This window comes from Ursus arctos, chromosome X (genome assembly GCF_023065955.2).
Source record: "Ursus arctos isolate Adak ecotype North America chromosome X, UrsArc2.0, whole genome shotgun sequence".
NCBI classification, from domain to species: Eukaryota; Metazoa; Chordata; class Mammalia; order Carnivora; family Ursidae; genus Ursus; species Ursus arctos.
The window spans coordinates 83385395-83446342 of record NC_079873.1 but is presented as its reverse complement, the minus strand read 5'-3'; the positions used below and the strand labels follow the sequence as shown (position 1 = coordinate 83446342).

General features: G+C 36.5%; 1 protein-coding gene across 12 annotated transcripts; it reads left to right on the top strand.

Moving 5' to 3' along the window:
* Positions 1-635: 635 nt before the first annotated feature.
* RBM41 (RNA binding motif protein 41) lies at positions 636-55474 on the top strand. 12 transcript variants are annotated; one of them, XM_044392099.3, is made up of 8 exons: positions 641-704; positions 3823-3939; positions 4507-4699; positions 4989-5193; positions 7228-7299; positions 34650-35053; positions 52433-52580; positions 54190-55474. In XM_044392099.3, exons 1-8 carry the CDS (start codon positions 697-699, stop codon positions 54354-54356), a joined length of 1314 nt encoding a protein of 437 aa, XP_044248034.1. In that variant the 5' UTR covers positions 641-696; the 3' UTR covers positions 54357-55474. The 12 variants fall into 12 exon arrangements, with proteins under 12 accessions (XP_048069523.1, XP_048069522.1, XP_044248034.1 ...); XM_048213564.2 differs by having other exon boundaries at positions 654-704; positions 52505-52580; XM_048213557.2 differs by having other exon boundaries at positions 666-1014.
* The last annotated feature ends 5474 nt before the right edge of the window (positions 55475-60948 follow it).

The window sequence follows — 60948 nt, the reverse complement described above, 5'->3', positions numbered from 1 at the left end:
CCTGGACAGTTTTGAGTACAGGTCATATATTTTACAGTCCGTGTACTTCGAAATTTCCATTGCACTTATAAGTGAGATTAGACTTCTTTTCATATACTTAGGGACATTTGTATTTCCATTTCTGGGAACTCAGAGCCCATGGTCTTAACCACTATGCTATACCTCTCTCTTGATTCAACGTAATTATCAACGAAACATTCATATGGACTTCTGATTCTCAGGGTAGGAAGTAGAATGTCTCCTAACCTGTTACAGATAGAGGAGAACCGTTAGTGCAGGTGATTTGGTCAAACTTGTGTCTGATCACGGGCTGCACTGCAGAGGATGGGTCAGGGGCCCAACTGGAAACAGCAGGAGGCCAGATAAAGAAGCAGGGTTGATAGGCATACATTGGAGGAAAAGAAAAGGAGCCAGGATTTGGCGACATTTGATGAGACAGTCAGGAAGTCTCAGGTGACTACTAGCTTTGTGCGCTGGGTATTTTGAGTGTTGCTGTTAACCCGTAGGAGAAATATTTGAACTTAACAACATACCCCTTACTCAGTAGGTACTCGCTCTGTTTCTTTAGCTCTGCGAGACTACAATTCCCAGAACCCCGCACTCCACCACAATCCCCTTAGAGTCGGCCGCACAGAGTTCTGGGACTTGGAGTCCGCGGCCTATTCACCCAAGTTATAGATAGGGGCCTGTGGAAACATGAAGAGGTAAGGGCTTGTCTGAGAGCAGGCGGCGAAGGGAGCTCTCTTCCACCTTTTAACTTTGAAAATGGCTTTTATGACTTTGTGTTTGGGGTATGTCACGTTCTCGGGATGGGGTTTCGTGTGAGCGGGAAGACAAAGGAGGAGGGAGGAGGGGAGACGGGCTAGACAGGCCTGCGGGGCGAAGTTCAGGAAGGGCCGCCGCCGCCGGTTCCCGTAGGAATGCCTTGCCCGCACGGGCCTCTAGGCCACGGCGCCGGCCCCGGGAGCTGCACGGATGCCGTGGCTTCTTACTGCTTCAGACGGACCCACCCAGGTAAAAGGGTCTTGGCCGACTGATGCCCAGCGCCAGAGAAACCCAGGCCAGCTCCTCCCCGTCCCGCCCTACCTCCACTCCACCTCATCGTCCGAAAGGGGCACAGGGTGGGCGCCTTTTTTTTGTTTTGTTTTTTTGCAGTGTTTGTTTACTAAGGTAGACTTTCTTGGGCCCTGAGAGCATGCAGCGCTTTCAAATCTTAACCTAAGCTACTGATAATTTGTTTCTAAAAATTTAGACGGAAAGTACAAAACCGGCTCGATGTGTCATAGAAAAAGAAAAGCACTGCTGTAAGCAGTTCCCCCTACTGGTTCTGCAGGAAATGGCAGCTTTAACGTGGCTGGTCATTGTTGAAAGCCTGGGCTTCACAGTTGTTGACAGTAGTACACAATGGCTTTTTAAAGGATCCTCATTAAATTAGTTTTGGATTCACTGCAAAGTAGAATAATCACTCTGGAATAGGGCGGTGCATTCAAAGTTCTTCTGATATAATGCTCTCCTGTACTGTTAGTTTCCGCATCTTTTAAAAAACCATTTCCCTGCCTCAAAATGACTTTTAAAACATGTTTATTGTGATATATTTCATACTTGTAAAATAATGTAGATATACAGTTTAAAGAATAATAATAGACTTGGACCCAATACAGGCTTTCGAAATAGAACATTAGCAGTATCTTAGAAGTCCCCTGTGTGCCCCTTCTGATTGCTTCTTCTCCCTTCTTTCTCCCTGAAGAGACCACTGTCCAGAATTTGGCATTAATCATTCCCTTGCTTTTTTTTTTTTTTAATGGTCCACCACAGACGACTTTATCCCTAAACAAAATGTTGCTAGTTTTTTTTTTTTTAAAGATTTTTTATTTATTTATTTGACAGAGAAACAGCCAGCAAGAGGGGGAACACAAGCAGGGGGAGTGGGAGAGGAAGAAGCAGGCTCCCAGAGGATGAGCCCGACGTGGGGCTCGATCCCAGAACGCTGGGATCATGCCCTGAGCCGAAGGCAGACGCTTAACGACTGAGCCACCCAGGCGCCCCCAAAATGTTGCTAGTTTTATCCATTTTTGAACTCTATATGGATGGGCACATATTGTATGAATTTTCTGTGACTTGCTTTTATTTCACTCAGCATTGCTTTTTCGAGATTCATGTGTACTGATGTAGTTAGCTATGGTTTATTCCTTTCAAAGCCACTTTAAACGTAGCAAGAACTTCCAGAATTTTAAGTAATAAATACAAATTGAGATGTTTAGGAGGAAGTTTTTAAAAATCCTGGGCCTAAGGATATTTTAAAATTTTCTAAAATAGGTCTTAGTCTTTCTAGGGCATGGGAATATTGCTTATAATTATGTGAGATACATCATAACCCAAATAGTAAAGGACTATTCTATAAAGAAGGTATTTCATATTTGTTTTTCTCATGGAATTAACTCATTTTGTTTTTGTCTATTATCACCTGTTGTTGCATGCTCTACTGGTCCTGCTATTTCTTTACACTCTAATAAGAGTTTTCAGTTATTTAGGGTTGGCTAGCTTCTAGCATTACCTGGATGTCTACAGAGTAGTGCCTTAGCTATAAAATGTGACCCTCTTCCCATTTGTTTCTATACTCTTTTCTTTGGAGATCTCGTCCTCTATCACAGCTCCAGATCCTGCCAACACTTATGACTCGAGATTTCCGTGTTCAGCCTCAGACTCTCATCTATACAATTCTCCCATCTCTCGCTTTCCTATTAGCCAATATCACTTATGCTGTCACCTCAGACTCAATCTGTCTTTGAAGTATTCCTGCTATTTCGTGCTGGTGTTTCAGTTGTAATAGGCAGTTGACTCAGCATGGCTAAGACAATACTGACTTTCCCGTTCCCAAGCCATTTATTCCATCTGGATCTTCCTCTTTCCTTCATTGGTACCATTGTTCTCATAGTTACACAGCTTGAAATTTCACGGTTATCTTTGACTCCTTCCTTACCCTACCTTCAAAAAGCCTGGCTCATCTATCTCTTCCTTTCTGTTTCCACTATTACCACTCCAGTTTGGACTTCCATAGCATTATGCTCGATCAGTTTAAAGAGTTTCCTAACTTGTTCTTTTGGTTTCTTTCCTATGAATCCACAAAGCATATTATAACCACATTCATTTTCCTAAACCATCATTTGTACCCTGTCACTTAACTGCCTAATAAATTGCTTTCTAATACCTATACATGAAGGTCCAGGCCCCTTAGTTGTAGTATTTAAGGCCATTCATGATCTGTGTCTAATTACCCCCTCCAAGATTATCTCCTAGTGCTCTCATATGTGAATGCCAACCTAAGGGAATCTATTATCCCCCCAGAACATATTTCTGTCTCTTCCTACTCATTCTCCCTGTTCTTTCCTTCATCATACCCAGTCCTTCAAATGCCCGTTTAAGAATTACCTTCCCAAAGTCTTCATTTACCACTCTAGCTCCCGATTATCTCTTTCTTCTCCCTCTCTCCCTCTCTCCCCCTCCCTCCCTTTTCCCCCTACCCCCTTCCCCACACAGGCACACAACACAACTACACATACACACATACCCTAAATAAATTGCAAGCTTCTTGAGGATAGAGACTGTGTCTTGAATATCTGTGACTCCATCAGTACCTAGCACGGTGCATTGTGCGTAAGTAGGTATTTAGTAAATGTTTGTGGGATGAATGATAAAGGGCAAGAAACAGAAAAGTGTCTTCGAACAAATGGGGTCGCTACTGGTAGATAATATAGCTAAAGAATATGTTTTGAGATTGACTGTCTCTTCTCTTTTCCGTATACATTCTTATATCTACTCCAGGGTAAATAGCTGTGTGAAGAGTGGTGAGCATGTCCTGGAGGAGTTGGAAACAGAAGGGGAGAGGCAGCTGAAAAGCCTCCTTCAGCATCAACTTGATACCTCTGTCTCCATTGAGGAGTAGGTATTGATTTTGCAAACAGGTAGAGTATCATAGACCCTTACCTCCAGGTGGCCGACCCCTCTTAAAGCCCAGATGGAACACTCCTCTCCCGCCCCCCTTTCCTTGGCCAACATCTACTTATTAGGCAGCATTTTGCTTCTGTGTCTCTTCCTCTGGGAAGCCTCCCGTATCCCACAAAGTCTGGGCTAAGTGCCTTTCCTATGTCTTCCCTTAACATACATAGCACTTACAACCCAATAGGATCATTGCCTGTTTGCTTCTCTTCCACAAAAGCAGAAACCATTTTTATCTTTTTTTTTTTTTTACTGTTAAATCCTCCGTCCCTGGCCCAGTGTCTGATGCCTAGTAGGTATTCAGTAAATAAATATTTCACTCGGTCATTTATTGGTCCTGGGTGAGGGGAATGGTGATGGAGTTCCATGTCCTTGCAGGGGTGCTTCAGCCTAGAAATAGGACATGAGAGAGAAAGTGCGTTTCATTGTGCCTCTTTTAATGGCGAGCCCCATTTCTGTAAATTGTGGTAACCTGAAGATATTCTTACTTGCTTCCTGTTTGTTTTGCAGATGTGTGTCTAAGAAAGAGAGCTTCGCTCCTGGTACTATGTATAAGCCCTTTGGGAAGGAAGCAGCTGGGACTATGACTTTGTCCCAGTTCCAGACACTGCATGAGAAGGACCAGGAAACTGCTTCTCTTAGGGAACTAGGGCTCAATGAAACAGAAATCTTGATCTGGAAGAGCCATGTTTCAGGTGAAAAGGTGAGTGGGGCCATTTTTTTTTTCTGAAGAATAAAGGGCAGGATCGCTTCCCTTTACACTGAGAACCTTTTCATTTTTAGTTCTTAAAAAACTGAGCTTTGGATCTGAATCTTTGGTTTCTACGCTAGGGACCTTGGTAAAGAGAAGTTCTTCCTTGACTTTTTAGCTAACATGTCTATGAATGGTCACTTCTGGTCCTTCACCAGCTTCTTTCTTATCGGAGGCATTAGATAATCATTTTCAGGCTGTGTCCTCTATGATACATGCCATCTCATTTCTCTGGTTTCAGAGGACAAGACTGAGGGCAACCCCAGAAGCAATACAGAACCGTCTTCAAGATATTGAAGAAAGGATCTCGGAGCGTCAGCGCATCCTTTGCCTGCCCCAGAGATTTGCCAAGAGCAAACAGCTGACCCGGCGAGAAATGGAAATAGAAAAGTCTTTATTTCAGGGAGCTGATCGGCACTCCTTCCTCAAGGCTCTTTATTACCAAGGTATGTGATCACCACTGACTTTGATGTGCTCTTTCACTGAGACAAAGATTTAACAGCAAGACATTAAACATGAAGAGTTAGTGAAGGGAGTAGGGGAAAGATAAATGATCACTCTCCTTGAGGAGTGTATATAGGCCCTTGACAGAGACAAATATGTACATAGTCAGTTGTGATACCACGTGGAAATCACTGTTACAGAGATGTGAGTAACATGCTAAGGGAGTGCAGAACATAGAACATCGAAGTCTAGTTGGGGGGAGTCAGGAATTGACATTTGTACTAAGTCTTGACAGAGCAACAGTCATTTGTCAGGTGAATAAGGGGCAGAGGACATTACAGAGAGTAGGTGAACAGGAACAGGTTTGCGAAAGGACCTGGTGCATCTAGGGAACGATGAAAAGTTCATTGTGGCAGGAAGTATAGGACACAGCAGGGGATGAAAGGGGTGACACTGGAAAGGAAAGTGAGGCTAGATTGTGAAGGGTCTTTGGGCTGAACTGTAAATTAGCACAAAATATATAGATACATGGTATGCATCTTAACCAGAAAGTATTAGTTTAACAGATAAGTTTGGGAGGCACTGTGGGAGGTGCACAGAAGTTTAGGAAATCATTTCTGACTTTGTAGCAGTTACAGTCTGGTTGGAGAGAGAACCATGTAATGTTCAGTGACAACACTAGATATAGTTGTTAAGTGCTGTAGGAGTTCAGAGGAGGGAAAGGCCACTGTGCATTGGCATGACTGAAGAAAGCCTCTCAGAGGAGGTAAGATTTCAATGTTCTTTTAATACTACCTGTTCTATAGTAAGGAGAAGGAAAGGCAATTCATTTGCAGCAGATGGTATGAGCACTATGGAGTGTTTGGGCTGTTGTGAAACACCAGGTTAGAAAGGCAGCTAAAATTTTTGAACTTTATTTGTTGGGTAGTAGAGACCTATACAGAGTTAGTTATTCAGTTAGTTTGGATCTGGTGAAAGGATTTTGAGCCAGGAATAACCTGGGAAAAGCAGTCTTTGAAAATGATGAATCTGGTGGCCAAGAAACAGGATGAGAGAGAAAGAACTGGAAGCAGGGACAATGATCTAGGAGGTATTACAGTCATGTAGGCACGGAGATCTAAACTAGAATGATAGCAGTGGTATCGGAAAGAAAGGTAGGTGGGGGTTATAAGCGACATCACAAAGGAAGAACTGCTTAAACTTACTGACTGAGCATGAAGGAAGAAGGTCAAAGGAGAGGTCAGAGACAACCCAGGTGTTTCAAGTCTGTGTGACTTCAACACTGGCAAAATTAAGAAAGTCTTTATGGGGAGTTTATGACGAAAGACGATGAGTTCGACTTGAAACATGTTGAATTGGTAAGAATGGCAGGATCATTAAATGCACGTATTGAGGAAATGCAGCAGGGAAGCTCGGGGGAGAGGTCAGAGCTGGCTACATAGAAGTGGGAATCCTGGACACTCAGGGGGCAGGTAAAGCCGTGAGCATGAGTGAATGCTTTGTTAGAGACAGAGAGACCAGAGACATGGAAGAGCAGTGGTGAAGGCAGGAATGAAAGAACAAGTGAACAGCCGTTTGTGGAGAGACCTAGAATACTGATTAAAGAGTGTGGGCTCTGGGGGCAGGTAAAGCCGTGAGCATGAGTGAATGCTTTGTTAGAGACAGAGAGACCAGAGACATGGAAGAGCAGTGGTGAAGGCAGGAATGAAAGAACAAGTGAACAGCCGTTTGTGGAGAGACCTAGAATACTGATTAAAGAGTGTGGGCTCTGGAGGCAGATTGCTGGAAAAGTCCTGGCTCCCCCACTTAACTAGCTTGTTAGAAGATGTTGGGCAAGTTACCACCCTACACGTCAGTTTCTTCACCTTGTAAAACGAGAATATTAATAATACCTATATTATAGGGTCGTTAGGAAGATTAAGTGAGGTAATACATGTAAATCACTTAGAGCAGTACCTGGTCTTTGGGGTGGGTGGGTGGTATATGAATCTGTTCTGTTTCCTATCTTTGAAACTCCTTGCTTTAAACCTTCACAGCATACCACAAAAAGACAAGTGCAGACAAGTACATGACCTCAATGAAGAGGAAGATAAAATTAGGCACAAAAGGCAAGTCGAGAGTTTTCTTACAGTGTCAGATTTAGGAATGTAACATAGGGTCCCAGACTTCTGAGTCTAGTGCTTATTTAATTCCATATTCAGTATATGACAATGTTTATAGGAAATGATCCAGAGGGAGCAATTTATCCTGATAAAGAATATTAAAGAGAGGAGTTAGTAGAAGTTGTAGAACTTTTACATTTAGTGTTGTTGATTTTTTTCTCTATACCTTTACGTTATTGTACCAGACATAAAATGACCTTGATTTTTAGATCCTATTTCACAACTAATTCTGAGTATTTTTATTAATCACTAACGTATAACTATTGATGACGATGATATAATAGCAATATTTTCTTTGAAAAATGAACTTACAATAAAATTGCCTGTTTTTCTTTCTTTTTTTTTTCTTGGTGTACAATTCTATGAATTGTAAATCATGTGAATCATGTAGATTCATGTAACCACCGCCACAATCAGGATAGAGAACAGCTCCATCACCTTAAAAATCCCTCATCCCATCCATTGATAGTCACCCCCAACTCCACCCATAATCTCTGGCAGTCCCTGATCTGTTCTCCATCACTGTAGTTGTGCCTTTTAAAGAATGTCATAAAGATGGAATCGTATAATATGTCACCTTTTGAGTGTGGCTTCTTTCATTTAGTGTAATGCCTTTGAGAGTCATCCAAGTTGTGTGTATCGATAGTTCATTCGTTTTGCTGAATAGCATTTCATTGTGCGGATATTCCAAAGTTCGTTTATCCATCCATCCATTGAAGTGAATTTGGGCTGTTTCCAGGTTATGGTGACTATGAATAATACTGATAATGAACAAATTTTTGTACAGGTTTTTGTATGAACATACATTTTTATCTCTCTAAGGTAAATGTCTAGGAGTGGGATTACTGGGTCATATGGTAAGTGTCTGTTTAACTTTATAAGAAGCTGCCAAACCATTTTCCAGAGTGGCTGAACCATTTTGCATTCCCACCAGCAATGTATGAGAGTTCCAGTTGCTCTACATCTTTGTCAGCATTTGGTATTGTTGGTATTTATTTTAGTTCTTCTAGTAGCTGTGAAGTGGTATCTCATTGTAGTTTTAATTTGCTTTTCCTTAATAGCTAATGATGTTGAACATCTTTTCATGTGCTTATTTGCCATCCTTATATCCTGTTTGCTGAAGTGTCTGTTCAAATCTTGTGCTGTTTTTGAATTGGGTTATTTTCTTTATGGCTTTTGAGAGTTCCTTATATATTCTAAATGCAATTCTCTGTTGGATATGTGATTTGCAAATATTTTATCCCAGTCCGTAGCTTATCTTTTCATTCTCTTAACAGTGTCTTTTGCAGAACAAACTTTTTTTTATCATGGTAAAATATACTTAACATAAAATCGACCATTTTCACCGTGTTTTCAGTGTACAGTTCTGTGGCATTAAGTATATTCACATTGTTCTGCAACCATCATCACTATCCATCTCCAGAACTTTTTCATCTTCCCAAACTGAAACTCTGTACCCATTAAACACCATTTCCCCTTATACTCCTCCCCTTTGCCCCTGGCAACCACCATTTCTTCTGTCTCTGTGAATTTGACTACTGTAGGTGCCTCATATAAGCGGAATCATACAGTATTTGTCCTTCTGTGTCTGGCTTATTTCACTTAACGTCTTCTAGGCCATCCATGTGTCAGAATTTCCTTCCTTCTGAAGGCTGAATAATATTCCATTATGTGTACCTACCACATTTTGTTTATCCCTTCATCTGTCAGTAGATACTTGTGTTCCTTCTACCTTTTGGCTGTTGTAAATAATGCTGCTATGAAACCAGATGTACAAGTGTCTGTTCAAGTCCCTGCTTTCAGTTCTTTTGAATGTATACCCAGAAGTGGAATTGCTGGATCATATGGTAATTCTGTGTTTAATCTTTTGAGGAACCACCATCTGTTTTCTACAGAGACTATATCATTTTACATTCCCACCAGCAATGAAGAAGGAATTCCAATTTCCCCACACCCTTGCCGACATTTAATTTCTTCTTTTTTGTGACAGCCATCCTAACAGGTGTGAAATGGTATTTCACTGTGGTTTCGATCTGCATTTCCCTAATGACTAGTGATGTTGTGCATCTTTTTCATGTGCTTTTTGGCCATTTGTGTATCTTCTTTGGAGAAATGTCTATGTAAGTCCTTTGCCCATTATTTAAACTGGTTGTTTATTTATTTATTGTCGAGTTGTAGGATTTTTTTGTATATTCTAAATATTGATTCTCTCATCAGATAAATAATTTGCAAGTATTTCCCTTCATTTCATGAGTTGCCTTCTCACTCTGTTGATAGTGTCCTTTGATGCACAAAAGTTTATGTTTTTGACGGAGTCTAATTTGTCAGTTTTTTCTTTTGTTACCTGTGCTTTTGGTGTCATGGCCAGTAAATCATTGCCAAATCTAATGTCATAAAAGTTTTCTCCTATGTTATCTTCTGAGCGTTTTGTAGTTTTAGCTCTTATGTTTAGGTGTTTGGTCCATCTTGAGTTAATTTTTTGTATATGTTATAAGGTAAGGATCCAATTTTATTTTTTGCATGTCGATAATCCAGTTTTCCCAATACTACTTGTTGAAAAGACTGTCCTTACCCATTGAATGTTCTTAGCACCCTCTCCAAAAATCATTTGGCCATAAATATGAGTCTTTTCCTAGGCTCTTCATTCTATTCCATTGGTATATATGTCTGTCTTTATGCCAGTGCCACACTGTTTTAATTACCATAGATTTGTGGTAAGTTTTGAAATCCGGAAGTGTGAGACCTCCAACTTTGTTCTTCCTTTTCAAGATTTTCACTATTTAGGAACCCTTGAGACACCATATGAATTTTAGGATGGATTTTTCTATTTCTGGGAAAAAAATGTCATTGGGATTTTGATAGGGATTACACTGAATCGGTATATCACTTTGGGTAATATTGACATCTTAATGATATATTAAGTCTTCAATTCATGAACATGGGATGTCTTTGCATTTGTTTGTATCTTTAATTCTTCCAGCAACATTTTGTAGTTTTCAGTACACAAGTTTTCTGCCTCAGGGCAAATGTTTTAAATTTTGATACAGTCCGGTTATCCAATTATCAGGGATTTTCCGCTCATGGATTATGCTTTTTATTTCCATGTTGAAGAACTCTTTGTCTGACAGCAGATTATGAATAAGATTTTTTCTTTAAACAGTTTTATGCTTGCATATTTTACATTTAGATCTATGATCTATTTTGACTTGATGGTTATATAAAGTGTGGGGTTTAGGTTAAGGTTCACTTTTTTGCCTATGAATTTCCAATTGTTTCAGCACCATATATTGAAGAGAGTGTTCTTTCTCCATTTCCTTGCCTTTGTATTTTTTGTCAGAAATAAATTGGTCATATGTTTGTGTTAATAATTAACTTCATAATAAATGGTGAAAGATTGAAATATTTCCCCCAGTGTCTGGAATGAGACAAAGATGTGCACTCTTGCTAGTTCCATTCACAGTTGAATGAAATTAGAAATCAGTAATAGACAGACCTTTAGAAAATGTACAGATATGCAGAAATTGAACAGCACTCTACTGAATAACCAACGGATCAAAAAGAAGTCACAAGGGACATTAGAAAATACTTTGAGATGAATGAAAACAAAACTTAACATACCAAAACTTATGTAATGCAGTAAAAGCAGTGCTTAGGGGGATATTTATAGTTATAAAGGCCCATATTAATAAAGAAGAAAGGTCTTAAATTAATAACCAAAAACTTTCACCTTAAGAACTACAATTTTTTTTTAAACTAGAAAAATTTGTCCAAATCCTTAGACTGTGTAATGCCAAGAGTGAACCATAATGTAAACTATAAACTTTGGGTAATCATAATGGGCCAATGTAGATTCATTAGTTGTAACAACTGTACCACTCTGATGGGGGTATATTGATAATGGGGCAGGCTGTACATGTGTGGAGATGGGGTTATGTGGGAAACCTGTGTACCTTCCCCTCAATTCTGCTGGGAACCTATAACTGCTCTAAAAACATAAAGTCCTAATAAAAAAAGAAACTACAAAAAGAAGAGCAACCTAAAAATAAATCAAACTTAAGGAAGAAAATAATAAAGATTAGAGCAAAAAAAATTAAATAGAAAATTTAAAAAATACAGAAAATCGGCAAAACCAAAAGTTGGTCCTTCAGAAAGGTCAACAAAATTCAGAATCCCTTAGCTAGACTTACCAAGGAAATAAGAAAAAGGAAAAATTTCTTCTGCCCTGCTCTGCTTTGATTCTTTTTTGCATGGAACATCTTTTTCCATCCTTCTACTTTCAACTTTTTTTAAATTCAAAGTGTATCTATCTTTTTTTTTAAGATTTTATTTATTTATTTGAGAGAGAGAGAGTTAGTGACAGAGATCACAAGCCAGTGGGGAGGAGAGGGAGAAGCAGGCTCCCCGCTGAGCCAGGAGCCTGACGTGGCACTCCATCCCAGGACCCCGGGATCATGACCTGAGCTGAAGGCAGATGCTTAACTGACTGAGCCACCCAGGTGTCTTGTAGACAGCAAATAGTTGGGTTGTGTTTTCCTTTTTTAATCCACTCTTCTGAGTGTTAAGCTCATTTATATTTAATATATGTAATTGGAATCTTTTGATAAGAAAGGATTTGGTCTGCCATTTTGCTATTTGTTTTCTGAATGTCTTGTATCTTTTTTGTTCCTCTGTTATTCCATTTATTCCTTCATATGAAATAGGTTTTTCCAGTATATAATTTTAATTAACGTGTTGCTTCTTTTACTATTTTGTTTTAGTTACTTTCTTAATAGTTGTCCTGGGGATCATAATTAACATCTTAGCTTAAAAAAACTAGTTTGTATTAATACCGACTTAATTTCAAAAATACTCAAAAACTTTGTCCTGTTTATCTGTTTTCTCCTCCCTCCTTTGTACTATAATTGTCACACAAATTACATCTTCATAGATTTTAAGCTCATCAGCATAGTTTTATAATTATTGCATTATGTAGTTATTTCTTAAGTCAGATATGACAAGAAAAAGAGTTACAAAGACAAATACATTTATACTGTCTTTTTTTTACGTTTACCTATATAGTCAACTTTACTGGTGTTCTTTCTTTGAGTTACTGAAGAGTGCCCATTTATTTCAGCCTGAAGTACTCCCTATAGTTTTTCTCATAGGGTAGGTCTTATAGTAATGAATTCTTTCAGTCTGTACTTATCTTGGAATGTCTTAATTTCTCCTTTAGTTTTTTTTTGTTATTTTTTAAAGATTCTTTTTGTTTATTTATTTATTTATTTGACAAAGAGAAAGAGCACAAGTAAGCAGAGGGAGAGGGAGAAGTAGGCTCCCCGCTGAGCAGAGAGCCTGATGTAGAGCTCCATCCCAGGACCGTGGGATCATGACTCAAGCCAAAGGCAGATGCTTAACCGACTGAGCCACTCAGGGGCCCCTCTCCTTTAGTTTTAAAGTACAGTTTTTTGCCAGACAGTGAAGTTTTTGGTTGGCAGTCTTTTTCTTTTAGCACACCAAATATGTCATCTTACTGCCCTCTGGCCCCTGTAGTTTCTGTTGAGCCGTCAGCTGTTGATCTTATTTAGGACTCCTTGTCCATGATGGGTCTCTTTCTTGCTACAGTCAAGATTCAGTCTTCATCTTTTGCTTTTGACAATTTGGCTACATGTCTGAATGCCTCATGGACAGACTCCAAGTAGGTCCCTTGAGTTTGTCCTACTTGGATTCTATCAAGGTTCTGTAATGTGTAGATTAATGTTTTTCATCAATTTGAAGAAGTTTCCAGGCATTAGTTCTTTAAATATTCTTTATGCTCCTTCTGAGATTTCCATTATGCATATGTTGGTATGCTTGATGCTTGCCCACAGGTCTCCAGGGCTCTGTTATTTTTTCTTTATTTTTTCTTCTTTTTGCTCCTCAGATTGAGTAATCTTCCTTAGATGAGTAGTCGATATATCTTCAAGTTTGCTGATTCTTCTGTCAGCCCAGGTCTTCTGTTGAGGCCCTCTAGTATAGTTTTCGTTTCAGTTATTGTACTTTTCAACTCCAGAATTTCTGTTTGGTTCTTTATTATAATTTCTGTCTCTTTATTTTATTCCCTATTTGGTAAGGCATTCTGAAACATTCTTTTAGTTCTTTATATGTGGTTTTCTTTAATTGTTTGAAGAACGTACAATAACTGATAAGAAGTTTTGTCTGAGAAGCCCAATATCCTTTTTAGGAAAGTTTGTATTGATTGTTTCTTTTTTCCTGTGGATGGGCCCTACTCTTCTTTTCTTTCCTTTTTTTCCCAGTGTCTTTATCTTAATCAGCTCAGGCTGCTATAACAAAGAACCATCCACTGGGTAGTTTATAAACAGCAGATTTATTTCTCACAGTTCCGGAGGCTGGAAGTCTGAGATCAGGGTTCCAGTACGATCAGGTTCCAGTGCGAGCCCTCTTTTGGGTTGCAGACTGCTAACTTCTTGTTGGATCCTCACATGTCAGAGAATAGGGAGAGGAAGCAAGCTCTCTCATGACTTCTGTAAGGGTACTGATCCTATTCATGAGGGCTCCACCCTCCTGACCTCATCTAATCCCAGTTACCTCCCAGAGGTCCTCACTTCCTATTACCATCACATCACCAGTAGGGTTTCAACATACGAATGGGGGTGGGGCACAAATATTTAGTCCATAACAGTCTTACAATTTTTTTGTTGCAGAGGAGACATTTAAAATAATGTAATGTAGGGGTGCCTGCGTGACTCAGTTGGTTAAGCGGCTGCCTTAGGCTCGGGTCATGATCAAGGTCCTGCGATCAAGGTCCTAGGATAGAGCCCTGCATCGGGAGCCTGCTTCTCCCTCTCCCTCTCCCTCTGTCCCTCCCCTGCTCATGTTCTCGCTCTCTCAAATAAATAAAATAAAATATTTTAAAAAATAATGTAATGTGACAACTCTGAAAATCATTCTCCCCCACACACCCAGGGTTTATTTTATTGTTCTTGCTATTTGTATAGTGACTTTTCCTAGACTAATTTTGTAAACTTGAATTCTTTGTCATGTGCAGCCGCTGAAGTCTGTTCAGTTAGCAGAGTGGTCCGCTAATGATTGGAGAAAGTTTTCCTTAAATACCTTGAACCAAAAAGTTCTACCAACCTTTGTGGAGGGTGTGTGTGTGTGTGTGTGTGTGTGTGTGTGTGTGTGTTGGGTCACTCCTTCAATGCCCAGGCAGGCAGTTTGCAACCGTGCCTTAGACTTCACTTCCTGCTTGTTCAGAGCCTCAAGGTCAGCCAGAGGTGAGAGATTCGGACTTCACAGGCTCTAACTTTCCTGGGCATACATAGCCCAGCACATGTTTGTTACCTTCTAGAGTCCCAGGAGTATGTCTGAACTTTTCAAAGCCCCTTACGGACATCTCATTCCCTATTTTTCTTTCTTTTTTTGTAAGAACACTTAACATGTGATCTACCCACTTAACAAATTTTTTAGTGTACAATACAGTATTGTTAACTATAGGCACAATGCTGTACAATAGGTCTCTAGAACTTAGTCATTTTGCGTAGCTGAAGCTTTATAACCTTTGAATAATAACTCCCCATTTTCCCCTTCCCCTAGCCCCTGGCAACCACCATTATATTCCCTGCTTCTATGTGTTTGATTATTTTATATACCTTACATAAGTTGTTTCATGCAGCATTTGTCCTTTGTGACTGGCTTATTTCACTTAGCATAATGTCTTTAAGGTTCATCTGTGTTGTCATGTGGCAGGATTTTCTTCTTTTTTTAAGCCTGAATAATATCCCGTTGTATGTATATACTACATATTCTTCATTCATTGATGGACTTTGGGTTATTTCCACATCCTGGCTGTCATGAACAGTGCTGCAATGAATATGTAAGTGCAGCTATCTCTTGCAGGCTCTGATTTCAGTTCTTTGAATAAATACTCAGAACATGGTATTTCTATTTTTCATCTTTTGCGGAAACTCCGTACTGTTCTCTGTAGTAGTTACACCATTTTACATTCCCACCAAAAGTGTACAAAGGTTCCAGTTTGTCTAGATCCTGACCAACACTTGTTATATTTTGGTTTCTTTGATGTTAGCCATCCTAACAGTTGTGGGGTGATATCTCATTGTGGTTTCGATTGGCATGTCCCTGATGATCAGTGCTGTTGAGCACCTTTTCATGTATCTGTTGGCCATCTGTATATTTTCTTTGGAGAAATGTCTATACAAATACTTTGCACATTTTTAAATCAAGTTTTTTTTAATTTTTAAATTATTTTTTAAAATTTGAATTCCTGGGGTGCCTGCATGGCCCAGTCGATTAAGTGTCCAACTCTTGCTTTCGGCTCAGGTCGTGATCTCATGGGTTGTGAGATTGAGCCCTGCCTTGGGCTCCGTGCCCAGTGGGGAGTCTGCTTGAAGAGTCTCTCCCTCTGCCCCTCCCCCCATTTACCTGCGCGCACGCGTGTGTGTACTTGTTCTATTACAAATAAGTAAATCAATCTTTAAAAATGTGAATTCCAGTATAGTTAACATACAGTGTTATGTTTCATAGGTTTCATTATTATGGCATTGAGTTGTAGGAGTTCCCTATATGTTTTGGATATTAACCCCTTATTGGGTATATGGTCTACAAATATTTTCTCCCATTCTGTAGGCTGCCTTTTCACTCTGTTAATTGTGTCTTTGGTATGTAGAAGGTTTTTAGTTTGATATAGTTCCACTTTCTATTTTCACTTTTGTTGCCTGTACTTTTGGAGTTATATTTAAGAAATCATCGCCAATATCAATGTCAAGAGGATTTTCCTCTATGTTTTCTTCTAGGAGTTTTAGAGTTTCAGGCCTTCTTTTTAAGCCTTTAATCCATTTTGTGTTTTATTTTTTAAAGTTCCATGATTCATTACTTGCGTATAACACCCAGTGCACCATGCAATACATGCCCTCTTTACTACCCATCACAAGCCTATCCCATTCCCCCACCCCCATCCCCTCTGAAGCCCTCAGTTTGTTTCCCAGAGTTCATAGTCTCTCATGGTTTAATCCATTTTTAATTGACTTTCGTGACTGTTGTAAAATAACGGTCCCATTTCATTCTTTTCCATGTGGAGATTCAGTTTTCTAGTGTCATTTGTTGAAGAGACTATCCTTTCTCCATGTGTATTCCTGCCACTCTTGCCAAAGACATACATGTGAGGGTGTATTTCTGGGCTTTCTATTCTATTCCACTGGTCTGTATGTCTATCTTCATGCTAGTACCATAGTATTTTCATTGCTATAGCTTTGTAGTATATTTTGAAACCCATAAATAAATGTATGGTCATTCCCTATGTCTTCTTTTAATATTTTTGTCATCCTCTTGTTAACCCCCAACTGGTAATGCCGTCTCAAGCAGCTACAGTGTGAAACAACCCTCCCCAGTTGGTTTTGACAAATGCCTTAGGGCTGGGCTGTTCCTGCAGAGTGAGATATGAATCAAGTCAAAGACAAGCCCTCCAATTGTAGCTTTTCAGTGAAGTACTAGGCTGGTCAAGCAGTGACAGTTCTCTGAGGATGAGGTGTTTGGTGAACTCCAGAACTGCTCTACTTCCTGTAGTATCAGCTAGGCTGCTGTTTTATTTACAGCTATGGCAGTTGCAAGATTGTTGGTTTTCAAAGCTACTGGAACGTTGGAGAGAGGGAAATGTGATTACAGAAAGTTAAAATGCAATAAATCTTACTATTCTTGAGACTCAGCTGTTTTTCTTGAATAACTCTTCCTCCTATTATTGTATGCCTCTATTGAATTTCCAGACTTATCAAAAGTTTAATTTTTAATGAGTTTTGCTTTTATGGAAGAGCAGGTTTTCAAGGTCTTTACTCCAACATTCGAGAACAACTTTCTCTCCATTTTACTTTTATCCTATCTATATCATTATGTTTGAGAGTGAGTTTCACATTTTTTTAAAAAATGAGTTTCTTATAGAATGTAGTTGGGTTGGTTTTTTTCCACTTTTTTATTGTGTAATGATTGACATAGCATTAAACTCACTCATTTTAAATGTACAATTTGGTGACTTGTAGTAAATTTACAGAGTTGGTCAGCCATCATCACAATCTAGTTTTAGAACATTGCCATCACCCCAGAGATGGTTCTCAGTCCCTTTTTCTTCTTCCAGCCCAGACAGCAACTATCCTATTGTCCCTCTCTATGGATTTGCCTATTCTGGACATTTCATTATAAACGGGACCGTATAACATGTGCCCTTCTTTAAGTTACTTAACACAGTGTTTTTGATTATTCCTAGAATTAGTGCTCTTCCCAGTACTGAGGGATTTCCTAGTACTGAAGGATTTGTATGCAAGCTGAGCACATCTTCCATAGTCAGCCAAGCAGTTTACGACTCCATCTTAGCCCTCACTTCCTGCTTGTGCAGATTTAAGACTAGTCAGAGGTAAGAGCTTAGGGTTTTTTCTAGGTTTTCCTGAGCATGTATACAGCTCCAGCCACGAGGACAGGCCTGTGCGTGTGTGTGGCCTTCTAGATTCCTGGGAGTATGCTGGAGCTCTTCAGTGCCCACTAAGGACATTTCATCCCCCCAAATTTCCTTCTAGGCTTTTTGGTTAACCTATTGTTTATCCCAACTCCACTACCTCAGTCAGGGGAAGAATTCACCAACTGCCTCTGATTATTTTTTTAAAGGTTTTTATTTATTTATTTGTCAGAGAGAGTGAGAGAGCACAAGCAGGGGGAGTGGCAGGCAGAGGGAGAAGCAGGCACCCTGCTGAGCAAGGAGCCCTATGCGAGGCTGGATCCCAGGACCCTGGGATCATGAGCCCAGCCGAAGGCAGATGCTTAACCGACTGAGTCACCCAGGCGTCCCCTGCCTCTGATTATTTTTGACAAAAGGTCTGGGGAAGAAGGATTTTAGCACTGGGTGGTAAGCTTTGAGTTACATCAAGAAGAGCATTGCCTGTGGAATCTTCCAGGGAACCACTAGAAAGGCCACCTGGATGACTGTTCTCTGACAATGGTGCTTTGAAGGAGCTCCAGCCCCGTTCTTCCCTCTCCGGTAGCTGTCAGGCTGCTGGTTTTCACTGTGATTTCAGGTTGTTGGTTTTCAAGGTTACCACAGACCTGGGAGAAAAGGACGAGAAAAGGGCAAGTTAAAATGCTGCAAAATGTATTATTCTTACTGAGATTTAGCTGTTTTTATGGAATAGGTATTTCCCAGATTGCTGCAGGCCTTTGGTTAATTTCCAGAGTCCTGGAGAAGCTGATTCTGACAGCTTTTGTCAGTGTTCTCATTGCTTTTATGGAGGAGAGAATTTCAAGAGGTCCGTACTCTGCCATTTTCACTGATGTCACCTCTCTTAACAGTATCTTCTGAAGCTAGAAAGTTTGATTTTGACGAAATCAAATTTACTTTTTTTCATGACTTCTGCTTTTGATCCTATAACTAAGATTTCTTTCTAACCCAAGGTTGCAAAGATTTTCTCATATGTATTCTTTTGCAGAACTAACAGTTTCAGCTCGTACATTTAGGTCTATGAACCGTTTTGAATTCATTCCTGAATTACACGTATGATGTAAAGTTAGGGTTACATTAGTCTGTTTGCATATGGATATCCAATTGTTCTGACACCTTTAGTTGAAAAGACTGTCCTTTCCCAATTAAATTGCCTTAGTACTTTTGTGGAAAACCAATGGACTGTGAATACAAGGGTTTTTAAATGCTCTTTCATTATTCTACTCTTTTTACTCTTCCTGTTTACTTTTCAGCAATCTGATCGTGCTGTGTCTGGGCATGGGTTCTTTGTTATTTCAAATTCTCACCTATTCCACCTGCTACTATGTACTTTTTGTAGTCTTCAGATGTTCCATGAATTCTTGCCAGGTTTTAGAATTGTATTCAGTGGGAGAGGCGGGGGTGAAGTGTGCTCACTTCTTACATGGAAACAGCTATGAGGAAATAGCTAATAATTTTTGAGGGCTTATTTGTGCCAGTCCTTGTGCTAAGCATTTTGTATGTTTGCTCATTTAACCTTTATAATAACCCTACAACATAGTGGCAGTATTCTACTCATTTTAGAGATAATGAAATTGAGCTTCTGAGGAGGTAGGTGACTTTCTCAAGGTCAGTTATTAAGTGGCTATGTTAGGACTTAAATCTAGGTCTGTTCTTACATGAATGTCAGTGCTCTTGACCATAGCATTTGAATATGGGATTTGAGAAGGTTTTTTGGTTTATTAAGTGTAATTTTGCTGTATCTTAAGATAAACATTTTTTGGGGGAGTAAAACATATCCCATCTTCTAACTTTAAATCAGTGGGAAAACAACATACATTATCTCTAGAAATAAACTTCCTCTGGGGGGGTAATCAGAAGGGGGAATGAAGCATGAGAGACTATGGACTCTGAGAAACAAACTGAGGGCTTCAGAGGGGAGGGGGGTGGGGGAATGAGATAGGCTTGTGATGGGTAGTGAGGGCACATATTGCATGGTGCACTGGGTGTTATACGCAACTAATGAATCAACGAACTTTACATCAAAAACCAGGGATGTACTGTATGGTGACTAACATAATATAATTAAAAAATATTATAATAATAATTAAAAAAGAAATAAACTTCCTCTGAAATCTTAAACCCCAATATATTACTCTGACCACAACCTTTTTCTTATACTTCTGGCCCTTGCAACTCTCTTATACCCATTATTTCATCTCTTCAACCCTGTTGAAATCTCCAGTTCCTTGACCTTTTTATTTTCTCCCAATCTGTCATCCCCTTCCTGTCTCCTTCCTTCCACATCTTACTTAGACTCCATCACCCATTATTTACTCATGTTCTTGCCAGTGAAACATTCTTTTTGTTTCCTTGTCTGTGTGCCATACCTACCCATCAAAACCTCAACCCTGAATCAGTCCAACTAATTGCCTTCTTTATTTCTGCAGGATAGTTTTTGAGCACTACTAGAGAACAATTGTATAATTTTGCTGATTAATGCCTCTGCAGTTTCCTCATGTCTGGTCTGGTCTAGAGCCTTCTTCCTTGTTCAGCAGTCTGTCTATCTGCTGGTTCCTGGTCAGCTCTCCATTTCATTCTTTCCATATATTCTTTTAGATCTTCATTATTCTTTCCATCCTACTGTTTCATTGTTTTTAGCAGATAGTCTTCCTATTTCAAAGGAAACATTGTCATTGGCAAGAGCTTTCATCTTCTTTCTGCCTGACTCTGCTAACTTCTGCATCCTGACTCTTATTTTCTTCCATCTCAACTCAGTGGTAGGCATCCTTCATGCCTAAAGTTAATCTTTACACCTTTGTGCTGGATCCTAGCCCTCTTACCTCCCCAGGGACCTCGGTCAGTTATCCCCAGTATTGCCTCTTTCCTTTCAGGATTTTTAAAAAAGATTTTATTTATTTATTTGACAGAGAGAGAGCACAAGCAGGGGGAGCAGCAGGCAGAGGGAGAGGGAGAATCAGGCTTCCCGCTGAGTGAGGAGCCCGATGTGGGGCTCAATCCCAGGGCCCTGGGATTGTGACCTGAGCCAAAGGAAGACACCCAACTGACTAAGCCACCCAGGCGTCCCTCCTTTCAGGATTTTAACATGCTTTTTACTACTTGCCAGTTTCTGTAGTGTACATACTCCTACCATGAACTATCTTTAAAAAATGATGAAGACAAAAAATGCCCTTCAGTTGTTTAGCTACTTGAGCAAACAATATGTTTAGATTCTTTCCCTTCACTATAACCATAATAAGTAGTACTTGGTTTAAAACTTGAAATATCAAAATGATAGAATTAAGTACATATGTCAATATTTTTTTGATATCCATATAGGAAATGGTGTTTCCCCAGTCTTTAATGAAAATTTTCAAACACAGAAATGTTGAAAGAATTTTATCACAAACACCCATTATATCAGCAACTAGATTCTAACATTAATATTTTATTTTATCACGTATCTATCCCTCCACTCATCTATCAATCCATCTTACTTTATTGATGTATTTAAAATAAATTGCCACTGTAAATGCATATCCCACTAAATACTTCAGTGTGCATATTGGTAGCTAGAATTAACTATTTCAATTTTTGTTTTGATGTAAATTTTGCATGCCATAAAATGCACGAATTTTAAGTGTTCATTTGCTAACTTTTGGCCAATGTATACATTTTTGTAGTGATGTGTTGGTAAATGTTTAACAGCCAGCTCTCCAGAAAGTAAAAGGGCTCTGATTTGTATCATTTGCCAGTTTCCATGGTGTACATACTTGCACCATGGCAAATTTCAGGCTACCAAAGTGTTATCACTGAACATGGAGTCTGGAAGATACATGTGTATAATCATTGGGCCATTTCTAGCGTACCACTGCATCTGTGTACCTAATCCAAAGATTACCACCATTCCAGAAAGTTTTATCAGAATTCTTGTCAGTAATTTCCCAGAGGCAACTGGTGTTTTGGTTTTTTTCCACTATAGATTAGTTTTTCCTATCCTAGAATTTCAGATAACTGAAATGAAATACTTTGTATTCTTTCTGTAAGGCTTCTTTAACTGAGCATATGTTTTTGAGATTTATTCATATTGTGTATGTCAATCGTTTTTTCTTCTCTCTGCAACAAAATTTCCTAGAAGAATTTTCTAAAATCATTGGATTCTTTTTCTAGGACTGCCATAACAAAAGACCACAAATCTAGAGGCTTAGAACAACAGAAATTTATCCTTTCACAGTGGTGAGAAGTCTGAAATCAAGGTGTTAGCAGGGCCATGCTCTTTCCGAAGGCTCTAGAAGCCTTCCTTGTATCTTCTAGCTTCTGGCATTTGCCAGCATTCCTTGGTGTTATAGCTAGCTGCATCATTCAAAAGTCTCTGCCTCCATCATCACATGACGGTCTCAAGTGTGTGTCTGTGTCTCTGTGCCTTCACATGGCCTTCTTATAAGCACATCAGTCATTTGATTTAGGGCCCACCTTAATTCAATGTAATGTCATCCTAACCCGTGACATCTACCAAGACTCTCTTTCCAAATGAAGTCACGTCTGAGGCTCGGGATGGACATGAATTTTGAGGGTACACTATTCAACCCAGTGCAGTCTGCCCTGTGGCCTCCAAATATTCATATCCATCTCACACGCAAAATACATTCACCCTGTTACAACATCCACAGAAGTCTTAACCTATTCCAGCATCAAGTCTAAGTCCCAAAGCTCATCTAAATATCAACTCAAAAAGTCTCAAGTGTCATTAACTAAATAATCAGAACCAGGTATCAGTGGGGTGCTGAGTATGTTCCAGCCTAAGGCAAAATTCCTCTCTGTCCAGAGACTGGTGAAACTAGACAAATTATCTGCTTCCAAAATACAGTGGTGAGACAGGCATAGGATAGGCATTCCTACTCTGAAATGGCAGAAAGGAAGGAATAAAGGGTTTACTGGTAAAGCAAGTTAACAGCCCAGCAGGGCACATTCTGTTAGGTCTCGGAGCCTGAGAGTAAATTTCTGGGCTCAGTGCTGTGCCCTCTGGCCCTCAGGGGTGGTCTTGCTCTCTGGGTCCTCTGGGATAGCCCCACCTTCTCAGCCTACCAGGGTAGCTGCAGCTCCACTGTCTGTGGCTTTTGCATTTGTGGCTTTGCCTTTGCAGTCATCCTTCCTTTTGTCCTGTCTTTGTCACTTTCACACTGGGCTGGCACTGTTTCTGCTGCTGTACAGTTCTCTAAGAACGTTGTTGGTCTTTTGCATGTCAAGAGACCCATATAATCAGTTATAAGAGTTTTCTACAGGTCTTTTCTGGATAACCCCTCCTGTCTTCCTGGCTTCTGCTGAGATGGTTGATTGCATCCATGAGTCACACACCTAATCTCTTCAGTGAAAGTCTGTCCATCCACACCAGAGGCCCTGTTTCCAGAGCACATTCTTTGTTTAGATACACTGAGAATTCTCTAGGTCATCAAGTGCTGGTTTCTTCTTTTCACAGATCCTTCCTTAATTTATCTCTCTTTTCTCTTCATTTTATTGTAAGCATCAAAGAGAAATCAGGCTGCATCTCACACTTCGCTGGGAAATCTCCTCAGCTAAATATCCACTTATAAGTTAAGTCCACCCAACAGCAAAACTCATTTCAGCCAAGTTTCTGCCACTTGATGACAAAGATTTCCTTTCTTCCAGCATCCAATAATATGTTCATCATTTCCTTCTAATGCCTCACCAGAAGTACATTTTCTAATGTTCATATCTCTAGCAATATTCTATTCATGATGATATATGTATTCTCTAAGGTGATAGAAGCTTTCTCTACTGTCCTCTTTCCTTCTGAGCGCTCACCAGAACTGTTATTTACACCCACATTTCTACCAACAGTCTCTTCAAGGTAACCAACCTTTTTCTTTCAAGCAACTCAAAAATTCTTCCAGCCTCTACCCATTACCCAATTCCAAAGCCACTCACACATTTGTAGGTGTTTGTTACAGGAGCACCCCATTTCCCGGTGCAAAATGTGTATTAGTCCCCTAGGGCTGCTGTAACAAAGTACCACAAACTAGGTGACTTAAAACAACAGAAATGTATTCTCTCATAGTTCTGGAGGCTAGAAGTTCAAATCAAGATGTTGACAGGTTGGTTCTTCTGGAGACTCTGAGGAAGAATATGTTCCGTGCCCCTCTCCTGGTTGCCGGCCCTCCTTACCTTGTATATGCATCACTCCAGTCTCTGCTTCTACCATTACATGACATGTGTGTCTGTGTCTCTACGTGGCCTTCTTAAAAAGACAACAGTCATTGGATTTAGGGCGCACTCTAATCCCATATGACTTCATCTTACCTAACTATCTGCAAATACGCTATTTCCAAATAAGGTTACATTCTGAAGTTCTGAGTGGACATGAATTTAGGGTGGATACTATTCAACCCAGTATACTGATTTATCTCCTCTTCTTTACCTCTTAATTCACTTTTTAAAAAAATATTTTTTTAAAGATTTTTAAAATTTATTTATTGGACAGAGAGAGAGAGAAAGAACAGATGTAGGGGGAGTGGTAGAGGGAGAGGAAGAAGCAGGCTCCCTGCTGAGCAGGGAGCCCAACATGTGGCTCGATCCCAGAACCCTGGCATCATGACCTGAGCTGAAAGCAGATGCTAACCAACTGAGCCACCCAGGCGCTCCTAAAAAAACATTTTTAATAATGAAATGGATCATGCCAGAGAGTACTTAATACATACAGTCAGTCAAGTCAAGAAATCAAATCTTGCCGATACTCCAAAAGTCCCTGTATGCTCTTCAGAAATAACATCCCCCTGCCTACCAGATATAACCACTGTCCTGACTTGTGATAAGAATTTCTTTGCTTTTCTTTATATTTTTACCACCCATACATACATCACTAGACAGTGGTTAGTTCTGCTTGTTTTTAGGCATTTTATCAATGAATTGTGCTGTATGTATTCTGTTGGGTCCTTTTCTACCTACTGCTATATTTGTGAGATTCATCCATATTACCATGTATAGCCGTTGTTCATTCACTTTCACTGTAGTATAGTATTCCTTTATATGGACATATCAACATTTATTTATCCATTTTACTGTAGTTGGACATGTGGGTTGTTTCCATTGGGGGGGGCTGTAAGTATCAGTCCTGCTACTGTGATCATTCTTGTACATGTATCCTGGGACACATATGCAGGAGTTTCTCAGGATATATACCTAGGAGTGGAATTGAGGGGTGAAGAATTCCTACCTGTTCACTTTATAGATATTAACTCTTTTGTGAAGGGATTGTCCCAAGTTAAAAACCCACCAACCACGTGTGAAGAAGGTTCAGGTTGCTGCATATCTTTGTCCACACTGGGTATCATCAGACTCCAATCTGATGGGTATTTACTTATATTTCAGTATAGTTCCCTTTCTTAATAATTAGCGTTCATTTATATTACTTTTTATTTGTCTAGGGTTTAGTAAAGTCTTGTTTTCCTCACCCTTCTATTTTGAAAAATTTCAAGCATGGAGAAAAATTGAAAGGATAGTATACTCACACCCTTCATGTACATTTACCAACTACTGGCATTTTGCCACATTTGCTGTATCTCTACTATCCTCTACACTAGAGAGAGAGAGAGAGAGAGAGAGTGTGTGTGTGTATGTGTGTGTGTGTATGTGTGGTTTGTCTATTGCTAAACAATTTGAAAGTAAATTTCAGACATTAAGAGGTTTTACTCTTAAATACTTCATTATGTATCTTCTAAGAACATAGACATTCTCCTGTATAATCATAGTATTATGTTCACTCTTAAGATATTTAGCATTGTTACACATACTATCTAATATACAGTATCTAATTAGATTTCTCAATTTTAAATTCAGGATGTAATCAGGGATTACATATTGCATTTAGTTTGCTTTATAACAGTTCGTGTGTGTGTGTGTGTGTGTGTGTGTGTGTGTCTGTCTGTCTGTCTGTCTGTCCGTCTGTTGCAGGCATTGATACTTTTCAGGAGTCTAAGTCCATATTGTTTTGTTTGTTTCGTTGTGGTTTTAACTTCCTTCCGTTGGTGTCTAATGAGGTTGGAAACCCTCTCACACATAATTGACCATTTGGATAGCCTCCTTTGTGAAATGGCTATTCAGTTCTTTTGCTCATTTAGCAAATGTTACCTGCATAACTTTCCATCTGTTTTATATCTGTGTCCAGATGCACTCTTGGTTCAGAGGTCACTTTAGGCATGTTATCAAAGCAGTAGCTTGCCCCAAAGCCCTGGGATATGGCAGATCTCAATGATCACTACTTACCTTCAGTAGTGCTCTGTGAAGAGGGAGCTAGTAGGAAAGTGTTGTGGTTATATGTCCTGAATATTCTATCTCCAAATTTCGTCTCTCATCTTAAATGCATTTCTTATAAATTTGTATAAGTTCTTTATTATTGTGGACACTTGCTCTTTGTTGGCTATATGTGTTGAAAATGCCTATTCCTACTTTTTGGCTTATCATTTCATTCCCTTTATGGTGTCTTTTGATGAATAAAAGTTCTTCATTTGTATGTAATAAAATCTATTAATTTTTCTTTCCACTTTGTGATTTTTCTGCTTTGATTAATGAATCCTTCCCTGCATGAGCTCAGGAAGATATTGTTCTTTATTCTGAAGGCTTTATGTTTTTGCCTTTCACATTTAAGTCTTTGATCCACCTGGAATTGATTTCTGTATATGGTATGAAGTAGGATTTCAGGTTTTGTTTTGTTTTGTTTTTTACCATATAAATAACCCTTTATCCCAACAATATATTTTGAAAATGTCCCTGCACTGTTATTTATTGCTAGCTCTGTCATATATCAGGTGTTCATGTATGCATGGGTGTTTTTATAGGTTCTCTCTTTTGTTCCTTTGGTCTTTTTTGGCTCTCAGTATATCATAACCAGATGACAATTTAGCTTTTTAATGTCTTGATATCTGGTTCAATAAGAAAAAAACAATTCCTTCCACCTTGTTCTTCTTCAAAAGTGTTTTGTCTACTTTTGATACTTCACTTTTCCATGGAAATTTTAGAATCAGCTTGTCAAGTTACACACACACATACTCACACACATACTCTCTCTTACATGATTTCAACTGAGATTCCATTGAGTATTTAAATGAATTGAGGACAGTTGACATATTTACAGTATGAGTCTTCAGATCTTCAAGGGTGAATATGCTATATCTTATCATTCATTTAATTATTCTTTAATGTCTTTTAATATATTTCCCCTATTTTCTGTTCTAACATTTTGTGAGACTGAATAGTTTTTTTCTTGATTTTTAAACAACTTCATTGAGGTATGAACTTTATATGTGGTAAAATTCACCTATTTGTAAGTGTTCAATTAAGGCGATAGTAAATTTTTATTGACTTATGGTCATCAATACGAACCAATCTTAGAACATTTCCATCACTCTGCAAAATTCCCATGAGCGTATTTACAATAGATCACTCCCACACCTACCCCAAGCCTTCTGTCTCTATAAATTTGTTGTATCTAGGTGTTTCATATAAATGGAATCTTAACAATATGTGATCTTTGGAATTTGGCTTCTTTCAGGTAACATGTTTGTGAAGTTTGTTCATGTTGTAGCCTGTATCAGCAATTCATTCCTTTTTATTACTAAATAATTTTCCATTTTATAGATATACCACATTTTGTTTATCCTTTCTCTGCTGATGGCATTTGAATACTTTCCACCTTTTGGCTACTGTGAATAATACAATGAACATTCATATCCAAGTATTTGTATGGATATGTTTTCATTTCTCTTGAGTGAATGGAGTTTCTAGGTCATATGGTAACTCTGTATAACCGTTTGAGGAACTGCCAAACTGTTTTCCGGTGTGGTTGCATCATTTTACTTTCTCATCAGTGATGTATGAGCGTTCCTACTTCTTTATATTCTTGCCAACTCTTGTTATTCCCTTTTTTTTTAAACAGCCATACTAGTGGGTATGTACTAATATCTCATTGTGGCTTTAATTCGAGTTTCTATAATAACAAATAATCATGAATATTTTTCATGTGTTTATTAGCCTTTCTTATGTCTTCTTTGATGAAGTGTCTATTCAAGTCTTTTACCCATTTTTTGATGGGGTTTTCTTAGTATTGAGTGGTAAGAGTTCTGAATTCAGGTACTTTATAAGTTATATGATTTGCAAATATCTTCTTCCAGTCTGTAGCTTGCCTTTTTATTTTCTAATGGTGTCTTTTGAAGCACAAACGTTTTAAATTTTAATGAAGTTCCATTTATCAATTTGTTCCTTTATGACGGGCTTTTGGTATCATATCTAAGAAATTGTAGCTGAACTCAAGGTCAGAAAGATATTCTCCTGTGTTTTCTTCTAGAATATGTATCATTTTAGCTCTTACAATTAGATCTGTTATCTGTTTTGAGTTCATTTTTTGTGTGTGAGATAAAGATCCTAAGTTCATATTTTTAAATATGCATATCCAACTCTCCCAGCACTATTTATTGTAAAGACTATTATTTCCCCCATTGAATTGTCTTGGCACCTTTGTGAAAAATCAATTGACCATAAATGTAAAGGTTTATTTCAGGACACTTGTTTTGGTTCCATTGATGTATACACCTACCCTTATACTCTCAATGTCTTTACCTTTATATAAGTTTTGAAATCAGGTAGTGTAATTCCTCCAACTTTGTTCCTGTTTTTCAGAGTAGCTTTGGTTATTCTTGGCTCTTTGTATTTCCATGTAAATTTTAGGAGCAGCTTGTCAATTTCTCTGTGAAAAAAAAAAAAGCCTGCTGATATTTGATAAGGATTGTGTTGAATCTGTAATTCAACTTGGGGAAAACTGCCATTTTAATAATATTGAATATTTTAGTCCATGAACATGGAATGTCTCTTCCTTTATTTAGCCCTTCTGTAATTTATTTCAGCAATGTTTTATAGTTTTAAGTTTACAAATATTATATTTTTACTAATTAAATATTTTTTTCATTTTGATGCTCTTGTGAACAGAAATGTTTTATTTCACTTTCTGATTGTTATGTACATGTCTGTAGAAATACAGTTGATTATTGTGGATACCTTGGGATTTTCTACATAGACAATTATGTTGCCTATGAATAAGGCAGTTTTACTTCTTTCTTTCCAATCTGGATGTCTTTTTTTGTCTCCTTGCTTTGTCTAGAACCTTCAGTACGGTGTCCAGTGGAGGTGGTGAGAGCAAGCATCTTTGCCTTGTTCCCAGTCTTTGGGGGAAAGCATTCAGTTTTTAACGATAAACTATGATCTTAGCTCTAGGTTTTTTGTACATGATCTTTAGCATTATAGTACATTACTTTCCTTTGGGTGCTATAACTAATTATTATAAACTTAGTGATTTAAAGCAACTAGTTTCTTCTCTTATAGTTCTAGAGGTCAGAAGTTGTAAATCCAGTTGTTCTTATGGTTGCCTCTCTTCTCTAGTTCTCTAGGGGAGCCTTTTCCAGTGTCTAAAATCCACCTGTAATTCCTTGGCTCATGGCCCTTTCCTCACATTACTTCAACCTCCACTTCCATTGCTACATCTACTACTCTGTCTCTGACCCTCCTGCCTCCTTGATTATATTGGGCCCACCTGCATAATCCAGGATAATCTCCTTAACTCAAGATGTGTAACTTAATCACATCTGTAGAGTCTCTTTTCCCATGTAACATTTTCATAGATTCCAGGAGTTAGGATGTGGACATTTTTGGGGAGTCATTCAGCCTAACATATGCAGGTTGAAGTTGTTCCCTTCTATTCCTACTTAAGTGAGGTTTTTTTTTTTTTTTAAATCATGAATGGGTTTTGGATTTTATTTAATCCTTTTGCTGCACTCACTATAGTCATCATGTAGTTCAAGTTCAATGTTTTAATCTATTAATATGATGTATTATGGTCATTGATTTTTTTAGATGATAAACCAGTCTTTCATTTCTGGGATAAATTCCACTTATATGTGTATAATCATTTCTATATATTGCTGAATTAGGCAGACTTGCTAATATTTTGTTAAGGATTTTTGTGTCTGTTCATGAAGGATATTTGTGGTTTTCTTTGCATGTGGTGTCTTTGTTTAGCTTTGGTTTTAGTATAGCATTGACATCATAGAATAAGTTGGAAAAGATTCCCGCCTCTTATTTTCTGAGAGTGTTTGTGCATGATTGATATTATTTCTTTAAATATTTGGTAGAATTCACCAATGAAGATATCTGGAATTGGACTTTTCTTTGTGGGTAGATTGTTGATTACTGATTCAACTGATTTACTTATTATAGGTTTATTCAGCTATTCTCTTTATTTTTGAGTCTGCTTGGTAATTTGTATCTTTCTATGAATTTGTCCATTCATCTAAGCTTTCTAATTTGTTGGCCTGAAGTTATTTATAATATTCCCTTATAATCATTTCCATTTCTATAGTGTCAGTAATGATGCCTCATCTTTAATTCTTGATTTTAGTCATTTTTGTCTTCTCTCTTATTTTCTTGGTTGGTCTAGCTAAGGTTTGGCCATTTTGTTAAACTTTTCAAAGAATCAGCTTTTGGTTTCAGTGATTTTCTCTATTTTTCTGTTTTCTGTTGCACTGATTTATTCCTTAATCTTTATTATTTTCTTCTTTTTCCTTGCTTTGTGTTTAGTTTGCTCTTTTTCTAGTTTCCTTAGTTTGGAAGCTCAGACTGTAGGTTTAAACACATTCTTCTTTTCTGATATAGGTGTTCAAAGCTGTAATTTTCTCTCTAACATTGTTTTAATTGCATCTATAAATTTAGATATGCTGTGTTTTCCTTTTCATTTAGTTGAAAATATTTTTAAAATTTCCTTTGTGAGTTCTTTGACCTATGAGTTATTTAGAAGTCTGTTGTTTAATTTCTAAATATTTGTATTTTCTCATATTTCTTCTAGCAGTGAATCTCTAATGTAATTCCATTGTGGTCAGATAGTTTGTATGATTTCAGACTTTTTAAATTTTTTGAAACATATTCCTCACTTTGGGGCCCTCACTCTAGTATCAGCATGATAGATTCCCTCACTTTCTTTAAGTATTCTCTCTCAAATGTCACTTTCTCAATGAGACTTACCGAGACCAACATTAAAATTGCAACTACCACTACTACAACCCCCTAGCACTTCCAATCACCCATTACACTGCTGTATTTTTTTTCATAGCATAGTGCTCATAACCTTCTGACATACTCTATAATTCACTGAGCTCTATGTTGATAGGGATCTCTATTTTATTTACTGATACATCCCAAGAACCTAGAATAGTACCTGAATCATAGTAGTCACTAAATAAATATATATTTTTGAATGTATACATTAGAATATTTATCCACGTGGTCATATGTAGCTGAAATTTCTTCACTTTCATTAGAATATAGTATTTTGTTGTATAAACTGACTACAATTTTATAATTGATTCTTAGATGGACATTTATATTTTTGCCAGTTTCAGGCTACTATAAATAGCACTGATCCAAACATTATTATTATTGTATCCTGGTACATGTATACCTAAGTTTCTGTAGGGCATATATGTAGGAGTGGAACTGATTGGTCATATTATGAGCATATATTCAATATCAGTAGATAATGGTATAGTGATTTGCACTATGGGTGCACATTCCTACCAGCAATGTATGAGGGTTCCATTTGCTCTACAATTTCACTGACATGATATTGGTGTTCTTTTTAATCTTTTGCCAGTATGGCCATTTTCTATTAATATCCTAACCCATTCTTAATTAGCATTTTCCTGAATTCTAATATGGTTGAACATTTTGCCTATATTTATTAGCCATGTATATTTCCTCTTTTGTGAGGCATATTTTCAATTGTCTGCCCCTTTTCTTAATGGTTCCTTGCCAGTTATTTGTGCAGCAAATACCTTTTCCCAGTCTATGACTTTTCTGTCTCTTTATGATATATTTTTTTAAAGATTTTATTTATTTATTTGACAGAGATAGAGACATCCAGCGAGAGAGGGAACACAAGCAGGGGGAGTGGGAGAGGAAGAAGCAGGCTCATAGCGGAGGAGCCTGATGTGGGGCTCGATCCCATAACGCCGGGATCACGCCCTGAGCCGAAGGCAGATGCTTAACCACTGTGCCACCCAGGCGCCCCTCTTTATGATATTTTTAATGAACAGAAGTTTTAAATTGTAATGTAGTTGTATTTGTCGATATTTTCCTTAATGGTTAATGCTTTTGGGGTCTTAAGAAATCCTTCTATAAATATTCTTATACCTTGCTGGTGGAAATGCAGAATAATACAACTCCTACAGAGTGGAATTTAGCAATATTAGGAAAAATTACATACACATTTACCCTTTGTCTCAGCAATGCCACCTCTTGTAATGTGTTTCAAAGACATACTGGAAAAATACAAAATCCTGTAGGCACAAGGCTGTTTGTCAGGGTATTATTCAAAAAGCTGAAAAGACTGGATATAGCACTAACATCCACACAGTAGAGTACTGTGCACCTATCAAGAGGAAGGGGAAGAGCTCTACACATTAATATGTTATCTCCAGGATATATTGTTAAGTGCAAGAAAGTAAGTTGTAGAACAGTGTTTATAGTAAGTTACCTTTTATGTAGGAAAGGGTTGTAAATAATGAATTATATAGATACACACATATATGTGTTGTGTATGCACACCTATTTGCTTATATTTTCAAAAAAGAAACAATGGAACCATAATGTCAAAACAATAAAAATTATACTTATGGGGGAGGAAAGGAATGGGATGAAGGGGACAGAGATGGAGGTGAGACTTATGTGAAGGTACTGTATAACACAGTTTTCATTTTAGACTCATATAAATGTTCTGCATAATATAAAAAATAATAAAGGAAAAAAATCAATTCCTAAAATTCATAAATAACCTGAAGCAAATGAACCTAACTATAAAGTTGGTAACATAACCATACAGAAAAAACAATTATGTAAAGTGACTTTAGAACAACATTTGTACATTCCTAATGGGATACATTTTAAGGACAAAAATAACTGCAAAGATATATGAAACAGTAGTTTTATTATTAATAGTTATATTAGTATTGTTATTGACATTTTAAAATTCCATAAATATGTTATGGGAAAAAGCTAATAAATAATTTTGTTAATATCATTGAGCCAATATTTTAAGCATATGTGAAAAGAGATACAAGTCTGAAATCAAGGCATTTGAGTAAAAAACTTGTAATCTTAAATTTAAAGTAGAAATACCAGTATGAACTCATGAACTCAACAGCTATGAACATACCTAGCAACACATTGTGGTTTCTAAATACTATTTCCCATTAAAAGGAGCCAGGGGTCCTTGGAGAGATAATCTAGGTTTGAGTCAGGAAATATTCAAAATGAACTTGTGACATCTTGCTGTGCCAAAAAACTGGAAAGCAACACAGGAGCCAATTTGAAGGGACTTATTGGTCCCAAGTGGGATAATTTGACCACTAAAAAGTATAAATATTACATTTAATTGGAACACATCAAACATACGAAAATGATCTCACAATTACACTAAAAAGAATCATTGGTCACCACTGGAGATTTCTAAGGTACCAACTTAATAATCTCATAGTTGGTAAATACTGGGAAAAAAATCAAGCATTTGTCCTGCCTTTCCTATATGAACTGTATACGGGAAACCAAATAGTTGACGGTAAGTTCATTATAGAATTCCAGATAATAAATACAAAAGAAATAATAGAATTAACAAATATAAAAGAAATAATAGAATTAGGGGAGTCTCATTTCGCAACTTCTCAGTAAATTAACAGAGCTAGGCAATTGTCATCAATGGATGCAAAACCTATTAGGTGAATGGGAAAACTTTATAATGGAGGGATCAGACTAACACCACCTGAATATGCTGATCAACTTTAGCGTCATTAAAGTGGGACCACCAAACATTATGTGCCTTATGACATGATGTAATAGGAAGTACACATCTACCTATGGATGATTGTTGCCTAAAATATTGAACTTGAATCTAATCAAACCTCTAGATCAGCACTGTCTTAATGCAACTTTCCACAATGATGTAAATGGTTTCTATCTATTCTGCCCATTATGGTATCCACTAGCCATATATGGCTGTTGAGCATTTGAAATGTGACTAGTTTAATTGGGGAACTGACATCTAAAACAGTAATTTAAATATATTTGTGTGGCCAGTGACTATTGTATTAGATAGCATAGCTCTAGATTTAACTGCCAGTTTGTAAGAGATAGAGGGGATTGAGGAACAAGTTAAACAATAACATGAGGAACAATCAGTCGAATTTCATTTGTTCTCTGAACAAATGATGTGGTTCCTCTAGTAATTCAATGGGATGGAGAAAAAAATGATTTGGAGGCGTGGAAAAGAAGGGGCACTCTTTTAAAATCGAAGAGACTTAAAAGATATAACAGCCAAAGCCTGGTTTAGATTCTGCATTGAACAGCCAAGTGTAGAAAGATATCTTGGAGATAATCAGAGCCATTTGAATATGAACTCAGTAGTAGATGATACTAAGGATTATTATTAATTTTGTCAAGTGGGATAATGCCATACTGGTTACATTTTTAATGCCTTTATCAGTTAGGTGCATGTACTTGCATGACTGAGAGTGAGCACCTCCTTAAATTTTGCACCCGAGGTGCCTCACTTGCTTTATCATAGTTCCAGCCTTGCTTGAGATGCACTACATTAAAATAGCTGTATACTGTTGTCATTTGTCAGATTTGCCCCAGCAGAGTTTCTATATCTGAGATCCAAGATTTAATTTTTATTTATTTGTCAAAGGTTGTGTTGGTAGGCTTTGTAGAACTTCCCTATCTCTTTGTCTTGATCTAGATGAACCCCAAAAGAAGAACAAAGGTGATCCCATGAACAACCTGGAAAGTTTTTACCAAGAGATGATAATGAAAAAACGTCTTGAAGAGTTCCAACTTATGAGAGGTGAACCCTTTGCTTCCCACTCACTGGTCTCAGCTACATCAGTGGGAGATAGTGGCACAGCTGAGAACCCGTCATTACTCCAGGACAAGGGAAAACAGGCAGCACAGGGTAAAGGTCCCAGTCTCCATGTGGCAAAAGTTATTGATAATTCACCTGAGCAGTGTTGGACTGGGCCTAAGAAGCTGACGCAGCCAATAGAATTTGTCCCAGAAGATGAGATCCAGAGAAATCGTTTGTCAGAGGAAGAGATCCGAAAAATTCCTATGTTTTCTTCATATAATCCAGGGGAGCCAAACAAGGTATAGGCCAAACCAAGAAAAAAAACATGGGTTGTTTTAATTTTTCTTTACCTCTACCTAAATTAATACTTTTAAATTAGCTTTGATTATACCAAGGATTGGTGACATAGGCACTGTGATTGTGTTTTTCCTTGACTTTGACTATTAATTCTCTGCATATTATATAAGTAGCATATTTCCTATGATGTTCTTTGTGGTTTCCTAAGGTCCTAAGCTACCCTTAGAATTTTAAAGAAATCTTGATGAGACTCTAGTCCATATCTACTAGAGGTCCTGAATTGAAGGAAAAGTAACCTCCAGTTTCCTAGGCTGGTAATAAATCAAGTAATATTCATAGGACCACTGTATCAGGTAGCCGTAGTGCCTCTGCAATTAGTCAATAAATAATTGGCCACCTGGTTATGAGTAGGGATTACTGTTATTACATGAGTTTTTTTCTTTAGAATGCTCCACCTGGCTTTCATATGACATGACTTTAAATTTCTGATACTAAACAGCAAAGTGAAAGTGCAGGGCCTCTAAGTCTTGAGAAATTGACAAATATATAAGTAGAGTTGTAAACAATCCTTGTTTTATTGATCACATCATTATTTCACATTATTGGTATATGTTACATCCAGAATGGAAAACTTTATTGTCGTGTCACTCAAAGAGGCAACACAAGCCCCTGGAGCATATACTTGGTTGTGTTCAATTTAAAAAACAAACCAAAAAAAAAAAAAATAATGTTAGCTTCTAGCTATCCCTGAATTTTAAAAAAATGCATTGTAGATGAGGGATATTAAAACAATTTCCTTTGAGTGATTGCATTTCTAATATATTCCTGCTGTTAGTCCAAGGGCAGCTTGATTTGTTTTTTATTGTAAAATAGTATTATACAGAAAGTTATAGAGAATAATATAGCAAATACCCTTATACCTAGCCAGCCATCTTTTTCAATTCTTAATAGTTTCCGTATTTGCTTGATTAGGAAAATAATAGAGCCTTATCGATACACCTGAAGACTTCCATGTATCCCTTTTACCAATCCCATTTCCCTATCTCCTCTCCAGAGGTAACCACTAACCTGAATTTGCTACTTACCATTCTGATGCATGTTTTTGTATTTTTATTACATATTTATATATTCATAAACAACATTTAGTTTTATATATTTTAAAACTATATAGATGATATCATACTCTACATATCCTTCTACAACTTGCTTTTTTGACTCAATATACGTAGTGTTTTTTAAACCTATTTTAATAATATAAGGAACTATGTAGTATTCCGTTGTAGAAATATACTATAATTTACCCATTCTCCTGAAGATATTTTCTTCTTATTTTTGCTGTTACAGACAGATCTGCAACATTGTATGTATCTCCTGTTGTATATGTACAAGAGTTTCTCTAGGACAGTTTTCCAAACTTTAGGTTGGAATTAGTAGGTCACAACAAGCAATTTTTTTAATGAAACAAAATGGAATAGAATAGAAAATACCAAAGTACGTTCTATACAGTAAGGGTGATTACTGTTTCTGGAAGCTTTTGGTTTGGTTTTGTGTGCGTGTGCGTGTGTGTGGGTGCGCATGCGCGCACGTGTATGTGTGTGATACGTATGTGGGGCAGAATGTAAAATGCATTTCTTCCTATAGATCTCAGTAAAAAAAAGTTGGAAAAATACTGCTCTATTGCAGTGATTCTCAAATGTTAGTATGTACCAGAATCACCTGGCTTGTTAGAACACAGATTGCTGGGCTCCACCTTCAGAATTTCTTATTTAGTAGACCTGGAGTAGGGCCTGAGAATTTGCATTTCCAACAAGTTCCCATGACCTGCTGATGCTGCTGGTCTGAGTGACATTTTAAGAATTACTGTTCTAGATTACATTCCTAGGAGTGGAATTACTGTGATATAGGGTATGTATATATTCAACTCCATGAGCAGGGTTTCAGAAATCTCTTTCATATCCTTGCCAAGACTCTTTGAAATTGGACTTTTTATTTTTGCCAGTATAAAATGTTTGAAGGTATCTCATTGATTTAATTTGCATGTTTCTGATTTGCAATGAAGTTATGCTTATAATCATACATTTGTTAGCTTTTCAGTAATCTTGTGTGTTTTGCATGTTCCATTTCTTTGCCCATTATTTGATTGTTTAGTTTGTCATATTATTTACAGAAAAAAAATTTTAAGTAGGCTCCACGTGACAGCATGGAGCCCAACACGGGCTTGAACTCAGGACCCTGAGATCAAGACCTGAGCTGAGATCAAGTCAGATGCTTAACCAATTGAGCCACCCGGGTGCCCCAAGAAATTATTTTTAAATTCTGGATACAAACACGTGTAGCTTATTTAGCAAATATATTCGTCCAGTGAGTGGCTTATCTTTTAAACATTATTTCTGATGTCCTTTGTTAACCAGAAGTCTTTCATTTTAATGTTATCAAGCCATCAGTATTTTATTTGATGGTCTGTGTGTTTTGAATCATTTTAAGGAAATCTTTTCCTACAAACCAATAAGAAGTACACAAACAACCCAATAAAAATGACCAGAAGATGTGAATAGGTAATTCACAGGGGAGAAAACAGGAATAGCCAATTAGCTATGAAATCTTATTAGTGATCAAAGAAATGCAAAATATAACTACAGTGAAAAACTGTTTAATACCCAGGAAGTTGGCATACCTTTAAAGGCCTGACAATGCCAAGTATTGGTGAACATACGGAGTAGTAAGAACTCTAATTTACTGCTGGGTGAATATAAATGAGGACAATCACTTTTATGAACATTGTGGCAATTCCTAGTAAAATAGAAGATGTTCATATACTAAGTCAGCAGTCCCACCCCTAGGTGTCTATCCTAGAGGAGCTCTTACACACGCACGTTAGGAGATATTATAAAGATACTCACTGTAGCATTGTTTATAAACAACACACTTGTTCATCAGCAGGAGAATGGATAAAGCGTGGTATATTCATAAAACAGAATACAGTGTAGAAAACGAATAAAATATAACTACATGTATTAACATGCATGAAACTCACAAATAATATTGAATGAAGAAAGCTACTTGGTTTCAGCTCCAACACGTAAAGTGCTTGGAAGTTGTCACTCATGTCTTATAACAAGAAAAACAGCTGAACAAAGGAAAGAGCAATGACTGTTCCTGGACCCATCAGAGAATTGAAGTCACAGAGTAAACTGCAACCCCAAAATCTGGAGAGACAAGCAGTTACAGAGAATCACAACCCAGATCTTCTCATCTGGAGCAGAAAGCACTGGAGCCATGAACTGGGAGGGACACTTAAGTGGTAACCTTGACAAATTTCTGAAAGCAGAGTGTAGATTGTTTGACAAACTCTAGGGGCCTCGGTCTATGAGGGCCCTCACATTTGCATTGCTTTTAACTCCAGGAACCCCACTAGGTTCTCAAGAGGAAGGGCCAAGAAACAATCTCCTGTTCCTGACATGGAGAAGGGAAAAGGAATCATTTTGAAGTATATCAAGAGCTTCTGCCTACCAAAGGGATACCCAGCAAGTGAAACAATTTTACCAAAGCCTTCTCTAGCTTGTGAGAAGGAAAATTATCCAACTCCAGATGCCTCCAGCTTTCCTGTCTCATCTAAGAGAGAAAGAGAGGTAAAAAAAAAAAAAAAGCTGTAAAACACTTGTGAAGGTTACATGCTGGAGACACAGGCACACTAAAAGATTTGAGATTACGAGATTATGGAATTAGGAGATTACAGAATGTTTCCTTTGCCCCGCACTTTACCACCAAATCAATAGGGCATCAATACAATAACTATGGATTACAGCTGGAGACTTGCAAGGCTCCGACTCTATTTAAGGAGTTTTTAGGGAAACCCCAAAAAACGGGAGAAAAAACAAGGACATTAGAAGAAATTGAAACCTCTGACACCTGCAGCTAGAGTAAACACTAAACACAGCCAACTCCTGGCCAGATTAACATAAAACCTTATACTAATGCCCTGTTTACCTTAGTTCCTCTTAATTTGTACATCCTGTCCAGCTTTCAACAAAACAATCACAAAGCATGCTAGAAGAAAAACCACACTCTGAAGACACAAAGCAAGCATCAGAACCAAACTCAGATATACAGGTTTTGGAATTACCAGATATATGGAATTTAAAATAACTATGTTTAATATGCTAAAGAATTTATTAGAGAAAATATGCAATATACAAGAACAGATGGGTAATGTAAGCAGATAGAGAGAAACTCAGAATCAGAAGGAGATACAGGAAATCAGAAACACTAAAAGAAATGCTTTTGGTACACTCATCAGTAGACTGGGAGTGGCCAAGGAAGGAATCAGTATGCTTGAAGACATGTCAATAAAAACGTCCCAAACTGAATTGCAAAGAGAAAAAGGACTGTACAAAATGGAAAATAATATCCAGGAACTATGGGACAATTTCAAATGCTATAACATACATGCTATTGGAATACCAGAAGGAGAATAAAGAAAAGGAACAGAAGAAATAGTTGAAGTAGGAATGGCTGAGAATTTTCTAAGATTAATGACAGACACCAGAGCACAGGTGCAGAATCTGGGAAGACAATACCAACCAGGATAAATACCCCCAAAATACACCTAAGCATATCATGTTCAAACACAGAAAACTGAGACAAAGAGAAGATCTTGAAAACACCCAGAGAAAACTCTTTACCTATAGAGGAACAATAAGAATTACATTGGATCTCTCTTTTTTTTTTAAGACTTTATTTATTTATTTGACAGAGAGAGAGACAGCCAGCGAGAGAGGGAACACAAGCAGGGTGGGTGGGAGAGGAAGAAGCAGGCTCCCAGCAGAGCAGGGAGCCTGACGCAGGGCTCGATCCCAGGACCCTGGGATCACGCCCTGAGCCGAAGGCAGACGCTTAACGACAGCCACCCAGGCGCCCCTACATTGGATTTCTCATCAGAAACCATACGAGCAAGAAGAGAGGACTGAAATATTTAAAGTATTGAAAGAAAAAAAACCACTCACCTAGAAATCTCTATCCAGCAAAACAGTCCTTCAAAACAAAAAATAAAGACTTTGTCAGGCAAACCAAAACTGAGGGAATTTGTCAGCAGTAAATCTGCCTTGTGAGAAATATTTATTTTTCAAAAAAAGGTTTTCCAGAGAGAAGGAAAATGATATAGGTCAGAAAACCAGATCTCTATAAAGAAGACCATAGGAGAAAGAATACATGAAGGTAAAATAAAATCTTTTTTTTCTTATTTTTAACTGCTTTGAAAGATAACTGTTCAAAGTAATAATAACAATGTATTAGGCAATTATAGCATATGGGTAAATGAATGTTATAAAACAGGAATGTTATAAGGGATAGGAGGGAGGAATTAGTATGTGGTGTATATAACTGTTACAAGTTATCTGCATTACCAGTGAAGTGGTATAATGTTGAGAGTAGGCTTAGATTAGTTGTAAATGAATCTTTTAAACTCTAAGGTGACCACTAAAAATTATAAAATGAAGTATAATTAATATGCTGGGGGGGTGAAAATTACATCATAAAATGAGATCCATTCTCTACAATTTTTTCTACGAAGTAGAAACAGAGGGAACACTTTCTAACTCATTTTATGAAACCAGCCTTAGCTTAATACCAAAACTAGGTAAAATCATTAAATAAAGCAAACCTACAGACTGATATCTGTCATGATCATAGATGCAAAAATCCTAAATTTTAGGAAAATAAAAATATTTGATTAAAATATTTTGATTGAAAAATCAAAACATTAGGAAATCACATCTAACAATGTATCAAAATAATTATATACCATGATAAGGTAGGATTCATTCTAGGTATCTATGGCTGATTCTGCATTTGAAAATCAATTAATACAATCTACCACATCAACAAACTAAAGAAGAATAATTGTATCTTTATTTCAGTTGATGTAGAAAAGGCATTTGACAAGTCTAAAAACCATTCATGACAAAAAAACTCTCATCAAACTAAGAATAGAAGGAAACATCTTCAGCTGATAAAAAATATTTACAAAACCCTACAGCTAACATCGTACTTAATGGTGAGCAACTGGGTGCTTTCCCCTTTGATCAGGAATAAGACAAGGATGTACCCCCTCCCTACTTCTTTTCAGTATTTTACTAGAAATGCTAGCTAGTGCAGTAAAATAAGAAAAGAAAAAGTACACAGATCAAAAAGGGAATTGTCTTTTTTTCACAGATGACATGTATGTCTATGTAGAAAATTCCAAAGAATCAGCAACAACAATGTGAAATAACTACTGGAACTAATAAGTGGAATATAGCAAGTTTGGAGGATACAAGGTTTATATACAAAAGCCAGTTGCTTTTCTGTATACCAAGAAATGAACAATTGAAATTAAAATTTAAAACCCAGTACTGTTTTATAAAAGCACCACAAAAAAGTGAAATATTTAGGTATAAATCTATGAAAATATGTACAGGGTATGTACACAGAAAACTAAAACTCTGCTGAAAAATTAAAGAAGATGATAAACAAATGTAGAGATATTCTGTGTTCATGGATTGGAAGACCTAATATTGTTAAGATGTCAGTTCTTCCCAAATTGATATGTAGATTCCATGCAATCCCAATAAAATCCTGGCAAGCTATTTTGTGGATATAGACCAACTGATTATAAGTTTATATGGAAAAACAAAAGACCCAGAATATCCAACACAGTACTAAAGATGTACAAAGTTGGAGGACTGATACTACCCAACTTTAAGATTTACTATAATCAAGAAGGGTGGTGTTGGTGGGAAAAAAACATAGATCAATGGAGCAGAATAGAGACTCCAGAAATGGAACAGAATAGAGACTCCAGAAATAAGCTCACACAAATATAATGAACTAGTCTTTGACAGGGAGCAAAGGCAATTCAATGAAGGAAAGATAGTCTTTTCAGGAAATTGTGCTAAAATAAATAACTGGTTATCCACATTCCAAATAGGAATCTAAACACAGATCTTATGTTCTTTAGAAAAAATTTAACTCAAAATAGATCATAGATCTAAATGTAAAATACAATACTACAACACTTCTAGAAGAAAGTAGAAAATCTAAATGATCTTGTGTTTGGTGATACATTTATAGATACAACACCAAATGCATGATATGTGAAAGAAAAAAATTGAAAAATCAGACTTTGTTCAATTTACAAACTTCTGCTATGTGAAAGACACTTTTAAGAAAATCAAAAGACAAGCCACAGACTAGAAAAAAAAGTTTGCAAAATATGTCTAATAAAGGACTTGTATCCAAAATATACAAAGATCTCCTAAAACTCAATAGTAGTAAAACAAACAACCCAATTAAAAAATGGGCAAAATGTAGGAACAGACACCTCAAAAAGGAAGTTATATACATGTCAAATAAGCATATGAAAAGGAGCTCATCGTCATTTGTCATCAAGGAATTACAAAATAAAACAACAGTGAGATGCCGTTACACACCTATTAGAATGGCTAAAATTCACGATAAAACTGATAATACCAAATGCTCTTGAGGATGCTGAGCAACAGGAACTCATTCATTGCTGTTGCAAATCCAAAATGGTACAACTTCTTTGAAGTCAGTTTGGCAGTCTCACAAAGCTAAACATTGTTTTGCCATGTAATCCAGAAGTTACACTTTCAGTTATTTGCCCAATTTATTTGAAAACCGATATTTATACAAAAACCAGCATGTGAATGTTTATAATAGTTTTACTCATAATTGCCAAAAATTGGAAGCAATCAGGATGTCCTTCAATAGATGAATGGATACATTCACCTGTGCTGCATCTATACAGTGGAATATAATTCATCAACTAAGAGAAATGATCTGGTAAGCCACAGAAAGACATAGAGGAACTATAAGTATATTAATAAGTGAAAACCAGTATGAAAAGACTACATATTATATAATTCCAATTATATGCTTTCCAGAAAACACAAAAACATAGATACAGTAAATGATCAATGGTTGCCAGGAGTTCAGGGGGTTGGGAAAGAGGAATAGGTGAAGCACAGGGGATTTTTAGGTAGTAAACTTATTCTATATGATAATGTAATGGTGGATGCAAGATACACATTTGTCAAAACCCATAAAACTCTATAGCATAAAGAGTGACCCTTACTGTACACAAATATTAAAAAATCATTTGAGAGGTAGGAGAACCCTAGGAAAGAATGCAGACTATGACAAGAGAATCTGTGTTACAAGTATGTGAAACAACCTCAGTGAAGGTATGGGGGGGTGAAAGGTACTGACTCAGGTATCTTTGGAAATATGCGGAGTCTAGAAGACTAAAAACAGAGCTGCACATAATCATTGTACCCTAGTTAATAAGGTTGTGTCTCATGGGGGTAGTGGTTAGCAATCTTGATACTGGTACATACGTATAATGAGATGGAACAGTTAAATAAATGGATGGCAGATGGTGGGAGCCATGTTTCTCACTGGTGGAATTTACAGATAAGCAAAGGAAAGAAGCTAGAATGATCCATTTAATGGTTTAGAGTTAGAGACATCAGTATGAAATCATGTTTAACTTAACATAGATATAGATGGTTACATATAACATATTTATAGATATGTACAGACACACAGGTTAGTATAAACATAAAATTTTTTTCTTTGTCAGCTGAGAGGATCTAAATGAAGTGATACTTCAGTAGCAACAAGCACATTCAGGACCCAAATCTTAGTTTGTAAGACCATTCTCTAATGAAAGGAACCAAGGGGGCATCTGGGTGGCTCAGTTGGTTAAGCGTCCAACTCTTGATTTTGGCTCAGGTCATGGTCTCAGGGTGGTGAGATTGAGCCCTGCATTGGGCTCTGTGCTGAGCGTGGAGCCTACTTAGGGTGCTCTGTCTCCCTCTCCTTCTGCCCCTGCCCCGGCGCTCTCACTCTATATATCAAAAACAAAAACAAACAAAAAAAACGGAACCAGGCCTCCTTAGAGAAATGACTGACTCTAGTACTGGGGCGGGAAATATACAAGATGAGACTTGAGCATTTTGTAGTGACAGAAAGTAGGAAAGTGCTGAAAATACCCACATAAAAACACTGTTGGGTATATGTCAGAGGAGCACAGGAGCCAACTGAAAGAGTTTCCAGTGACCCAAACTGGAACAATTTGTGCAACAAACTTTGGTAAATTAATATTGGATTATAACCTAAAGTATAGGATAAATAGCTATGACTCCATATTGATAATAAATAAAGTGATTGAGTAAATCAGATAATGGGGGGAAAGAGGCAAATATCCCACAGAAGATTCTAAATAATTTGTGTAGATGCTCCATCGCAAACCAGGGGACCATAACTTTCCACTTCTTAGTTTTGAGCTCTTGAGTGACTTTCAAACAGTGCAGTATGGAAAGGCAGGAAAAAAGGGTAATATTGCAGTGTAGAAACCTAACAAACACTGCCTCAGCTAGGTAATCAAGGCCAACATCAACAGTCATTAATCGTGTCGATAGCATGCATGCTTGATATGATGTGATCAAAACTGCGCTTTCCTCTCTGGTCTTCCTTCTCGTAATCCATAACCCCAATCTAACCATGAGAAAAACAACAACAAAAATTCTAATAGTGGGTCATCCTACAAAATACCTGACCACTACTCCTCAAAACTGTCAAGATTTTTAAAAACATGAGAAATGGCCACAACCAAAGAAGAGACTGAAGACACAGGAAAACTAAATGTACTGTGGTATCCTGGATGGAATCCTGAAACAGAAAATGGACATTAGGGAAAAACTAAGGAAATCTAAATAAACTATGGACTTCGGTTAATAATAAGGTATCAATATTCATTCATTCGTTTTAACAAATGCACCATAATAACATAAGATGTTAATAATAGTGGAAACTGGGTGTGGAGTATACAGGAACTCTTCTCAGTTTTTCTGTAAATCTGAAACTATTCTAAAAAATAGTCTCCTTTTTAAACATTTAAAACAGATACTGCAGAAGAGTGCATACAATGTAATACTATTTATATGAAGTTCAAAACATACAAAATAATACTGTATATTGCAGAAGGATGCCAGGAAGTTTCATCTTGTATTATCACTTGGAATATCTGTTTTTCTGTTTCACAGAAATGTTTATCTTCTTTTTGAGCCTAGCTGTGTCTTTGTGCATACTTTTTTATACATGAATATATTAGTGTGTTGTTGATACATACATACATATATACCCATGTATATGGGTGTGTGTGTGTGTGTGTGTGTGTGTGTGTGTGTGTGTGTGTGTGTTTGGAGCAGAGAAGATAAATCCAAGCAAGAAGTGACCAAGCCACCTTGACCAGAAGTCTTCTTGATTTTTTAAAAGTGTTCATGTCAAAGGGAACAATTTTAGTATGGATCTTTCCTACTTGGTGAGAAACTTGCTGTATATTCCACATACTTCTTCCTACAGTTATTTAATTTGACAATGCTTTTATGTTAAGTATTTCAGAGCCAAAAGTCTAGATCACCTGAATTTACTTAAGTGAATCACAGGTCAGTTAATCTGTGCCTTTGCCTTTAAGATACAAGTATAGTTAAATGCTAAATATGTGAATATCTAGCTTCTAAAGTCTTTGAGACATAGTCTCTTGCTTATTATAGTGTTTAATATATTTATTCGTGTTTCAGTGGTGAGCATATTTAAGAGGGCTCTGTTTTCTGGCTCTTTGCTTGTGCTGCTTCTATCTGAATCTTAAGTTCCATTAAACTATAAAGGATATAATTTATTCCAGCTAACATATAGAGATTTTTTCCTCCATCTTTTTTTTATAGTAGTAAAACACGTAACTTGAGATCAACCCTCTTAACAAAATCTTAAGTATGCATTACAGTATCGTTAACTACAGACACAAGGTTGTATAGCAGATCTCTAGAACTTTTTCATCCTGCATGACTGAACTTTATAAACGTTGAACAGCAACTTCCCATTTCCCTCTCCCCTCAGTCCCTGACAACCACCGTTCTTTTTGCTTCAATGAGTTTGCCTACTGTAGTTACCACATATAAATGAAATCATGTAGTATTTGTCCTTCTGTGACTGGCTTATTTCACTTAGCATAGTGTGCTCAAGATTCACCCATGTTGTAGCATATGACCAGATTTCCCTCTTTTTTCTGGCTGAATAATATTCCATTGTATGTGTGTATACCACATCTCCTTCATCCATTCATCCGTGATGGATGTTTCTACCTCTTGGCTATCGTGAACAGTGTTGCAACAAATGTATGTGTTCAGATATATCTTTGATATTCTGATTTTAATTCTTTTGGATAAGTATCTGGGAGTGGGATTGCTGGACCATATAGTAGTTCTATTTTTAATTTTTTGCAGGACCTTTTTACTGTTCTCCATAGTTGCTGTACCATTTTACATTCTGCCAACAGTGTGCAAGAATTCCAATTTATCTACATCCTTATCAACTTATTTCCTACACATGTTCTTTGGAAAAATGTCTATTTAGGTCTTTTGCCCACTTTTAAAAATTGGCTTATTTGTCTTTTTGCTGTTGGGTTCTAAGAGTTCCTTATATATTTTGGATATTAACCTCTAATAAGATATATGGTTTCTAAATATTTTCTGCCATTCTGTAGGTTGCCTTTTCACTTTGCTGATTGTTTCCTTTGCTGTACACAAGTGTTTCAGTTGATTTAGTCCCACTTTATTTTTGCTTTTGCATCCTGTGCTTCTGATGTAATATTCAAGAAATCATTGCCAAGGCAGTGTCATGAAGCTTTTCCCTTATGTTTTCTTCTGGGAGTTTTAGACTTTCAGGCCTTATGTAACTTTAATACATTTTGAGTGGATTTTTGTGTGTGACATAAAATATGAGTCCAGTTTTATTATTTTGCATGTGGATATCAACTTTTCCCAACACCATTTGTTGAAGAAACTATTTTTCCTCATTGTGTTTCTTGCCCTCTATTGATCAGTTGACCGTATATGTGTGAGTTTATTTCAGGGTTCTATTCTGTTCTGTTGGTCTATATAACTGTCTTTATGGTAGTTTACTGTTTTGATTACTATAGATTTGTAATATGTTTTGAAATTAAGAGGTGTGAGCTCTCCAGTTTTGTTATTTTTCAAGATTTCTTTGGCTATTTGGGGTCTCTTGTTCCATATGAATTTTAGGATTGATTTTTTTCTATCCCTATAAAAAATAACTATTGGGATTTTGATAGGAATTGAATTAAATCTGTAGATCACTTTAGGTAGTGTATAAATTTTAACAGTATTGTCTTCCAGTCCATGAATATGGGACAATTTTGCATTTATTTGTGTCTTTAATTTCTTTGAGCAATGTTTTGTGGTCTTCAGTGTACAAGTCCTTAACTTCCTTGGTTAAGTTTTTTTTTTTAATTGAAGTATGATTGACATATGAAAAGCTGTACATATTTTTTTGGTTGGGTTTTTTAGTATCAATTTTTAAAAAGATTTTATTTATTTGAGAGAGAGAGACAGAGATAGCAACAGAGAGCAAGAGTGGGGAGGAAAGGGAGAAGCAGGCTCCCTGCTGAGAAGGGAGCCCAATGTGGGGCTTGATTCCAGACCCTGGGATCATGACCTGAGCCAAAGGCAGACACTTAACCAGCTGAGCCACCCAGGTGCCCCAGTATTTTATTTACATTCTAGTTAGTTAACATATAGTGAAATGTTGGTTTTAAGAATAGAATTTAGTGATTCATCACTTACATATAACACTCAGTAAAGCTGTATATATTTAATGTATGCAGCTTGATGAGTTTGAAAATAAGTGTACACCATTAAACCATCACCATGTACAGTGCCCTAAACTTAACCATTATCTCTAGAAATTTCCTCCCTCCTTTTTCCTTTTGATAATAACACTTAACATACGATCTACCCTCGGAATACATTTTAAGTATCTAATACAGTATTGAAAACTGTATGCACTATGCTGTACAGTAGATGTATAGAATGTATTCATCTTGCATAAGTGAAACTGTGTGCACTTTGATGAACATCTCCCCATTTACCCCTCCTCCCAGCCTCTTGGTAAACATGATTCTACTCTGCCTTTATGAGTTTGACTGTGTTAGATGCCTGATATAAATTCCCTTTTAGTATTCTACAAATAGTATTTGTTCTTCCGTGTTTGGTTTATTTCACTTAGCATAGTATCTTCCAAGTTTTTGTTGTAGCAAATGACAGGATTTTCTTCTTTTTTTAAGGCCAAATAATATTCCATTGTATTTACACACATTATCCATCCGTCAGTGGACATTTAGGTTGTTTCCATGTCTTTGCTATTGTAGATAATGCTGCAGTGAACAAGGGAATACACCTATTTCTTCCAGATTGCAATTCCAGTTCTTCTAGATATATACCCAGAAGTGGGATTGCTGGATTGTATTTTAGTTCTATTTTTAATTTTGGGGAGGAAACTCCATTCTGTTTTCCATAGTGGTTGCCCCATTTACATTCCCACCAACAGCATACAAGGTTTAGAATTTCTCCGTATCCTTACCAACACTTGTTGTTGTTGTTGTTGTTGTTGTTGTTGTTGTTGTTGTTAATAGCCATCCTAACAGGTGTGAAGTGATTCATTGAGGTTTTGATTTGCATCTTCCTGATGATTAGTGATATTGAGCATCTTTTCATATACCTGTTGTCCATTTGTGTCTTTTTTGAAGAAATGACTAATCAGGTCTTTTACCCATTTTTAAAATTGGGTTATTTGGGATTTTTTTTTGTTATTGCATTTTAGGAACCCCTTATGTATTTTAGATATTAATCCTTCATCAGCTATATGATCTGCAAATATTTTTCCTATTCTGTGTATTGCCTTTTCACTTTGCTGATTTTTTTTTTGCTCCTAAGTTTTCTATGTGTCCTACAACTTGACTGAATTTATTAGTTTTACCTGTGTTAAAACAATTAATTGTGGAGTCTTGAGGGTTTTCTACACATAGGATCTTGTCATATACAAACAGAGATAATTTTACTTCTTCCTTTCCCATTTGGATGCCTTTTATTTCTTTTTTCTTGTCTAATTGCTCTGGCCAGGACTTCCAGAACTAGATTGAATAGAAGTGACAAGAGTGGGCATCCTGGCCTTGTTCCTGATATTAGAGGGAAAGCTTTCCAGTCTTTCACTGTTCATCATGACATTAGCTGTGGGCCTTTAATATTTGGCCTATATTATGTTGAGGTAAATTCCTTCTGTTCCTAGTTTTTAAGCATTTTTATCATGAAAGGGTGTTGGATTTTGTCAAGTGCTTTGTCTGCATCTATTAGGATGACCATGTGATTTTTATCTTTTATTCTGTTAATGTGGTATATCACATTGATTTTTGTATGTGGAACCATCCTTGCATCTCAGAGATAATTCACTTGGTCATTGTATATGATCCTTTTAATGAATTCATTTTACTACTCTTCTGTTGAGAATTTTTGCATCTGTATTCATCAGGGATATTGGCCTGTAGTTTTCTCATAATGTCATTTTTTCCCTTTCAATATCAGGGTAATGCTGGCCTCATAAAATTAGTTTGGGAATGTTCCCTCCTCCAGTTTTTTGGAAGAGTTTGAGAAGGATTGGCAGTAATTCTTTAAATGTTTGGTAGAATTCACCCATGAACCCATCTGGTCCTGGGCTTTTCTTTGACCTCCCAGCAAAGGAGGTTTTTGATTACTAATTCAATCTCATTACTAGTTCTAAATCTCTCTAGATTTTCTATTTCTTCATGATTTAGTCTTGGTAGGTTGTGTGTTTCTAAGAATTTATCGTTCTCTTCTAGGTTATCCAATTTGTTGGCATATAGCTGTTCGTAGTAGTCTCTTGTAATCCTTTTTATTTCTGTGGATTAGTTGTAACATCTCCTCATTTATTCCTGATTTTATTTGAGTCTTCTCTCTTTTTTCTCAGTCTAGTTAAAGGTAGTCAGTTTTGTTGATCTTTTATTTAAAAAAAAAACACCCAGCTTTTAGTTGTTTTTTTTCCCCTAATCTCTTTTATTTCTGCTTTAATCTTTATTTCTTTCCTTCTATTATCTTTGGGCTTAGTTTGATCCTTTTTCTAGTTCCTTAAGCTATAGAGTTGTTTATCTGAGATCTTTTTCTCTTCTCTTCTCTTCTCTTCTCTTCTCTTCTCTTCTCTTCTCCTCTCCTCTCCTCTCCTCTCCTCTCCTCTCCTCTCTTCTCTTTTCTTCTCTTTTCCTCTCTTCTCTTCTTTTTTTAAGTAGGCTCCAGTGCCCAAGGTGGGGTTTGAACTCAAGACCCTGAGATCAAGAGTTGCATCCTTGATCAACTGAACCAGCCAGGTACCCCTGAGATCTTTTTTTTTTTTTTTAAGATTTATTTATTTATTTATTCGACAGGATAGAGACAGCCAGCGAGAGAGGGAACACAAGCAGGGGGAGTGGGAGAGGAAGAAGCAGGCTCATAGTGGAGGAGCCTGATGTGGGGCTCGATCCCACAACGCCGGGATCACGCCCTGAGCCGAAGGCAGACGCTTAACCGCTGTGCCACCCAGGCGCCCCAAGATCTTCTTTTTTAATATACACATTTATGACTATAAAATTCCCTCTTAGTACTGTTCTTGCTCCATCCCATAAATGTTGTTATGTTGTGGTTTCATTTTCATTTGTCTCAAGAAATTTTCTAATTTCCCTTCTTATTTCTTCTTTGACCCACTGGTTGTTAAAGAGTATGATATTTATATTTCCACATATTTGTGAATTTTTTAGTTTTCCTTCTGCTATTGGAAGTGAGATATTGAAATGTCCTAGTATTATTGTGTTGCTATCTATTTCTCCTTTCAGTTCTTTCAATGTTTGCTTCATATATTTAGGTACTCTGATGTTGGGTGCATATATATTTATAGTTGTTATATCTTCTTGGTGAATTGACACTTTTGTCATTATGTAATGTCCATTTTTGTCTCTTGTGACAGTTTTGACTCAAAGTCTATTTTGTCTGATAAAAGCATGGCCACCCCTGGTTTCCTTTGGTTATCATTTGCATGGAATATCTTTCTCTATCCTTTCATTTTCAGCTTATATGTGGCCTTAAAATATAAAGAGTTTCTTGTAGACAGCTGTAGTTGGAACTTGTTTTTTTGTTCATTCAGCCACTCTGTGTCTTTGATTAGAGGGTTTAACATACTTATTTGTGAAGTAATTATTGATAGGAGAGGACTTACTATCACCATTTATTATTTGTTTTCTGTTTTGTAGCTCATTTGTCCCTCTTTTCCTCTCTTGAGGTCTTCCTTTGTGTTTCATTGACTTTGTAGTGATGTGCCTTTTTCCTTTCTTATTTTCTTTTGTTTATCTTATATAGGTATTTTCTTTAGGGTTACAGTGGGGCTTCCTTAAAACATCTTATAACAATCTATTGTAAGCTGATAAGAACTTAAGTTTAATTGCATTTGAGGGCTCTTTGTTATTTTCTTGAATGTTCTTTTTTTTAATAACATCCCATTCATAATAGAATATTGTCTCATTTCTCTGATAGTATTAGTGATGATTTTTTTGAAGTTTTCTTCACCCTGCATGGTCTGTTTTTTTCATTTGCTTTCATTTCTGTTTGTTCTGTTCTCTCTTTAGCATTAGAGGCTTTCCTCAGATGGCTGGTAATCTGTGCCCATATTTATGAGTAGGGGCCAAAAAGCAGATTGGAAGCTCTGAGCACACGAGCGGCCCTTGTTGACTTTTAGTTTCATTTTAAAGTCATCTCTCTGGCCCATTTGTTGGAGAAATTCCTGATGCCAAACCAGTATTTTTTTTTATCTTTTCTCTTGGGGCTAATCATATTTAGTGTGCATTATTTCTCTTAATTTCCTTGTGTTCAGATATAGTATTTATACCCTCATCTGTGTCTGGCATTCTCCATGTTCAGAAAATGAGCTGCCACTATTCACCAAGATTGGGATTGGCCTTTACCTAGTAGATAATTTTAGGGGAAGATATTTAAGATCCAGTTGGCTTTTAAACAACTTTCAACCTACACATCTTATCTTAACCTTATCCCTTTACATTCATTCCCAGAGGTACCTGAAGCTATCAGTTCCTAAACTGTTTGAGGATTCTTAGGTATATACTAGGTTGGTTCCTGGCTTTCCCCACTGCTGCTTTAAGATTCAGCTTTCTTGTCTACACTTAGCTAATTATTTTCCAGCTTCCAGAATATTGCTGCTATTGCCTCCTTTCCTTGTTCTTTCTGATCTTGTGGGTTTGTGGGTTTTTTTTTTTTTTAAGTCCCTGTAGTTTTAGAGAGTTTTCTGGAGGGAGTGAAATTAGATGCATATATTCAATCTGCCATCTTTATCTGAAACTAATTCTAACCGAAGTGAAATCGTTGCCTTACCTCGCTCATGTGATATTTCTGTTGATCCTCGGTTTATATTAGGTGTTATACCTGAAGAACCTTAGCCCTCGGGTGACTGAAAGAGATCTTGTCTCATTGTTCGCTCGGTTCCAGGAGAAAAAAGGACCACCGATTCAATTCCGAATGATGACTGGACGAATGAGGGGGCAGGCTTTTATCACCTTTCCCAGTAAGTAGCTTCATCTGGATAATTAATTATAGCATCAGTTCATTGGAGATTATTTATACCCTCTCTAATTTAAATCTAGCCCTTTATTTTCTCCATAATATATAAGAAGCATGTGCTTGAACAAGCACATGGGAAGAAGGAAAGAGAAGTAAGGAAAGTATGTTTTCAGTGTTCCTCTATCCTCCCTCTGTGCTTCCTCTCCTCCATTGACAGTACATGACCGACCACCTTATCCCATTGTCCTCAGTTTTCCTCAATCTCGGCACTTCCTTCTGTCTATCAAAATGTACTTTCCCTTTGCTGATGACAGTATTTCTAGTTCAATTTATAATTATATTACTTATTAATATATTGGATTCTGGTCAGAATACTTGTACTTGCCTTATGCCCTATTCCTTTGGGACTAAGAGACTATAAGTTAACATGCTGATTCACCAGTAATCCATAATTAACTAGTGAATGATGTTAAATTCTTTTAACAATTGTTTCTATCTTAATACATGACTTCAGTATCCTAATTAAAAGAGAACAATGATACAGGAATTTCATTTTCTATAACAGACCAGACTGTCTCTTTTGGTGGAAGCTGGGTAGGAGCTATACCTTTCATTATCCCTAAACTATCATTACTTATAAATGGCCTAGTAGTCTATGCATGGGCAAGTGCTTTTACATGTAAGCAGTACCAAAACTGCCCTCCACTTTTTTCATATGTTCTTATACCATCTTTCCTAGCATGTTAAAGGTTTGTGGATCCTCTATACTAATGGTTTTCAGTCTTTTCAGGTGTGAGGGCCCTTTTTAAACTTAAAATATATTTCACTGACCCCAAGCTAATATCCATTAATTGAAAAAATATATAATAAAAAGATTTTATAAACTAAGTACTTTAAAGTGAACATTTGAAATAATAATATTTTGAAATAATAACATTTGAAAATTCATAGTATATACATATGTGATACATAAATTGGTTTAGTCTAAAGACATTGCTTGTCTACCTATGATTTCACAGACTCTGGGCAATAATTCCACTTCTAAATTTACCACATCCAGACTCTGAGGCCCATAAATTGAAAACTCCTGCTATACACTGTATACTCCCATACCTCAAGCATCCATATGCCTACAAGAATTCTTTAACATATTTATCCCAATGAGGGCTCCCACTCTGCCATCAAAAGAAAAAAGTAACAAAATGTCCTCAGTACCATGATAACGTCTTTTATTCATGTCATCCAGTTTGAAAATGATTTCATTATCATAATACCTGTAATCTGTTATCTAAGGCAGAGGTTAATATATTATTAGTTGTATAGCTTAGCTTTCTTTGGCACACTGTCTGTATTCTTGTTTCTTTGACCTTATCTTTGAATTAGGAGACACTCTCAAACATCCATTTTAAGTTTTTATTGTCATTATTCTAAACCATTAGTTTAATCTTGCTGAGTTATACAAATTTGAGATTATGGAAAAGATAATAAAATTAAATAACTATATAGCCTTATAGCCTATATTTAACTCCAAGGCAAAACAACATAAACTAGACTTGGAATAGAACTGAATTATTAAGCCCTATGTAAATTGATGTTTTTCCTTTCTCTTCTAGATAAGGAGATAGCAAGGCAAGCATTATATCTAGTAAATGGATATAAACTACGTGGGAAAATATTGGTGATAGAATTTGGAAAGAACAAAAAGCAACGGTCGGATCTCCAGGCTGCTTCTCTCATATCATCTGCTACAGATAACACTACAGAAATCAGTGGTAGCTAAAAGATATATAGATGGTGAGTCCCAGGAGGTCTTCCTTGCATCAGAATCTTGGATTTAGAATTTGTGTATAGATAGCAATTTGTTTGGTTTTGAAGAAGAGAAACTAATTGAGGGAGAGAAAAACTAAGATAATCCCTCTCAGTTTCAGAATGAATTGGTAGAAAACATTTTTTATAATCAAAGACTATATAGGACAGAGTATGAAGTGTAGGGTACAAAGAATATCATTTTCTCAGGATAAATTACAAGTGATTATTTCTAAGGATTTTTTTTTAATCTTTATAATTTATCTGGGGTCTTCAGTATTTGTCCATAAAGATAACATTCTTTCCAAGATCGCCTCCTACATGCAGAACTAAAAAACTAATAAAATGTTGAAATACTTATTTACTAGAGCTCATTTATCCCTAATTATATCCACGTAGTAAATAAATGACCAAGACCCTGGGTCTAAACATCAACAAATGCTGTTGAATGACAACTATCAGCAGTGACAATATGTTTTTTCATAAGTCAGTCCACATATTTAGTGAATGCTTCCACATAAAGTTATCAGTGTCTTCAAAAATTTATATATTTTTCTAATGAAATCATTTAGGTCAAAATATTGATGTTCTCATAGTCATTTAAGCTAGCTACCATTGAGTAATCACTGAATTCAAAGCAATAAACATTGAATGACTATCTAATATATGTTATATATTAGGTATATGAATTTTAGGAGAGGAACATACTAGCAAACAATACTAAAAGTGGGAAGAAAACATTCTCTAGAAGAGAGCCACTCATTTCCAAATCCCTCAGTTGTTTGTAGTTGTTGGAGAATAGAAGGAAAATATGATATAGAGGAAGTAGTACAAACTTTGGAATCAGGCCTGTGTTTGAACTTCACAGCCACACTTATCACTTTGTGACCTTGGCAAGTCACTTAATCTGAGCCTCAGTTTTCTCATCTATAAAATGAGGATAATAATACTACTTACCTCATTAGGTTGTAAATATTAAATGAGATGATACTATTTTGGCTGAAGAATAGGAAGAAAAAAAATGAAGAAAGTTGAACAGAGAGTAGGACCGTTAAGCACTCCAACATACTTGTAATGAGAGGACCAGAAAAAGAGAAGAGAAAGAAAGAAGCAGAAAAAATATTCCAATAAATAATGGATGTAAATGTCCCAAATTTGATGAGAAACATTAGCCACACATCCAAGAATTTCAACAAACCCCAAGTAGGATAAAGAAGAAATCCACAGACACATCATAATAAAAATGCTAAAATTCAAAGACAAAGAGAAACTCTTGAAAGTAACAGGAGAAAAGTGAAGCATCACTTACAAGAGAATCCTAATCAGATTAACAGCTGACTTCCCATCAGAAACAATGGAGTGGCAGTGGAGTAACATATTCAAAGTGCTCAAAGGGAACAACTGTCAATATAGAATCCTATATCCAATAAAGCTGTGTTTTTAAAAATGAAGATAAAATGTAAGTCTTCCCACATAATCATGAACTATTGCTGCCAGCAGACCTGACTTACAGGAAATATTAAAGGAAGTTCTTCAGGAAGAAAACAATGACTTCTGATAATAATTTAAATCTACACATACAGAAAATTAGCATGGGTAAAGGTAATTACATAATTAGAAGAGACAGTCTAAATGCATTTTTCTTCTCTTAATTGATTTAAAAAGTAATTTTATAAAGCAATATGTACATAGTTGCATTGTTGGGTTTATAACATATAAAAATGCAGTATATTTGCCAATAATAGGACATAGGAGGTGGGTGGAGGCAAAGCTATATTGGACTGTAGAAATGACTCCAGATGGTAACTCAAATCTACGGGAACAAATGAAGAAAACAAGAAATGGGAAATAAGAATGTTAATATAAAAAACATCAAATATTTATTTGCTCTTTCTTCTCTGAGCTTCTTTAAAAGACCTAAACTTATATCAAGTAATAATATAACAGTGTATTGTTGGGTTAATAATGTGTAGAAAGAATATGTATAACAATAATAGTACAAAAAAGTGAGGAAAGAAATAGAGTCATATAGGAATAAGGTGTTTATATCACTGGAATTAAGTTTGTATATATCTGAAGACAATTCAGTTAAGATTTGTATGGTAAACCCTAGAGCAACCACTAGGAAACTAACTGAAAATATATAGTGAAAATATTATTAAAGAAATTTAAATTTTTCATTAGAAAATATTCAATGCAAAATGACGAATAGAGGAACACAGACCAAAACAAACAAACAAATAAACAAACAAACAAACAAACCTCCAGAGACATATAGGAAACAAACAGTGAAATGGCAGTCTTAAGTCCACCTATGTTAATAATAACAGTAAATATGAGTAGATTAAACAATCCAATAAAAGGCAGAGAGTGTCAGACTGGGAAAAACAAGAGTCACCTCTATGCTATTTGTTGGAGTCACACTTTATATTCAAAGATACAAACAGATTGAAGGTAAAAGGATAGAAAGAAATATTGGGCAAATGACAACTCTAAGAAAGCTGGAGTGGCTATACTAATATCAGATAAAATAGACTTTAAAACAAAAAATGTCATTAGATACAAAGAGTGACATCTTATTTTTTTTAAAGATTTTATTTATTTATTTGACAGAGATAGAGACAGCCAGCGAGAGAGGGAACACAAGCAGGGGGAGTGGGAGAGGAAGAAGCAGGCTCATAGCGGAGGAGCCTGATGTGGGGCTCGATCCCATAAGGCCGGGATCACGCCCTGAGCCAAAGGCAGACGCTTAACCGCTGTGCCACCCAGGCGCCCCAAGAGTGACATCTTATAATGATAAGAGAGTCAACCCATCAGAAAGAGCAAAATTATATATGCACCTAACAACAGAGCACCAAAATACATGAATCAAAAACTGAATTAAATGAAAGGAGAAATCCACAAGTCTACAGTAAGCGTTGGGGTATTCAGTATCCCATTTTCAGTAATAGAACAGTTAAATAATAAACAAGGAAGTAGAAGATTTGAACAGTGCCATAAAACTAGACCTTAAAGTGATCTATGAAATACTTTAGCCAGCACGAACAGAATGCACATTCTTCTCAAGGGCACATGAAATATCTCCAGAAATAGACCATATCATAGACCATAAAACAAACCTCAGTAAATTTAAGTGGACTGAAATCATGCAAAGTATGTTTTCTGACTCCATGGGATGGAGTGAGAAATCAATAACAAAGTTGAGGAACTCATAAACATGAATTAGACACACTTTTTAAATGACAAATGGGTCAAATAAGAAATCACAAGGGAAATTAGGAAATCCTTTGAGATGAATGGAAATGAAGACATGGCATCCCAAAATGTGCGCTGCACCAAAAGCAATGCTTGGAGAGAAATTTATAAATACTAGTGCCTATATTTAACAAGAAGAAAGATCACATATCAATAACCTCATTTTATGCCTAAGACACTGGGAAAAGAGGAGCAAACTAAGAGTAAGCAGAAGGAAGGAAATAAAAAATATTAGATAAATAAATGACAGAGAATACAAAAACAGTAGAGAATGTCAATGAAACTAATAGTTGGTTCTATAAAAAAAGATCAACAAAAGTGACAAACCTTTTGTTAGATTGACCAGGGAAAAAAGACTCAAATTACTAGAATCAGAGGTGAAGGAGGGAACATTACTACCAACCTTCTAGAAATAAAAAGGATTATGAAGGAGCCCTATGAACAATTACATAACAATAAATTAGATAAATGAAATGGAAAATTTCCTAGAAACACACAAACTACTGGAACCAATGGAAAACAAAATCTGAAAAGGTCTATAACAAGTAAAGAGGTTAATTAATAACTCTTAAAAATACCCACAAGAAAAAGCCTAGGCTCAAATGGCTTCTCAGATAAATTCTAGCAAACATTAAAGAATTAATACAAATTCTTTACATACTCTTCCAAAAAGTAGAAGAAGGAACACTTCTATTATATGCTACAAACATGGAAGAACCCTGAAAGCATGCTAAATGAAAGAAGCCAGTCATAAGACTATATAATTATATCATTCCATTTATATGAAGTATCTAGAATTGGTAAATATATAGAAACAGAGAGTGGATTAGTGGTTGCTCAGGGCTGGGGGTGATAGCTGAATTGTATGAGGTTTCTTTAGAAGTTGATTAAAATGTTCTAAAATTGTGGTGAAAATTGTACAACTTTATGAATATACTATAAATAATGAATTGTATACCTTAAATAGGTGAATTGTATTTTTATGAATTATATCTCAAAGTCACCAAAAAAAAAGAAATTGGATACAACCAAACTGTCCATCAATAGGAAAATGAATAAATCATGACACATTCATTTAGTGGAATACTATACATCCATTAAAATAATGGGGTATATCTATGAATACATTCTAATCTGTATGATGTGCAGAATTTTGTATTAATTTAAAAAGCAAGAAATGGTATAATGTGAATGCATTTTATAAACAGAAGCACTTGTATATGTATGATACATGTGTATATAGGTATTTCTGAATAAATTTAGGAAAAAGCTGGGAAATACATATATAATTGTAAACTTTTTAGAAGTGGGATTAGATAGACTGAAAGGGGACTTTTGCTTTATAAAATTTTTTAAGTGGTGTGATTTGGGGCGATTTTTACTTTTTTCAGTTTTTTTTAATTAAAAAAAATTTTTAAATACTCTACAAATGACTTGGCTTCCAGAATACCTGTCAGGCCTGCTCTGAGGATATCATCTAACTATACTCAGGACAAACTCCTATACCTTTGATATAGTGCTCACTTAGGATTAACTCTTCAATTTTAAATATAGTGTAAGGGGAAGAAGTAAGTTATCCTGGTATAAACTCTTGCACATGTTACCCAGGGACATACTTCTAAGCTGGACTTTTCCGAAGAAATTTAGTCCTGTTGAGTGGAAATTCTCACCTCTGCCCTTTGCTAGACCTGCAGATCACTAACAATAGAGGAAAATAAAAATGGAGGATGTCCCTCAACTGGTGCATAAATGAACCGTGGTATATCCATACAATAGAATCCTACTCAGCAATAAAAACTATGATGAACTGTGATACATGCAGCAACTTGGATGAATCTCAGATGCATTTTGCTAAGTAAAAGAAGCCAAACTCAAAAGGCTACTTACATTTTGATTCCATTTATATGATATTCTGGAAAAGGCAAAACTATAGGAACAGAGAACAAATCAGTGGATGTCAAGGGTTAAAAATGGCAGACTGATTACAAAATGGTAGCACAAGGAATTTTTTAATAATGGAAAGTTTCTGTATCTTGATTATAGTTACTGGAGTGTATGCATTTGTCAAAACTAGAATTATATGCCAGAAAGAATGAATTTTACTATATGTGAATTTTTAAATAAATATAATTTTTAATGGAGAGAAGTCAAAGTATTGTTCCTATTCTGTGGTCTTTTGATTACATGGAAGACTTAAAGCCACTTAGCTACTATTCCTAATTTTCTGCACACAGGTCAGCAGAAATCATCAGTTAAAAACATCTACATATACATACACAAACAAACCCACCATAAAAAAGTCAAAAGACAAACTAGAAAATAATTTGCCATGTACAAGGTACTAATTTCCTTAATATACAATATATATCATTTTCTTATTATACAAAAGTCAGTAATGCAAGAAAAATGTGGGTAAAAAAGAAAATTTATAGGGATGCCTGGGTGGCTCAGTTGGTTAAGCATCAGCCTTCCGCTCAGGTCATGATCCCGGAGTCCTGGGATTGAGTCCCCCATCGGGCTCCTTGGCTCAGCGGGGAGCCTGCTTCTCCATCTGCCTGGAGCTTTCCCTGCTTCTGCACTCACTTGCTCCTGCTCTCTCACAAATAAGTAAATCTTAAAAAAATAAAATTTATAGAAACAAATATAAATGACTAATAAACTAAGAAAAATGTTCAGAGTAGTAATAAAAATTAAGACAATGAGCTCTTTTTTAAAAAAAATTAGATTTATAGGAAAGTTACAAAAATAGCAAGAGTTACTATATTCTTCACCCAGCCTCTCCTAATGTTAACACCTTATATAACCATAGTATAATTATCAAAAAGCAGGAAAATAATATCACTACAGTACTATTAACTAATTTACAGACCTTATTTGATTTTTTCCACTTGTCCCACTGATGTCTTTTTATGATCCAGGTTCAAATCCAGTATCCCACATTACATTTATTATTTATTGCTGTTATTTTGTAGAATGTCCCTAATTAGGGTTTGTCTGATGATTTCCTGTGATTAGACTGAGGTTATGTGTTTTTGGTAAGAATACCAGAGAAGTGATGTGCCCCCCCCCTTTTTTTTATAGTTTCAGAGGTAGAATTTAGTGATTCATCAGTTGCATATAACACCCAGTGCTCATTACATCAACTGCCCTCCTTAATGCCCATCACCAGTTACCTCATCCCCCAGTCCACCCCTCCTCCAGCAAACCTCAGTTTGTTTCCTAGAGTTCAGCATCTCTTAGGTTTGCCTCCTCAATTTTCATCTTATTTTATTTTTCCTACCTTCCCCTATGTTCATCTGTTTTGTTTCTTA

Excerpts from the sequence above, each read along its gene's own strand:
- RBM41 (XM_048213557.2), top strand. The coding sequence starts at position 794 with ATGTCACGTTCTCGGGATGGGGTTTCGTGTGAGCGGGAAGACAAAGGA. Across the intron at positions 3,940-4,506 it reads ACCTCTGTCTCCATTGAGGA|ATGTGTGTCTAAGAAAGAGA; the intron begins GTAGGTATTGAT and ends TTTGTTTTGCAG. Across the intron at positions 7,300-34,649 it reads GATAAAATTAGGCACAAAAG|ATGAACCCCAAAAGAAGAAC; the intron begins GCAAGTCGAGAG and ends GTCTTGATCTAG.